The sequence below is a fragment of the Cydia splendana genome, chromosome 6 (assembly GCF_910591565.1).
Source record: "Cydia splendana chromosome 6, ilCydSple1.2, whole genome shotgun sequence".
Taxonomy (NCBI): Eukaryota; Metazoa; Arthropoda; class Insecta; order Lepidoptera; family Tortricidae; genus Cydia; species Cydia splendana.
This window is the reverse complement of record NC_085965.1, coordinates 3892564-3964652: the sequence shown is the minus strand read 5'-3', so window position 1 is coordinate 3964652 and position 72089 is coordinate 3892564. Positions and strand designations below refer to the sequence as shown.

The window sequence follows — 72089 nt, the reverse complement described above, 5'->3', positions numbered from 1 at the left end:
TACACTAACTTAACATAGATTTTTTACTCAGCGTGCATCCGATCTGTGAAACTCAAGTCTTAACAATAAGTTTTCAGATCATTTGTTCTTTTATTCGGTCAACATTTTTGTTCACAGCTTTTCAGTTCGTTAAACTGTATTGCAACTGCCTACCGCATTGTGTGAATAACCCACATATTGCACTGCCGGTTAACGTTACTCCCATTTCCATAACAATTTTAACTACGAAACGGCTTGTAGCCACCGTATGAAAATAACCTTGTAATTATGCACCGACACATAGTTAAGTATGTACGTTGTTTCATTCCGTAAATTATGTAGGAAAATCTGCGACAAACTTCATAAACCTCTTAGCTTACTTATCAGAAAACGTTGAAATATTTCTTTTTCTTAAAACGTTAGGTTCTAAGAAAAAGAAATATTTCATGCGGCCTTCCGCAGTCGCCCAAGTGGTATTTGTATACACAGGTTTTTTGTGTAAATAACCACTTAATTCAAGCTCTTAATTGTTAAGAGCACGCGTGCCCTCAAAGAAAACGTTATGAGGTCCTCAACAAAATGGATTGCCATAAATGAAAGCACGCACAAGAAAGGAGCTTGTCGCGCGGACGTTGTGAAATTTTATGTATAGGTACTTGCCATTTAAGCCTATTGTGGGGGCTAATGATCTCGTGAGGGAAAAGTGCGTTATTCACTTCATGTTAATACGCTAAATAAGCTGGTAGAGTTAGACCAAGAAAAGTCTGCAGCGATTCTGATTGCCCACGTAGTGCAAATGTTGTTTATATTGCACTGCGTGGGCTATCAAAATATCTGCAGACTTTTCTCGTTCTAACTTTATAATTATATTCGCTTAGTGAAGAGTGGAACTAACCTGGCCGGGAATTTTCTCGACAGATTAGTCAAGTTTTCATCAAAATCCGTTCAGCCGTTTTCACGTGATGCGCGTTCAAATAAACAGACAAACAGATAAACAGACAAAAATTCTAAAAACTTTTGGAACGTGTTCTGTTATCGATTCTAAGTATCCCCAGCCAACTTTTTTTCAAATATCTTCCATGTACAGACTTTCGACCGTCTTCAGCTTTATTATATGTATAGAAGAGCAGCTATTTTTACCGCTATGAGTTCGGTAGTCAATGGTTTAGTTATTTTTTAGTATTCATCTTTGCTAATCTTTACTATATTAATAGGTTTTGTTTATTGGCCATTTTGGTTTTACGAAGTAGGTACCTACGCATAAGTATGTGCTGCGGTTGCCAAAGCCTTAGTTCAGCTAAAGAACCGTTCGCTATCTCTTTGTGGTCGCGAACAACTATTCCTTTGTGTAAGTTATGAGTTCATAGAACTTCGAACATAAAATCTAATGTCACAGACAAGGAATCTTACAATTTAAATAGATTTTAAGTCTAATTAGAACAATAAATTAATAGTGTAAAATATTTTATAAGTTTGAGAGGGACATGAGATGTTTTAAGTATTCTGCCATACTAGTTACATACATACTGAAGAGAATATATTTCCAACAAATATCAGAGTTTTGAGGGAACGAATCTAGTTTCATCGTAGGTATTTTTTCTTTGTCCTGCAACGTTATCAATATAATTATGAAATAAGTTCCAGGAACACTGAACATAGATGAATTTAAAATGCCCTGCGCCTTGGACATACCAACTCGTATGTCAACTAGGAATGTTTGATACAAATCGTTCACATTCACCGTGTGACACCGATATTGGTGGATCCCAAACATTGGCCGGTATCCATACAAAATTCCATAAAGGGTTTATTCATTTAGTTTTAGGATATGATAATTGCATTTTATCTTTTAAAGGGAATTCTCTTACAAATAATGTAGGTATATTATTAAGTAGGTAAATAGTGTGACTACTAAAAACAGGATCCAAAGAATACTTATAACATAATTTAATTTATTAAACTGCTCCGATGTCATCTTCAATATTTCTTTGGAGATAACTCAACTACGGGTATTCAAATAGTATGGATAATGTTTTAACTCACATCTAATATCGGTACTCGTCTTAACTCCCTACAGAACTACTCTCGAGTCAACACGAGACACGAGTGCTCGTCAAAGTTTACCTACTTTGAGCCGAGTTGTCGAGTTTGCCTGCGCCCGCACCCGCCATATGCCCAGTATGCCCCTTCGACACTTTTGTTTAGTTGTAAAGTTTATTCTAATTGACTAGGCAGTTTTAAAATTTACTTAGTTTGCGCAAGATTAAAAATGAAATATTGGCTTGATTTGGTTCAAATTGTATTTATATTAAATACAACGAATTGTATTGTGAACGAATTTCTAGACATGAACAAACCCCCACAAGTTCTATCTGCCGCCCTAATGTAAAAGGCAGTTTTTCGACATTTTGCCAAAATTGACCTTTTGTGATATTTGTAATATAGAGATCGAGATGCATCGACCACTTTGGCCTGTTTTCCGATAAGTGGCTTAGTTTTCGAGAAAAATATCGTAAAAAGACCGTATTTGCACTAATTTTCTAATCGTTCCTAGTCTAAAAAGCGACTATTTGACAAAGCCAGGTAAAACAACGTATATGCAGCTATACGTTTTTTTACGCTCTGGTTTGCGTAAAATCGTATCCACCATGTCTAGCCTAAAATAACGTATAAGCCAAAAACTAGGCTGAAAATACGTAAAAATCGCTATACGCGCTTTAAGATTAGGATCTTTAGCAAAATTTTAGATCTGATACTAGTCTAAAAAATCGTATAATATTTTTTTTTGTTTAAACGTCGCATACGTCATTTAAGCCTAGTATCACTTAACTTTTTTACGTCACCATAATAGTCTTTAGAATCGTATAAATGTTATAAGTACGTTCTTCTTATTTTGTATGGACGTCTAGACATGAACAAACCCCCACAAGTTCTTATGGTCTCTGGAGCCCGAGGTCCCACAAGCTCGACTGCTACTGGCACATAGTCGTAGTCTGACATATTCGCTAGCGTGTGCATAACTTTCTAAGCACAAGTTAACGAATATATCAGATTGACACTGCTATGGCAGTCGTGGTAAGGCTACAGGGCAGAGTACTCTTTCTATCCGTGCTTCATTTTAGCCGTATGATCCGCGGGCGCGGCTGCCCCAGCGGATTCAAAATTCGAACAGATAAACCAATGGGGTTGCCCGGTTGAAGTATTAAACAGATGGCGCCAGCATAGCTTGCCCTGTCAATCCCTAGAATTGTGTCAAAGTTTTGTTTTTTTTAATAGTATTTTATGCCCTGGATGCCAGCCCTATAAGCCAAATCTCATTAGATCAAGGGGCAAGCTATGATGATTGATGGCGCCATCTATCCAAACCTTTGACATTTGCCAACCCCATTGTAACTGACGATTTGTAGGTAGGTATGTGTTTGTTGTTAGACTTACTTGAATAAAAATAATGCTTTGAGTTCAATTATGATAAATATTTATCACAAAAGCCCGTAGCTGCTATCAACATAATATAAACATGATTCATAACGGCGGTTAAAGTCGCAACCCTCTTATCTCCCCGAACGCAGTTAGAGCGTTTTCACACTGTCCGATCTGATATTGGATGTTGGATGACCCGTGGAAAAAAACAGCGGCTATAGAGTGCCTTCGTAAAGAATAGTAGATTGTACAACAAGGGCATAAAGTGACCCATTTTTACCAGAGGCAATTTTTATCCAGAGGCAAAATAGTAGACGAGGGTAAAAATGGACATTTATGCCCTTGTTGTACACTCTGCTTTTCACTTCGATTGCGAGGAAAATAAAACACATTTTCACGGCAATTTACACCACGAAATTGTCGTAAAACGAAAGAACATACACTCTAAAAAATGAAGACCAACTAAGAGCAGTTTCTTCTTAGTTGACGTTAAGTTAATTACAACAATTACGATCTTATATAAATCAAAGAAAGCTGATTACTTAAAACAATAAGTGTATCTGTGATTGAACTAATAAAGTAGGTATTGATTAATCCTAACAATTGTATACCTTGCATCTATTATTAACTTGTTGACATAATTATGTAACGTAGGTTGATTCAATAAATATCAAGCTTAGTTGATCTTACTAGGGTCAATTAGTTAGCATAATTCTTTTTCATGTATATATTGAACAAGATCTTAGTTGGCTCAGTTACATAGCAATAGTAAGATCAATCAGAATTACCTTATTTGAAATGTCGAAGTCCTTGTTAGGCTCGTATGGAATCAAGATGCTTGATTACGACTATCAAAATATTGATAGGGCCAACCAAATTTTTTTTAGAGTGTAATACATAACCAATTCCCGCCTTATTATTTTAATTTTCAACATGTGATCAGAGTTTCAGACGCTTGGTTTTCTGCCAAGTCAAACATTTCGGAGCATTTTTGAACGATAATCGACTCCTATTTTATGTTATTTACTAAATTTAATGACAAAAATTCGGATTTCTAATAAATTGTAGCAAAAATAAAATAATATAACAAGTTTTGTCATCTATTTTATTGCTCAGTAAAATTGTGCAATATGTTTTAACTGTTTGTCTGTTGAGACCGATTACCTTAGTCTTAGAAGAAAATTTTACTTTTATGCTCTAGAGCATAAAATGCGATTTTATGTCGTCTACGCACGACATAAAGGTGCACTTTTTGAGCATGAGAAGTGAAAATTTTATTTTTGTATTGTCGCTTTATTTTGAACAATAATTTTTAAAGAAATGGTTTAAAAACAAATTGTGCTTCTGTATGGTCGTATCCGACATCCGATATCGGATTGGACAATGTGAAAACGCTCTTATGAGGTTTGGAACTTTAGGTAACTAGTATTATCGAATAAGTCGCTTATTCTTTATCTCCTTCAAACGGAGAACAGAATACAAGGTTTTCTATTAACTGCTTATTTCCTGCATAATAATTAATGTTACCGTAAAAACCGTTTTTGTGAAAATGCGTTTTCACTAGTTAAAACTAGATAAGAGTTACTGTAAGGAGACTGAATGTACAAAATGTACAAAAAACTCACATAGAAAACCTAGTCAGATAATATTTCGGCCTTGACTTTTTTTGGAAGGCACGGATTGGTAATGGCCCAAGTGCATCTTTACAATTCTATTCGCAGTGTGGCGATTCTTCTGAAAACTAGCTATGCAATAATCTGTGGCAGCAGTAGAGTATCCCGGGCATAAAAATTATAAATTATATTTCAACCTTTTACCTACCTAAGTAGGTATATTTTTAAATTATTTAGACAAAATCTACATACCTAAATCTGCCATTTGTTTCCGACCACTGGTCCTAAAATACCTATTTATCCGTGTCCAGCGCGCTGGGTGCCATTCGTGCCTATAATGTTAACACAATATATACGCTAACATTACCTATCAGTAAACAAAACATGTTTATTTCCATAATGTCTGCACTAAGCGCGATATAAACCGGTTGACCGCGACTATCTAATTAGTTCGTCATCAACATGCGTACGCTCAGTGTCGTCGTATTATTCGCACTCGCCGCCATCGCCATGGCTGCCGCCGGCGCACCCACGCTCTACGACCTCAACCAAGTGGATTCTTTGTTCGAGAACTTCATACAAGAACACAAACGGGAATACAAAGACGCGGCTGATAGAGAACTGCATTTTAATGCGTTTAAGCAGAATGTAGCGAAGATCAATGAACATAACAGCAAGGGATCTTCTGCGAAGTACGCTATAAATAAGTTTGCGGACTATACTGAGGAGGAGAAACAGGCGATGAGGGGCTTCAAGAGAAACTAGTGGCTGTGTTTATTGTGATCGCGTATAATCTGTGTCTTTTTATATAACTGCTTCTTATAATGATATTACACGATTAATCACTGTACTGTTGTTTGATGCTTACATACGCATACCTGATACAGGTAGTGTTTTACGAAACTTTACCATATTTTCCAGGGTTTTAGGGCAGGTCACCGGCACGTTCTACAACATATTTATTTTATCTCGGAAAATATTAGATGTACAGAGGCAATTCTAGTGTCTTATTGTAGCAAATTTAGTCTACTTTAAAAACGCCCTAGGAAGTTACTACCAAAAACTAGTACTTTAGGGTTATAATCGCCCAAATCTAAAAAAAATTGCGGTTTATTAGATTTTTGACAAAGTTGCGTTCGGCGCTCGAAGTCACAAACTTGGATTATTCATTGGGCCAACATCATAAACAAGTCTGCAAAAAATCAGAACTACCGGATTTGACGCAAAAGAGCCAGGTTACAAAATTCGACAAAGTTACTGGATTATAATGTGACAGCCAATTTTTTCTTGTAGGTAATTAACAGTGATCTTACATTTTCCAGCATTTTTGGTGCAGCAGAGTGGTGTTAACGGAATTGGTATGGATAATTTCAACTGAAATGGTAAATTAAGGTTAATATTAACGTAATTAACGCTAATTAATCATTAGGGTTGAAATTATTTATACCAATTCCGTTAACACCACTCCGCTGCACCAGCTGGAAAATGTACGATCACTGGTAATTTTATAATTCTTTCGTAGCATTTTTTTAGTTTAATCTTTATACTGACCTCGCAGAGTACGAATGTTTGTTAATACTTACCTACATTGCAAAAAACATCCGGTATTTAGTTCGTGTTTATCTAACCTCACCAGAAATACAGCAAAAAGTCTATTTATCTACTCTATTTATTAACAAAAAATTTAGTTACCTACCTACTCGTAAAATGTGTCGCTGTGTCAAAGGACTACTTACCATTTAACTCTTTTCGTCCCCCAATTTCACTTTCGTCTCTGTTCTGGGTTGGACGACGGTTAACAGGGATGCAACTTAATCTGATTTTATGTGTGTCAATCATGACGACGCCCATAAAGATAACTAGCCTCTCGCAAAACAAAATGTCACTTTTTATTTTCGACCCAAGCAAACTACGTATGGGGTGGTATGGGGTAAATTGAAATGCGGGTTGGGGACAAGAATTGACAAGTTTGACGAGACGCGGAACCGTTCGAGGGATTTGTCGGTCCCTCGTGAAACGTTCTTTAGCGGAGGGAATTCTTAAGGGTTATATCTTTTTAGAAAATCCTCCTCATGGAATGATGACGTGGCATTCATGAGCGCGGGCGTACGAACGGTGAAAATTGTCTTGATGAGGTCTTCAGTCAGTTGGCAATGCCAATAGAAAAAGGCCCTTGTCTCGATGAAATGTTGAGTGATTACTGCGAAACCGTAATGTTGTTTGAAATAAATCAAAACTTAATCGACAACTAAATTAAATTCAATAAAATACTTTTAGCGTTTTTGTGACATATAATTTTTGTTAAATAACAATATAATTAAAAAAGGATTTAACTGTGTTTAGGACTTTCTCTTCTAAATGATAAACCTATTGGCACATAATCCATATTTTTCTATCTTTCCGTTTTTCAAAACTTCTACTACTACCTACCTATAATATCTAAACAGTGCATATAAGTTCATTATTTTCTAGTTGCACAGAGAAAGCACAAATTAGCCAAAGACACGCAGTAATTAAAATACAAATTAGTAAGTAAATAGGACTGCCGCCGAGGACCTTATACAATTGTAAAGGATCATCATCAATACCTACCTATAGCTGCCAACAAACAATGAATACAGTAAACAAAAGAATGTCTTCTATTATCGCTGAGTTGTGTCATCCTTTACGCCACCGCACTGTCGATGTCCGCATGATTTCATTGAAATAATATGTGATATTATTATATTTTTAAATTTAAATCAAAGTATTTAACTCAAGTAGTAGATTTTAAGTAGGTAATTCATAAAACTTGTGATTTGTCTATTACATTAAAAAACGTATTCACGTATAGGTACTAATGACATGTACGCATTTCAAAATGAATGGTTATCACATGTCTTGAGTTTCTTAAAAATACGGGTCTTATCACTCGTTTTGTTAATAATAAAATTATGTACATACGAAGTTGAGAAGTACCTATTGTTTTCATATCAGCGAAAAGTGTAATGTGTGTACCTACTTGTATAGGCTGTGCTGATATTTTTTTTATAATTCTAGATAGTTATTTAAACCAATTATATTCGTTTATTCACTTAGAACTCCATTGGACTTATTTTCTTGTGTTGCTTGCTCATTCTTTTTATGTTCCACTCCTTTTTTGTATAATACATATTTGGTCTTCAGTACGGACAAAAAGAATAGATAGTATAGAGGGGTTCTGTCATAGTAAATTTTGTAGTCACTGTAAATTTACTGCCATCTATCGACACACGACTAAAACTCAAAATGAAAACGTCTAAAACTATCGAAAAAATTTATACATATATATGGATAAATGATTTTATTATTTTTATATCATTTTGACCCATGTTCTTTCACTGATACCTATGTGTTAAAATTGTTAAATATAAAACGGTGTCGTCAACGCCATCTAGCCGACCATAGGCCAAAGGTGTGTGCGCCATCTATCCGAGAATGACTTTTTCTTGATGTCCGAGGCACGTTTTTTTCTTAGACTTTATTCATCTTATACGGAGTTACATATGTCTTCAGTGCGGATATGATGGTCGTTCTTGTCTACATGACAACGTGATAAAACGGTATACGTCACTTTCAATCGCGCTCCGTTAAAAAGTGACGGATATTTTGTCAAGTGGATAAAGCCATCCATAGTAGGCCTCCATCTACGTAATTAAAAAATATCACAAACATTTACTTGCTAAGACAAGACAACTGGTGTTGCCAGTATGATTCGGTTTTAGTTGGTACAATTATATTGTTTTTTTTTTAATCTTGAAGAACTGTAGGTACAGTCAGCATCGAAGGTAGCACATCACACTAAGCGTCAAAACCTTAACAAAAATATATCGTATGTCTCTATATGTTGAACAGTTAAATTGTGAAAAATATCTTGAATGTTCTGTAGAGAGTGTAGAGGTATATCTATTTGGAAAAATTTTCACATTGTGCTTAAAAATCATTGTCTCCTTCCCTTCCTTGAGTCGAAGGAGCCCCGCTACAAGGGGCTCTTATTTCTGGACAATTTGCCCTTCCAGCATCTGAAGCAACCTAACGAACCTATCCTACCTATCTATTGGTTTTATGTGACCACTGTCAAAACATTACACAGGAACTTTACGATCGAGAGCGGAGTTTATGTTATTTTTCCTAATAATTTATTAAATGATGTCGTATACTAAAGAAAAAAAAATGTCTAGTGAGTATGTGACTACTTAAAACACAAATCAAATATATTTAATAAAATCATTTGATTTGTTATTTACCTAATAATTAAAAATAAAATTGTAAATAAATCCTACCTATATTTGCCTTTTTTTTAATATTATAATTAAACCACGAAAGAAGAATTAAATGATCTTTATTACACACTTTGAAACTGCCGAAACAATTATGACGAAGTTAAATTCATTGAAAAGGTATTTTTAGTCCCAACTTGCGTCTTATTTCCAATACTGTATAATCAGAGGAGTTGTTTATCCCAAACGTGACGTTTTTCGACATTGCATTGAACTTATTTATAGCCTGCAGGTTCATCTTGAATGCGATGTAATGTATTTCTTTATCTGTGGCGTCCTTATAATGACGATTGTAATCCCTTATGAACTGCTCGAATAAAGGTCTCGTTTGGTTTAAATCGTAATGGCGCTTCGGATCTGCTTGAACTATGGCGGCTAGTGCCAATAACAATATAATACTTCGCATGTCCATGGTTTAATTTGAACTGTGAGCAAATATTAAATTGGGAATTTTACTGTTTATTTACTGATAAAAAAATATTATGATTGCATTAGGCTAATGTAATACCACGGTAATTAAAAATCTAAATACCTTTCATTTTATTTTTCTTATTTGTAGGCTTATATCCAAACTTATGCCCTATTACTTACAAGGTTTTCGTTAATTTTTAAATGTATTTCTACCGGGCTTAAAAATGCTTAAGCATAGAGAAATTCAAAATACCATAATATTGGTATTTAGTATATAATGTGTCGAATAAATAATATCCATGTTAAACTTGCATTACATTTTTGACATTGGAAATGTCTTTTCGTTCGCTCCAGTATACGGTCCGATTTCACGAAAAAGTGCGATCCCCTTATATCTCGGAAAGTTGTGAAGATATGATATTAAAAAATAGGCTCAAAAGACGCATAATCACGAGAGCTGTAAGGTGCAAAAATAATTATTCGAGAAAGTCAAAAACAAAAAAAGTTATGGTCGAAATAGTGAAAATAAAATTCAATTTTTTCCGAATTTTTGATTTTGGTGCTCGATAATTTGGAAACGAAGAATAATATCAAAAATTTGAGAAAAACGGCTCTGGACAATTTAGTCAGCTACAATTTGAGCCTAAAACAAAGACGATCGGGTTAAGGGTTTGCCCTGTAGCTTAACCTTAAAATAGTCAAAAAGTCAGAACGACATTTTTCACAGGACATTTATGACTTCATGTTTCGCAGAGTTCGTTATCGGTGTTTGTTGTGAATTATCGGGATTATGACGGCAGAATAACACTTGCACTGCGTAGGCTTTTAAAATCGCTGCAGATTTTTCTTGGTCTAACTCTATCTATCCTGTTTGAGACGGGCGTAGATAACGCACTGTTCGACAATCTATGCATTCTTGTGGTGGTGGAAATAGAAACAGAGATAGAGGGAGAGGGAGAGGGAGAGGGAGAGGGAGAGGGAGAGGGAGAGGGAGAGGGGAGAGGAGAGGGAGAGGGAGAGGGAGAGGGAGAGGGAGAGGGAGAGGGAGAGGGAGAGGGAGAGGGAGAGGGAGAGGGAGAGGGAGAGGGAGAGGGAGAGGGAGAGGGAGAGGGAGAGGGAGAGGGAGAGGGAGAGGGAGAGGGAGAGGGAGAGGGAGAGGGAGAGGGAGAGGGAGAGGGAGAGGGAGAGGGAGAGGGAGAGGGAGAGGGAGAGGGAGAGGGAGAGGGAGAGGGAGAGGGAGAGGGAGAGGGAGAGGGAGAGGGAGAGGGAGAGGGAGAGGGAGAGGGAGAGGGAGAGGGAGAGGGAGAGGGAGAGGGAGAGGGAGAGGGAGAGGGAGAGGGAGAGGGAGAGGGAGAGGGAGAGGGAGAGGGAGAGGGAGAGGGAGAGGGAGAGGGAGAGGGAGAGGGAGAGGGAGAGGGAGAGGGAGAGGGAGAGGGAGAGGGAGAGGGAGAGGGAGAGGGAGAGGGAGAGGGAGAGGGAGAGGGAGAGGGAGAGGGAGAGGGGAGAGGGAGAGGGAGAGGGAGAGGGAGAGGGAGAGGGAGAGGGAGAGGGAGAGGGAGAGGGAGAGGGAGAGGGAGAGGGAGAGGGAGAGGGAGAGGGAGAGGGAGAGGGAGAGGGAGAGGGAGAGGGAGAGGGAGAGGGAGAGGGAGAGGGAGAGGGAGAGGGAGAGGGAGAGGGGAGAGGGAGAGGGAGAGGGAGAGGGAGAGGGAGAGGGAGAGGGAGAGGGAGAGGGAGAGGGAGAGGGAGAGGGAGAGGGAGAGGGAGAGGGGAGAGGAGAGGGAGGGAAGAGGGAGAGGGAGAGGGAGAGGGAGAGGGAGAGGGAGAGGGAGAGGGAGAGGGAGAGGGAGAGGGAGAGGGAGAGGGAGAGGGAGAGGGAGAGGGAGAGGGAGAGGGAGAGGGAGAGGGAGAGGGAGAGGGAGAGGGAGAGGGAGAGGGAGAGGGAGAGGGAGAGGGAGAGGGAGAGGGAGAGGGAGAGGGAGAGGGAGAGGGAGAGGGAGAAACACAAAACGAAAAACTTATACAGAGAAACATAAAAAAGAAAAAGTGCCACGAAATGGTCTCACCTCAGCATGTTGCTGGCGGCTGCTAGCAGATAGCTGATGCTGAACCCTGGCAGTACCTAGTGGAGCTCGGGTTTAATACAACATAAACACACGCTGTTTTGGTCATCGGACTCGTCTCGATGAGCACTTAGGAGAGTAGTACCCAAGATAGAGCTGATGCTGAACCCTGGCTGTACCTAAAGGAACTCAGGTTTATTGCAACATAGGCACACGCTGTTTTGGTCATCCGACTCGTCTTGATGAGCACTTAGGAGAGTAGTACCCAAGATAGAGCTGATGCTGAACCCTGGTTGTACCTAGCGGAACTCAGGTTTGGTGCAACATAGGCACACTCTGTTTTGGACACCCGATTCGTCATGATGAGCATTACCCAAGATAGCTGATGCTGAACCCTGGTAGTACCTATTGGAACTCAGGTTTGGTGCAACATAGACAAACGCTGTTATAGTCATCTCTCGTCGCGTCAAACTGCTGTCAAGAAAATTTCATATCTTGCAGCAAATGGGCCGCTGCCGATCACCACTTCTCGAGTTGACTACGGATTTGCCGTGTAATAATTTTCTTGTACTTTGAACATTAATATATCCTGCTTATTAATCGAAAAATGAAATATGTACCTATACTTATGCGCCACGGCGACAATTATTCAAACTTGGATACGCGTGTGGAAATTTTGCAATTTGTTTGTTCACATGCGTTATGTCCAGGATACTTGTGTTAGTCTAAGAATAAAATAATTATCATTCAACGTTGTAGTTTTATTTTGTAACTTTTTCCTTATCCAGACTTTCTCGTCGCTCAGCGACAATATTTTTTCGAATTCCGTAGATTCATTTCCAATGTGCTCGATAGTCGTGTGAGGCACGAAATCTGTGAATTTTTTTAATGTCTAAGCCATTTTTTCTTCTAGTGCTTTTAAGAACAACAATGCAGAAATTAAATTAAAATATATATATTCTTTCATTCCTAGCTTTTTAGTGCCCTGATCTAGGTGGATAGAAATGGAATAGATTGGCATCATTGGCTCAAAAATATTTTTTTTGTAGAAATTGACATGTTTTTGTCCCTGACTGTAGGTACATACTTGTTTTCAAAATCTGGAAGGTAAACTAGCACGGGATCAATATGTTGCCCAATTTAAAAATCATCCTGTATGGTTACCTACATGAGGTCTGAAATGGATGGAAAGAAACAATAAGGAAAAACGACAAATTATTTACTAAAAATAAACAACTTAATTAATACATTATTCACATTCTTGTAGGTATTTAAATATTTCGCACGAATGGATTTACAATAAGAAAGGATTTATCAGTGGGATCACAGTTTGCTTTGTAAAATATGGAGACCTAACCAAACAATCGTTCGGATTGGCTCGCAAATTATATACAAATATTAGCAATTGAGCAATTATGTAAAGTTGATACAAAGTTATATTATAATGTAATTATTTATGCATTGATGCTGACGACGTGACGGCTTAGATATTGTTACTGATTTAGTTGTTTAGTTGACTGTAAATAGATTTACATATAAATATACACAAGAACCCCTAGTGATTTCATTAGATAGCGTGACAAGGGGTTCGCGTTTACGTAATGTCTATTTTTGTATGGGATTTTGAACAGCGCGCCAAGCGTTTTGCAAACTCAAAATCCCATACAATATGTGTCTTAACTCATACGCGTACGTGACGTCACGCTGTCGAATGTACTGACGACGAACTACCGACTAACTACGACTAACGAGGGAACTGGGGGCCGATTTTTGAAATTCGACCCCTCGATTTCGTGTATTTCGTTAAATAATATCTCCAGTACTATGCATTTAAATTCTACTAATAGAATTGAAAACGAGTGGTCAATACCACTAGATTCCAAATTTCTATCGCTCGTATTTCAAAAATAAGCATTTCGCCGTTTTCCAACAATTTTCGAGTGACGAAATCGAGCGATCGAAATTCAATAATCGCCCCCCTGGACGAAAACCTCAGAGTAATTAACAATGGAGCCGCCATTAACAGGCGTTCCCTCCCCTCTGTCGGAAATAGGCGGCCAATGGTCAACCACATGTCAACTATATGTATGGACTGACGTTTATCTGACATGACGTACCTATACTTTTGATGTGCCCCTCCCCCGCAAAAAACGGCAGACTATTTTGTACCGAAAATTTTAGACATGGCATCTCCGTTGGTTATATACTCTAAGACGAAAACACTAAGTTACGATTTTGTTTTTATTTTGATTGAAATAGTTTGGTATCGATATCGATAACAATCGTGAGTCGTTATTTAATTAATCACTAGCATTGATACATTTTTGTCCCTGAAAACCACTACTACTATAAGCTACAGCCCGCTTACGAGAAAAAAAACAGTATCACTTTATCGTATTCGTATCAAATTATAAAGCTTTAATTTGATTGGTATCTAATTTAGCCTAATATTTCATGGACCTTTATAAAATATTTATAGGTACCTATCTATCTTATATTTATTAAATTCATCAAACTCAACACATACTTATGTAATAAACCTATTCATTAAAAAAAATCTTATGAATCATCAGGCCCCAATTTCACCACGGTGACAGGTGCGACAATTGTAAAACATCACTGTTGCTGACGTCACAGGCATCCATGGGCTAAGGTTACCGCTTACCATCGGGCGGGCCGTATTCCTGTTTGCCACCATCATCGTATTATTAAAAAAAAACTTTATTATATCGGAAAAAAACAGATATTTCTCTTGCTAAGTTTATGACAATTGTCACAAGAAACACTACAACTGTCACGAAATTCCGACATATAACTCATTTCCTGTCAAGATTCACCGACAATTCTACAAATATGTCGACTAGAAAAAATAATTCTTGTTTCACAACATAATTGTAATACATACAATTGTAGCAAAATGCCTGTCATGTTTGTAAGTATTTCTGTAGAAAATATTTTATAAAATTGTAATATGTCACCTGTCGCTTGACAATTGTCGCTCGACATATGTCACTGACAATTGTAGCCGTGGTGAAATTGGAGCCAGGTCACAGATTGCATCACACTACAACAGATACATCACTGTCAATAAAATGACGTTGCCGAAAATGTTCACGTATTATATACTATGGTAACTAAATAACCTGTAATATTAATCACTGATCGGTGTAGATGCTTATAATTCACAACCAGAAATTAGACTTCAAAATCCTTAAGTATTGGGTAGGTACGGTAAAAGTGACATTCGAGTTGACAGCAGCTGCGTTACTGCTGCGACGTTACCACTGCGACCTTGACGCGGACGCTGTATCTGTCAATTTATTTAGTAAAATGACTGACTGATTGAACGTCATAATCGTGACAGTAATTCGACGGCGAACTTCATACATTTTATCAAGGAAATTGACAGTCAACCGTGATATCAACGCCGCTGCAATAATGTTGCATCAGTAACGCAGCTGACACATCCTAACGTGACCTTACATTTTTCTAAAGATTCCTTAAATGAATAACATTCTGAGCATAATGTTTTCTAACGCTAATGGTCACTGGTTGTACTTACTCCGTTGGCTCAACGACCCAAAATGAGACTTGGCCTCCGACACAAGACAGCGCCACTTTTCTCGGTCCTGTGCGACCTCTCGCCATATGTTGACTAGAAGCTCGCGCAGATCCGCCTCCACCATGTCGCCCCAGAGAGGCTGGGGAGTCCGATAGGACGTCCTCCTACTGTGGGCGGCCCAGGTACGCTCTTTTCACGTTCCGATCTTCATCCATTCTCTCAAGATGGCCCAACCAACGGAGTCTGTGAGCTTTAGACTCCCCCATGATGTTAAGTTCAGCCACTAGATCACTGGTTAAAATTCAAAATTCATATAAGTATACGATAAAATTGTATAAGTCACAGCACAACACAATATTATTTATCATCTAACTTGACACTAAGCTAGACGAAGCACTAAAGTTGAGTATCACTAACGCCCGAGTGGTCGCCTGATGAGCGAGCGTCTGCAACAAATTGTACACAATTTAATTAAGTATTTAATTGTATTATTATATCATCAAAGAACTTTAATCTGTACGTACAGTCCGCTGCAGAGAAAAGGTACCACCCCTGCATACAAACCTCTATGCAGGGGTGGTACCTTTGACCTGGACTATCTATACTGGGAAAATGTGGGAAAAGTAATAGTACGTTCTTAGGCGGAGCCTTTGCAATGAAACAACTTAAGCATTTTTTTACATTTATGAGTTAAACGGTAGGTTTCTTTTTCTCGTTAGATTTTGATAAAATTTGTCTGCCTTGAAGAGCTCCTCATTTTGGCCGGAATATCTACGAAACCACAACTTGTACCGAAAAAAATGACGAGTAGGCATGTAAATTTCCGTTGAGTACGGAAATACATATTACATTACACATTACATACGTTTTCGTAATTCAAAGGAAGATTTTGTAGAACATACGGTGAAATTGCGCTTATATTGTACAGAATAGAGAACTCTGTCTATCCAGCAAATTATACCATTTATACCTATCGAATCTGACGAGAAAAAAATAGACAACAAAAAAATCGGCCCTTAAAACCCGATATGATTTTTTATATTGCTATAATAACATGTGACACACCGCAAAATATTGTAGGTACTTAATTCCAACAAAGCAACGCGAATGTTTTAAAATTCCAATATTGTGAAGAGCAAAGGAAGGCCGGACGTTATTGTATTTAGAGTGGCGAATTTCAACATTAAATTTAAATAAAAATGAAACGGTGTTGATTTATTTATTGAACTGTAACAACTGAAGAATGCTTTTATATTAATTTGTTTAGCAATCTTTTTGTAGATTTCATTTAGATAGAAAGCTAAAGGTACCATTTGGATTCAGACCAGCGTTACTGCTTCAGTATTGCGGCGCGACATTGCTGTCGATATCATTTACTGCTGCAAATGGAAACTGACAATGTAAACTGAAAACTAGTTGGTAAGTACCAGACATGTTACGCAAATGTTCATGCAAAATTTTGTGAAATTTAAACATATCATTTTTTAAATGAGTGCTTAACTTCGATTGCACAGGAGCGGCTTTTTGGCAGCAAGTTCGTGTGACTCTTAAAGCGTAAGTAACTCGCTTAAATATAGGTAAGACTTACCTGCAAGAATCACTGGTAACTGCTGTGTATCACAGACAATAGCGTCAGGTAGAGCAGCCCTTAGCTGTTCTCTCACGAGCAGCCGCGCGTCGCACCACACTACGCGTCCGCTGCGTGACCACTTTGTCACTAAATTTTTATACATGCATCAATTACCTGCAAGAACTACTGGTAACTGCTGTGTATCACAGAACACGGCGTCACATAGAACAGCCCTTAGCTGTTCTCTCACGAGCAGCCGCGCGTCGCACCACACCACGCGTCCACTGCGTGACCACTCTGTCACTAAATGTTTATACATGTAAGTCAATTACCTGCAAGAACTACTGGTAACTGCTGTGTATCACAGAACACGGCGTCACATAGAACAGCCCTTAGCTGTTCTCTCACGAGCAGCCGCGCGTCGCACCACACCACGCGTCCACTGCGTGACCACTCTGTCACTAAATGTTTATACATGTAAGTCAATTACCTGCAAGAACTACTGGTAACTGCTGTGTATCACAGAACACGGCGTCATATAGAACAGCCCTTAGCTGTTCTCTCACGAGCGGCCGCGCAGCGTACCACACCACGAGTCTACTGCGTGACCACTCTGTCACTAAATGTTTATACATGTAAGTTAATTACCTGCAAGAACTACTGGTAACTGCTGAGTATCACAGAATACGGCGTCAGGTAGAACAGCTCTTAGCTGATCTCTCACTAGAGGACGCGAGTCGCACCACACCACGAGTCCACTGCGTGACCACTTTGTCACTAAATTTTTATACATGTAAGTCAATTACCTGCAAGAACTACTGGTAACTGCTGTGTATCACAGAACACGGCGTCATATAGAACAGCCCTTAGCTGTTCTCTCACGAATGGCCGCGCAGCGTACCACACCACGAGTCCACTGCGTGACCACTTTGACACAAAATTTTTATACATGTAAGTCAATTACCTGCAAGAACTACTGGTAACTGCTGAGTATCACAAAACACGGCGTCAGGTAGAACAGCTCTTAGCTGATCTCTCACGAGAGGACGCGACTCGCACCACACCACGAGTCCACTGCGTGACCACTTTGTCACTAAATTTTTATACATGTAAGTCAATTACCTGCAAGAACTACTGGTAACTGCTGTGTATCACAGAACACGGCGTCATATAGAACAGCCCTTAGCTGTTCTCTCACGAATGGCCGCGCAGCGTACCACACCACGAGTCCACTGCGTGACCACTTTGACACAAAATTTTTATACATGTAAGTCAATTACCTGCAAGAACTACTGGTAACTGCTGAGTATCACAAAACACGGCGTCAGGTAGAACAGCTCTTAGCTGATCTCTCACTAGAGGACGCGAGTCGCACCACACCACGAGTCCACTGCGTGACCACTTTGTCACTAAATTTTTATACATGTAAGTCAATTACCTGCAAGAACTACTGGTAACTGCTGTGTATCACAGAACACGGCGTCATATAGAACAGCCCTTAGCTGTTCTCTCACGAATGGCCGCGCAGCGTACCACACCACGAGTCCACTGCGTGACCACTTTGACACAAAATTTTTATACATGTAAGTCAATTACCTGCAAGAACTACTGGTAACTGCTGAGTATCACAAAACACGGCGTCAGGTAGAACAGCTCTTAGCTGATCTCTCACTAGAGGACGCGAGTCGCACCACACCACGAGTCCACTGCGTGACCACTTTGTCACTAAATTTTTATACATGTAAGTCAATTACCTGCAAGAACTACTGGTAACTGCTGTGTATCACAGAACACGGCGTCATATAGAACAGCCCTTAGCTGTTCTCTCACGAATGGCCGCGCAGCGTACCACACCACGAGTCCACTGCGTGACCACTTTGACACAAAATTTTTATACATGTAAGTCAATTACCTGCAAGAACTACTGGTAACTGCTGAGTATCACAAAACACGGCGTCAGGTAGAACAGCTCTTAGCTGATCTCTCACTAGAGGACGCGAGTCGCACCACACCACGAGTCCACTGCGTGACCACTTTGTCACTAAATTTTTATACATGTAAGTCAATTACCTGCAAGAACTACTGGTAACTGCTGTGTATCACAGAACACGGCGTCATATAGAACAGCCCTTAGCTGTTCTCTCACGAATGGCCGCGCAGCGTACCACACCACGAGTCCACTGCGTGACCACTTTGACACAAAATTTTTATACATGTAAGTCAATTACCTGCAAGAACTACTGGTAACTGCTGAGTATCACAAAACACGGCGTCAGGTAGAACAGCTCTTAGCTGATCTCTCACTAGAGGACGCGAGTCGCACCACACCACGAGTCCACTGCGTGACCACTTTGTCACTAAATTTTTATACATGTAAGTCAATTACCTGCAAGAACTACTGGTAACTGCTGTGTATCACAGAACACGGCGTCATATAGAACAGCCCTTAGCTGTTCTCTCACGAATGGCCGCGCAGCGTACCACACCACGAGTCCACTGCGTGACCACTTTGACACAAAATTTTTATACATGTAAGTCAATTACCTGCAAGAACTACTGGTAACTGCTGAGTATCACAAAACACGGCGTCAGGTAGAACAGCTCTTAGCTGATCTCTCACTAGAGGACGCGAGTCGCACCACACCACGAGTCCACTGCGTGACCACTTTGTCACTAAATTTTTATACATGTAAGTCAATTACCTGCAAGAACTACTGGTAACTGCTGTGTATCACAGAACACGGCGTCATATAGAACAGCCCTTAGCTGTTCTCTCACGAATGGCCGCGCAGCGTACCACACCACGAGTCCACTGCGTGACCACTTTGACACAAAATTTTTATACATGTAAGTCAATTACCTGCAAGAACTACTGGTAACTGCTGAGTATCACAAAACACGGCGTCAGGTAGAACAGCTCTTAGCTGATCTCTCACTAGAGGACGCGAGTCGCACCACACCACGAGTCCACTGCGTGACCACTTTGTCACTAAATTTTTATACATGTAAGTCAATTACCTGCAAGAACTACTGGTAACTGCTGTGTATCACAGAACACGGCGTCATATAGAACAGCCCTTAGCTGTTCTCTCACGAATGGCCGCGCAGCGTACCACACCACGAGTCCACTGCGTGACCACTTTGACACAAAATTTTTATACATGTAAGTCAATTACCTGCAAGAACTACTGGTAACTGCTGAGTATCACAAAACACGGCGTCAGGTAGAACAGCTCTTAGCTGATCTCTCACTAGAGGACGCGAGTCGCACCACACCACGAGTCCACTGCGTGACCACTTTGTCACTAAATTTTTATACATGTAAGTCAATTACCTGCAAGAACTACTGGTAACTGCTGTGTATCACAGAACACGGCGTCATATAGAACAGCCCTTAGCTGTTCTCTCACGAATGGCCGCGCAGCGTACCACACCACGAGTCCACTGCGTGACCACTTTGACACAAAATTTTTATACATGTAAGTCAATTACCTGCAAGAACTACTGGTAACTGCTGAGTATCACAAAACACGGCGTCAGGTAGAACAGCTCTTAGCTGATCTCTCACTAGAGGACGCGAGTCGCACCACACCACGAGTCCACTGCGTGACCACTTTGTCACTAAATTTTTATACATGTAAGTCAATTACCTGCAAGAACTACTGGTAACTGCTGTGTATCACAGAACACGGCGTCATATAGAACAGCCCTTAGCTGTTCTCTCACGAATGGCCGCGCAGCGTACCACACCACGAGTCCACTGCGTGACCACTTTGACACAAAATTTTTATACATGTAAGTCAATTACCTGCAAGAACTACTGGTAACTGCTGAGTATCACAAAACACGGCGTCAGGTAGAACAGCTCTTAGCTGATCTCTCACTAGAGGACGCGAGTCGCACCACACCACGAGTCCACTGCGTGACCACTTTGTCACTAAATTTTTATACATGTAAGTCAATTACCTGCAAGAACTACTGGTAACTGCTGTGTATCACAGAACACGGCGTCATATAGAACAGCCCTTAGCTGTTCTCTCACGAATGGCCGCGCAGCGTACCACACCACGAGTCCACTGCGTGACCACTTTGACACAAAATTTTTATACATGTAAGTCAATTACCTGCAAGAACTACTGGTAACTGCTGAGTATCACAAAACACGGCGTCAGGTAGAACAGCTCTTAGCTGATCTCTCACTAGAGGACGCGAGTCGCACCACACCACGAGTCCACTGCGTGACCACTTTGTCACTAAATTTTTATACATGTAAGTCAATTACCTGCAAGAACTACTGGTAACTGCTGTGTATCACAGAACACGGCGTCATATAGAACAGCCCTTAGCTGTTCTCTCACGAATGGCCGCGCAGCGTACCACACCACGAGTCCACTGCGTGACCACTTTGACACAAAATTTTTATACATGTAAGTCAATTACCTGCAAGAACTACTGGTAACTGCTGAGTATCACAGAACACGGCGTCAGGTAGAACAGCTCTTAGCTGATCTCTCACTAGAGGAAGCGCGTCGCACCACACCACGAGTCCACTGCGTGACCGCTCTGTCACTAACATCTTCATACTCTGGAAAATTATGAATTAAATAAGTTCCAATATACATACATATTTTTCACAAACTATCGTAATGATTTTGCACTGTTTGTTTTATTTTCAAACCCAACCGCGTTGAATAATTCACTAACTACTCAATAATTAAGCAGAAATAGTATATCAAAGTTAATTATGTTTGATTAACGAACTAAACACACTGAAGCTATAAGTAATTTAATTCAATTAACCTAATAATTATGTGTTGGTATTAAAACCTACTTTCATCCGATCTTGCGTTCGTCTGACAGGCGCTGAAATTAATTCGTTTTTCTATGATTTTTTAATACGACATAATGTAACTTCTTAAAACTGTACTGAAAATGCACATCATTTCTCATAAATAAGGAACCAGTAAGGAAGATATATCTTTAATTACATAATTTTTTTACATAATACACTACATATTGTAAACAATAATGTACGGAATACCAATCTAATAGGGCAGGTATTTTAACCGAGTTTGCGGTGTGTGCGTCAACATAGCAGCATCGGGATTTGACGTAGCGGTTTGCGTTGCGGTAAGTGCATTGCATGTTCAATTATAGCCTCAAATAGTTATTTATTTTACAAGGCGGCAAAGTTGTTGTTTGACTCCTCGTGGTAATTTTGATACCCGAGCAAGTGAAAGACTCTGAACCACGAGCGTAGCGAGTGCTTTAAAAAGTGGAATCTTGAACGTTGCGAGGGTTTCAAGGCAAGAGGGTTAAACAAATTTGGTACCCTAATTTTTTTTTTCACCTCACCAACGCGAGGTTAGTACTAACTGTAAACTTAAACTTCATCACTTTAAAGGTTAATAAATTAACTAATCTACAAAAACATTGTTCAAGTTTGTTGGCTCCTCTACACGATGCGCCAACGTCGGCCAATCCAAGGGACGCAGCTATGCGGTAGAATGAGATAGCAATATCACTTGCTCCCTCTAACGCATAAATGCGTCCCTTGGATTGGCCGACGTTGGCCCATCGTGTAGAGGAGCCATGTAACATTTTTAATGATTTTAGGAGGCTAATTAATATAAACCTAATAATAAATAATAGAAATAGTACCTAAAAGAAATCTCGAAATAAAGATGCAAACATTACAAACCTGTAAAAATGTATAGTCTAATCTATACAAACAGTCGCAATGTATCACAAGTACACTCGACCTCCGGCCAGCAATATCTCTTCCTGTCGCATTACTTGCACCGCCATTGCACTGGCTCCCAGCTCCGTTTGATAAAACACTGTCATTAGCTCCAGGTACGATAGTTAGTTGCTTTAATGTCGCTTTATTATCATTTTTCAGCGAAGAGAGCTTTAATCTCACTTTTTCCGCTCCAGCAAAATGGAGATTGCCCACTGGGTGGATAGAATAATGTGGTGGGAGATTTTCTTCCTGAAATATAAAAAGCTTCAATTTGAAATAAACCTTATCGACAACCGACAATGTGGTACTTTTACTTTTACTTGAAAACGCCACATATGTTTATTAACGAGCATAAGGCGTGCTCACGGGACGAGCAACGATGCTACAAGGAATTTGGCAATCTAGTCCTGTCGATAAATTTTGCATGAGAACAAAATACAAAAAGATGATGTTAAAGGATGCTCATTTTTGGTGTATACTATTTAAGTGTTCTCTATAAAGAATTAAGGGTAATCAATTCATACCTCAATATATTTCACGTCGAGAGGTGGTCGGGAGTTGTAGTACAAGAGCAAAAGGACGTCGATGCCCACGCCGCAGATCAGACCGATCTCTATCCCGAGCGCAAGGCAGCACACAAATGTACCCAGCAATGGGATTATATCTAGTCCTGTTGGCAAATGGAAGATGTAAGTTGTCGATGGCCACTCCACAGATCAGACCGATCTCTATACCGAGCGCAAGGCAGCACACAAATGTACCCAGCAATGGGATTATATCTAGTCCTGTTGGCAAATGGAAGATGTAAGTTGTCGATGGCCACTCCAACAGATCAGACCGATCTCTATCCCGAGCGCAAGGCAGCACACAAATGTACCCAGCAATGGGATTATATCTAGTCCTGTTGGCAAATGGAAGATGTAAGTTGTCGATGGCCACTCCACAGATCAGACCGATCTCTATACCGAGCGCAAGGCAGCACACAAATGTACCCAGCAATGGGATTATATCTAGTCCTGTTGGCAAATGGAAGATGTAAGTTGTCGATGGCCACTCCACAGATCAGACCGATCTCTATACCGAGCGCAAGGCAGCACACAAATGTACCCAGCAATGGGATTATATCTAGTCCTGTTGACAAATGGAAGATGTAAGTTTCTGAGAAGGAGGAAACTTTGTCTTAACTTATGTATAAGTAAGCATAACTTGTTGATTTGTTCCTGAATATACATGGTGAGTTTACCGAAAAGCGACTGGTAAATATCATTTCGTACATAACTCATTGGTACAAACCGGTGAGGTGTATAAGTAGTTATACCTTTCGTGTTTATATCGTAGTCAGATATTGTAATATCTACTACTGATGGTTATTGGAAACAGGGTTGAAACTCAGGTTTTGAGATTGACAGTGTTTTGTTTGGTTCGAGCTAATGTTTAGTTAGGACAGCCCTTGTTATCATCGACTTTCATCGCGGTAGTCCCAGGGTTAACCTCTTTATTTGGGATAAGAATAATATTTGCTTTTTGTTCCGTAAACAAAAAGTTTTGTTTAAAAAAAAAAAAAAAATTAAAAATTCAATAAGTCAGTTGAATCAGTGTGGACAGTCTGTTGTTTTTGTAGAAAAGAATAAAGTGCTGGCCCAAGCTGCATCTATTAAATTAAATGCTATAAAATCAAAATGTAGTCCGTTTATATTTAAGGGCTGTAACTTTGAAAGCTACTAGGTACTAAGGACATTATCCCTTCCAGTGGCGCCAGCGAAAACGCGAAAAGTAGTCAAGTGGCGGGGCCCCGGTGGGTGGTCAGCGCAGATTAGGAAAATTTTACAAAATCGTCGAGTTAAGCTTTTCTATGTTTTAAAGAATATTAAAGCACATATTGTTAGAATCAGCGTTATATAGGCTATTTGAATATAGCAATTAAATTATTCTAATGTTTATACATTTGGCCAGACGTAATCAAACTCCGGAAGAACAGTTTTCCAGCTTCCTTGTTAAAAATGACTACCACCATAAAAGTAATTGATTATTGGAGGTAATTACTATTTAATTATCAAAGGAAGACTTTTATCTTTAAGATTAAATCGATAAAAGGGACCTAAGATACAATTTCTTTTACAAAACAACCTCTTAAAAAATGAGACTGACCTCGTACTAGGCGGTCGATCCCGAATCAATGGTCCTCAGCAACAAATTTTATACCAAGTGTTTTTGTGTTTCTTATGGTATGCTATCCTTCTCTAACTCGCTACGTAATTTTGGGCGCTAGCAGTGCGTAACTATACTTAAATGCGTTCAATTTCACCTCTAAATACGGAAAAACCTCATTAACCACTCACTGGTGGATGACAGTTTACTGGTTTTCGCATCGACCATTCACGGGTTGACCGCCACTTGAAGGGTTATGGGCTCCTGAAAGTGATTTGTTTGCAAGTTGATGGGCAAGTGTATGTAGTATCTGTCTGAAGTATTGTGAGGCGATGGATGGTAGTGGTTAGTGGTATTTTATAAAACTGTTTTTGTAAAGTGTAGTGTACCTTAGATAATAAGTTAACTCTAAATTGTAGGGACAGGGTTAATAGTGTCAGACTATATAAATTTTGTTTGAATAAATAAAAATAATTAACATGTATAAATATGTAATACCTTAATTAAGTACAAATATTAATACATGGAGCCGATTTATATTTTGTTGTCGATTTTTTTTTAGATTTCAGATTTAGTCGGTCTTAAAATGTATGTCCTAAAAATCTTCCATTAAGTTACGAAAAAGTCTGGTATTTTCGTAGGTAACTGAACGGAAAATTACATATTGGGTCAAGTTGTGATTTCGTATAATAATAATGATTTTTTGCCGTTTTTTGTGTAGTGGTACGGAACCCTTCGTGTACGAGTCCGACTCGCACTTGGCCGGTTTTTCCGTTATATTGAAATGATGGATGAAATTCGGTTTGAAGAGCTCCCCATTCTAGGCGGGATATATTATATCCCAAAAAATACAACATCATCAACCCGTTTCAATATTTATTTTATTCTGTTTTTAGTATTTTTTGTTAATATCATGTGTGAAAATTTCAACTGCCTAGCTATCACGGTTCATGAGATACGACCGAACCCTAAAAAATTGATAAAACAATAAAAATCGGGCCTATTATGATCAATACTCACGGCTGGACCTCCACAGTTTCTTAATGATGTCGATGTCGACCATATGTAGCACTGCGCACACGATCACGGCGGACAGGGCTGCCCGAGGGATGAAGTAGAAGTACGGGGTTAGTAGTGCCAGAGTCAATAGCACTATTATTCCTGAAAAAAAGAAATCAATTTATTTAGTTGTGTTGCGAACGCAACCTTTTATTTGAATAAACTCTTAATAAGTACATTCCTAATGCAGTAGCTAAACGCAGCCGTCGGGCTCGGCTAGTATTTGGAAGCTTTTTCTAAAGCACCAATAGGGCACCAATAGCGCTCCACATACTCTGTATCGCGGCCAATTAGAGGCACCCAAGTTTAAACCACCTTTTGTACTGACCAAATATTGCAAATCACTCTCTCATCAGCCTCAATACAATAACCACACCACTTCTACATTTAACCGTTTAGTCAAGAACCCTTGTAAACCAGTACTTTGGAAAATTATATCAGCTCACTAAGAATTGAAGCTTTTTATTTGAGTCGTCGACATCCTGACCTGCACGGCGGCTACAGTTGTGTCTAATATTTGGTAGCTACCAAAAATACATTGACTGCTAAGATAATATGTCTAAGTAAAATCTTGCCCGCCGTTTAAGAGGCAAAGTGATGGCGCTATACAGCACCATATTTGTGACGTTTTCAACCAAAAGGTACCACTGTGTCGGTTGTCGATAAGGTTGACTTCAAATAGAAGCTAGACCTTATGGTTGAGACTGGCATATTTTATGCCAACTTTTGAGAACCAGAGTGATCGCATTATGTACAAAGACGTACAACGATATCTATATTAGCCGGTATACAATTAATTAGGTAATCTTTAGTAAGTAGCTATTAAATTCTAAATGTAGGTTTAAGCTTAAGTTCACCAGCAATAATAACATATTAAAAACCTGTAGGTATTCGAGCGCCATATTAGTTTTTCCATCTTGTAATAAACGTATGCAGAACAAATAAATTCTTTGAATGTCTGAGCACTTTAAAACCACATGGGGCGCCGGGACGTAAAGTATGATGCGGTATTTATGATTTATGAAGTTCCGAGTTCACGTCGTCGCGACGAGTTCTACGCAAAACTATGAACTACGTTTTGGCTTCTGTTTTTTAAACCGTTAGCATGTTTTATAAATAAATATTTGGGGACAATCTTACACTGATCGCCCTCGCCTCAAACTAAGCAAAGCTTGTACTTTAGGTACTTAGTCTAGGTGGCGATATACATACTTACATAGATACATACATACCTACTTAGATACCTACAGAACATATATAACTCAGGAACTCACTTTATTCGATTTAGACTCTAGAAGACGGACTCCATTGTATTTGAAGACATTTTGGACCGGTACAGATGAAGTGCAACCCATTGACATAGATATCTAGGGACTGGCTTTACGGGCAATAATAATGAGACATAACAGGGCCAGTACAGCGGTGTGAAACCGCTACAACGCGATTGGTTGATGAGTTCGCATTAAGCGCGCTATTGGTTGCGACTAGTTGCGTTAGACTGCACGATTGGCTGGAATTCGTGAGTAACACCGCTGAACTAGTACCAGTTTTAGTACCTGTAAGGCCCGTCCTTAGATATTATACGTCAATGCTGTAACCTAACTTCAACTTGTATGGGAACTGCACGCCAACGTTGCAGTCGACGTGCAGTTCCCATACAAATTTTGCAGTCCATCTGTATGGGCCCTTTATTTCTGTATTTTTGGCGTGTGTTTCATAAATTATAAAATCTCATATTGGCGTGTTTACGATGTCTCGCGTACGATTTAAATACAACAATATCAAAAAAAATTATTCATCCAATTTATCATTGTAAATAAATTACGTACGAAATGATCACAGAAATTCGCATCTGGATTCAGCAAATTTATTGTTAACATGTTTAACATTTACAAATTGGTGCAGCGAGAATCCAATGCAAAGGTTATCTGTGCAGCAATTTATTCAACAGCATACGAATTTTGAACGAGCAAAATGCTACAGTTTGTGTGTTTAATGATGTTTATTAATTTAATGAATGTAAGTATTAATGTACATGTAAACTAAACTCTGCGAGCTGTAGACCTCGTGCACCCCCATGTATTGGCCATTTTGAAAAAAATCCAAAAACTGAATCGACAAAAAACATCTATTTAATTGAACCTGCTCACACAATCACGCATGGTGCGTGTCTACTTGTGGTTTTAATAACCATTCACGGGAAAGGAGTCAAAGAATTTGCCATGTCATGTTTACACCATTTTGAGCGCCTGATCCGTGTAGTTACTTCTGGTTTTTACTCACCGGTAACGAATCCAGAGGCGGGGGTGCGTACGCCCGAAGCGTCGCTCACGGCACTTCGAGTGAAGGAACCGTTAACTGGGAAGAAGCTGAAGAAAGCGCCCATCACGTCATGTTTATACCATTTTGATCGCTTGCTCCGTGTAGTTACTTCTGGTTTTTACTCACCGGTAACGAATCCAGCGGCGGGGGTGCGTACGCCCGAAGCGTCGCTCACGGCACTTCGAGTGAAGGAACCGTTAACGGGGAAAGAGCGGAAGAAAGCTCCCACCACATTGCAAACGCCGAGAGCTATGATCTCTTGTGTTGCGTCCAGCGTTTTGCCGTTTGCTGAAATTATTGGAATAAGATTAGTTTGTAAGTCAGACCAAGAAAAGTCTGCAGCGATTTGGATAGCCCACGTAGTGCAATAGTCTGTATAAGCGCTTATACAGACGTTATACAGAAGGTTTTTTGCGCAAAGTGGGCTAGCCCACGCCGCTTATTACTGAATAACAGTAATGTAATAGCTGTATAAGTGTGTGCCCACACATTGAATCGCTGAATAACACTTGTATAGAGGCTATCAAAAGCTTCTATACCGCTTTTAAACCAAAGTTATCCAGCTTTGTATAGAATGACTCAGTTAGTCACACGTTATGCAGCTTTTGGTTCAAAAGTGCATTGTTACAGAAAATATATTCAGCTATTTGTGTATGATTTGTCTTCCATTTTAATTTGTGAACTCGTGTCGAAGTGTAGTGTCTGAAGTGAATACAAAATAAGGAGGACATTACCCATATATTGATTTGATGTTTACATACCATCAATTTCATTGCGCATGCGACTTTACTGTTAATATGTATATACATTTTATTTAAAATTTTAAAGCGCCGCGTAAATAATGCACTGTTTAAAAAGTAAATATAGAAAATTTACTACTCCACTTTTAAATTTGTACTTTTTATGCGGTGGTTAGATGTTTTAGTGATAGAAAATGTACTTTAACAAGTTATGCTACGATAAAACTAATTTTATAAATGAATAAAAATGGGATTTTCAGTTCATTTTCAATTCCTATATAATTGTAGAGGTTAGAATATGAGCAACCGTAATGGCGTCCGACTGTGCTGAATATAAGCTGCTGCCACAGGTATTTTGTGCTAAATTTCTGAATAAGCATTCACATTATTCGCGTTACTAAGCTACATGTTAGATAATAATGGTTTTAGAACAACAAGTTGTGAATAACATCAGTATAATAGTAATTGATTTCTCAATCTTAAAGCCTATTAGGGTTCTGTCCACAAATAGTAAAAACCACATAGATCCTCACTAGTTTGATGAGAAATATTATAGGTGTATAACACGGGCAATATATATTCAATCCTACTTCCTACTAATATTATAAACGCGATATAATATTTAAGTTATATGATAAATCTGGGGGCACGGCAGACTACACAGTTATTTTTTCCGTTATCAGTTCCGACAAATATGTAGTAGGTAAAGGTATACGCAAAGACGTACGAAGTGAGTACGAAGATGTGTATAGTATGAGTATGGTGTGGTTACGAGTATGGTATGAATATGGTATAGGTGCGAAGGTGCGGGTATATTAGTAGCGGTATCACGGGTATGAGTACAAGTATAGTTTGGTAATGGGCAGTATTGTTTAGGTATGAGTACGAGTATAGTGTGGGATGGGTATGAGTAGACCCACTTGAAACCTAAAAACAGTCTGTTCAAAATCGATTGATCGATTGTGGAGACTCGATTTCGCTATATTTTAATGGGGGTGATTATTTATTTTTTCTCATACCCAGTCCAGCCTACAAGTTTTTAATGCAACAATATCAATAACTAGCATTTGCCACCTTGTTTGCCAACTAGCAACAACCTTAAATGGCCATTGGTAAACTTTATCTCGTTGCAGTAAGGTATGCAAATGGTCAGTTAACAGTGTTTACGATGGTAGCTAGCAATTGTTTTACGTCATTAAAACGACAATGCATCTCGTGTAAAATAACCAATCGAAGAGAATTGTTAAGAAAACTAAACCTCGATTTTTTAAATAATGGTTGGATTAAAGAATAAATACGCAAGATGCGTTCAAAATAAAATAAAAACACGCTCAAGCTCAAAGCAAACAGGCTCAAGTAGCACTGTTGACCGTGTATAAACTTATAAAGCTACGGAACCCTCTCCACCGCGCATTTGTTGATACTAAGCAGTAGTTTGAATAGCGCTGCTCATTGCGTTCATTTTGCAGCTTTTAGCAAGAAAAGATAGTATATGTGTACTAAAATCGCTATAACTTAAGTATAAGTGTTGTTTTAGTATTTATTATTCAGACGTTATGTCTATAAAAGCCATAACTAACCCATATATGCAGCTACTGAATAACAAATAATATGTGGATTTCATTACAGCTTCCAGTAATAGCGTCCACCTTTATTCAAAAACTAGCATTAAAACAGAAACTGCAACCGCTTTTATACAGTTGAAAGTCTTCACCGACGCTTCTTTTCAGCATTTAGTAGCCACTATCACATTTTTCTTAATATTGTCTGCTTAATATCTCACGACACAAAATATATACAGCTAATTGCTGCTAATGCTGCTATTATGCAGCTTTTAGTAACCACAAATGCTTTAAGCTGAACAATGTCTGACTAACTGTGTAAGAAATAAGTATTATTCAGCTTTAATATGCAAAACCGATACTATGCAAAATTTATTCAGCATTTATTGGTATATAGGCCCCACTAGGCCTACATATTTTCTTATTCCGAATTAAGTAATTTCCACCGCTTATATCTTAATTTGAATAAGATGATAATTTTACTCTATTATCCTGCTTGTGTGTTACTTGGGATCTCGGCCATTAAAACTTAGACATGGGAGAATAGAGAAATTTAATATTTTCGGAAAGTGTTAAAAGTTCATTCTCAATTCAACATTTTACGTGATTCACGATACACATAATAAATAAATACCCTTATTTGCGTCATGCAGTTGGGTGAAAAGACTTCATCATATCATAAAATCTAGTTTATATTAGGGCTCGCGGTAGCGTCCGGGTTTCGTGTACCCGTCTCCGGGGTCCCGTTCTCGTGTTACACGAAACCGGATTTGTGGCCCGTTCGAAACGGGTAATTAGGATCCGTGTAATTAAGATCCGTGTACCCGTGTTACCCGTGTGTCCGGATCTACGGATACAAGGGTCCGGCCCGTTCTCGGCATATAGTGACGATCGGACGCGTTCTTTATAACAGCGAAGAATGAAAAGTTTATAACGAACAATAACACATTACCAATAACAAGCAATACGAAAAAAAAACAAAACAACAACAACTAGATCCGGAGCCGAACGCAAATCCGGAGCCGAACGCACTACACGGACACGGACTTTGACGGGTTCGTGTAGTTCGGACGCTTAGCACCGCCGGGGCTAAGAACACGGACGCACGGGATGGCGTGTAGCACGGATATCGGGAGCCCTAGTTTATATTCATATCTATTCCGCCCCACATTACCACCTACTTTAAGAGAAATTCTTTACTTAGATACATTTTAGGAAAAGAAACATAAAAAACACCAGTAAGATATACATGGATATACTGATGAATAATTCCCTCTGTAGGTAATATTTTTACGACCATCAAGGTAAAATACTAGACAGCAAATTCAAAAGCTAAGTGCTTTGCTCTGAGCCTGTGAGACTTGTTGGCAAAGTTAAATCTACTTATTCTTCATCTGTTTCGAAGCAAAATATGTATATAAATAGAGCTACATTGTACGAAAATTCACACGAAGTCGCAAAATGTAAGTAGGTAGGTATTATATTTTTAAATCGTAGTAGAAATCTCTTATTTTTAGAAATTTGACAGAGGTAAGCCTGAACTAATAAAATTGTGACCCAGGGGCCCATTTCTAAAAAGGTATTAGACTAATAATATTATTAGTCCACGAACTGTCAAATCGTATGGGTTGTCATGACAATACACTAGTAATATTAGTCTAATATCGTTCGAGAAATGGGCCCTAGTTATCGCCAAAGATAATATAGTAGTATACCCTATAATGGACACGGAACCAGTAATGGGACAAAAAAACACAATTCCTCTAAAGTAAGTATATAAAAGTAGTTTATAAACACTGGATATATATTTATCATAAATAAGAGTCCTAGAGCTGATTATGTTTGATTTTTTATTCAATTCGGTTATTTTTTAAGAAATGTGCGTCAACCCAAAAGTTGTCGTGCCACTGAAAAAAAATATCACTAAAAATTCTTAACAACTTCGCTAAGAGAGGTGAGTTAATTTATTAAATTTTAATTAATTAATACTTGATGAAAACTAGAATGTGTTTTGTTAATTGCATTTACCATGAGATAAGGTATACAACACACTATGTTGTGACTCCACAGATGTAAAAAAATAGTGGTATTTGGCCCAATCCCATTATAGGAGCTGTAAAACTGCATACCTCCTATGATGGGACAATTGACATAATGATGCTTGCCATGCCATAATTTCATGTTTTAAACAATACAGAAGTAAAATGTAGTTACGAAATATGTCAACCAGGAGGTATTCTCGGACTTAGGATAAATTAATATCGTTTTTCCAAACTTTTATTTAACTTGCCTTGTTAGTTAGTGTGGGTCAAATCTTGGTAGCTGAATTTGACCCACTTTTCGATTTCCGATTCAGTTGAAATTTTGTGTAAGTACGTAATTAAGTATGCAAATCGGATGATAATGCAATATTATGATAACATGGACTTGATCTGATGATGGAGACAGGAGGTGGCCATGGGAACTTTATCGCAATAAACCCTAACTAATTGTGTTTGGGTATATTAGAATTGTCTCGATGAATCTAATACAATAATAATTGGCTGTGGAAAGAAAAATACATTCAGCGATAAAAGCTTATACCAAAAATTGATTTTTTTGCCATAACTTATTCCCCATTTCAATATTTTATACTGATAGAGCAATGTCCATTATAGGGGGCCCATTACTGGATCCACGTCCATTACCGGGGGCCCATTACTGGAGCTTTGGTGTCCATGACTGGAGAAAAAAAGCATAGTTTTAATTTGTTAATTATGTGGAAACTCATTGCAGTATCTTTGATACAACACGCCTAAAACATGAAAGGCGGATAGGACTTTCATCTTTTAACACGCTAAGCGGAAGACCATTTACATGTACAAGGGAAATATCATAAATACTCCAAATTTCCTTTTAAATGTCCCATGACTGGTGCTGTTACTATATACATGTATATAGTTGTACAAGAATAATGATTATGTTCATTTACAGACTTCTAACAGTTTTAACTGGATCCGGGGATTGTCACATGAGATACGAGCACTGCAAATATTTTTAGTAACATGCTTTTATTTATATCTTATTGCAATAGAGTTCACAAGTAACCAAATAACTGTGTTATCAAACGTACCATAAAACTACAGGTAAGTGAAGAATTACCTTAAGTTCAGGAACACACTAAAGGAAGCTCACCTTTTATTTAGAAACTAATAATATTAGAAACGTTTTATCTTAACTCAGTACTAGTCCATCGTTTTCCCCCAATAACCTAGTTCATTTTAGATTCCATCAACTATCAATAGTCCTTACAACCGCGGGTGCTGCCTCTGCGTGCGTCCCATAACACGGGCAAGGGCAGCATCCCCTCGGTGTCGGTTTCGGCTGCCCGCACGCCTCCCAAAGGTCCGGAATACCATTGTTCCGTGATGGGACATAGCAACTTACAAAATGCCTTAGCGATGGCAACATTAGAGATGATCCCCACTAGAGGGACGACCAGCAGGCCAGAGCCGAGCTGCGCCAGCATGCCGCCCGCGGAGACGGTGACGTTCCCGACCGTCGTGTGGAACGGGGGCACTTGTGGTGTTGGCAGGCCCGGTGTTATTTTACCTGAAACATTTATATGTTTAAATATAGTTGCCGCAAAACTTAGTCTCGGTCTTACTTAGTTTAGGTCTTAAATCTCTTTCGCACTTGCACGGCCTTATGGAGCGGGAATCGCAACCACATAAAAGGTACGGTATCTGACTTTTATTGCCCAACTCGCCACTTGGTGCTGCGGCAAGTATAATTTCAAACGAAGTATGAGCAAAGTGCCAACTTGGAAACTTGTTCAAGTAGTTAAACTAGCTAATTACAAGTGCGAACACTCGTATGCAAGTTTCGTTACATTGCGGTATATTTTGGCTGTTGGTGTTTAATTAATTGCAACTTAGTAGTCGGCAATGTAACTAAATTCGCCTGCTAGTTCTTACACTGTCTACTTGAGCCTCAAAACCGAGCACAACTTAAATAAAAATAACCATGGCCATATAAGTATACTAAACTCCTTTAACGTATTTATTGCCGTGACTATCCTAGTGTAAGACTGAATTAAAATCGGAGTGTTGAGTGTCAGATATCGACGGGCATTAATTATTTGGTCAATGCTACGTCTTACGTATTCCACACCGACGTTTCAGGCCGATGCAGTATAGTGTAGTAAATAAAGGTAGTGGACCCCGCAGTAATTCCTCAGCCAGAAAAAACTTTACAGTATGATAAAGTATCAATAAATAAAAAGTATTGTATAAATTTCCAAAGAATAATAATAATAGGATTTAAGTAAATACCTAAAGTCTTAAATCGTTAATATCTTTTACGGAAAAATGCTCCGTTTAAACTTTCTTCTCCGGGCATATTCATGTAACGTATTGCAACAATATATGAAATATCAAAAAATTTATCCCCGCAGAAATACCAATCCCACCAAAAACATTTCATGTAAAGTGTTGCCAAGACTAGGCGCATAAAGCGCTGCCATATTTATGAACACTTTCTGAATTTGTAAGACCTGTGTTACTACTTTGTGCAAAAAGTCCACCCAGGGAGTGTTTATGTGACTGCAACGAAACGGCCAAGCCGTACTGTTTGACCAAGATGTTGGCTTTATACATTTAGAGCTTATAAAATAGGACTTACAGAGTAAAAGTCTTGGTACCTACTACGGGATCTGATAACTTTTTAGTGTAAAAGCTTTATGCGCCTAGTCTTGGCAACACTTTACATGAAATGTTTTTGGTGGGATTTCATTCATTTTTGTAAGAGGTGATATACCAGTTAGAAATGACATATTCGTTTATAGAACCTACGGACAGGGTCATATAAACGGGAATAATTTTAAAAGATTTTAACATTCAGGTTTTTATAAAAGTTACGTATTGCTAGCGCCCTCTATGTAGGGCCTATATAAATTATACAGTTGACTACTACTACACATCGCGAAACATGTCGGCCGAGTGACTTAAAACAAGTGAGTCTAAACCGTAAAATTATTCAATGTTAGTAAATGTCTCACAACAGTTTAAATTCGACTTTATTACCAACTAAATTAAACTTCAATACAAACCCCACATTTTAATAAAATAATACATCTCCACATAATACGAGTAGGTACTTGACGTTGGTTTGGTACCTGTCTAAAGTGCTCGAGAAACCTTTCCTCAACTTGCACTGGCACGGTCCCGTGCATGGCCCTTTCAGGCTGACCAGGGGCGATTGGCCTATTCTCACTGAAAAGCCGGTGGATGTCGTCAATTTGGGAAGTGTTTCCGATAAAGCCTTAAGCCTTGAGCTGCAGTTCCACGTGTATTAACAACTCTCGAATATCGTAACCCATTTTAAAGAAAATCTAATACCAGTTTTGCAAATTTTTTGGTTTGTTTTGACAACCCGACGTGTTGATGACTTTTGAAATTGTCATGTCATAGTTTACAAAAAACTCTTTAATTACTGTATTAGAACCTCCATACATGAACGCAATGATAAGGACGACAATAATTTTGTGATAGTTGTCTCAGTTTTTTAGCCCGTCCCCGTACCACGGCATGCCTCGTACCTTGCTCGTACCGCGTGCTTTAGCGATATGAGAAACGACAATAGGGAATATTACGCAAAACCTTGCGTCACTAACTCAATCACATGGCCTACCATGAAACACGGCAGTTGAAAATTCGGTTTCTGCCTCTCTATCACTCTTGCCTATTCGATTGATAGAGAGGCATATATAACGACTTTCACGGTAGGCCACCTGTAAACAAACCGCCTTGATGCATCAATGTCATAGTGACAACTTGTAAAAAACTGTTTAAGGCCTAGTATGTATAAGTTACTTTATGATTTAGTAGGTGCACTAGTGCTGCACTCTGGCGGCAGAACATTGCAGCAATACTCCCTATTGTATGTATTACAAATTGTATATTTCTAGAAATTTAAAAAAATGATTCACGATGATTTTTGTGTTCTCGTGTTTTTTGATTCAGTTTATGGAAAATTTACAAAATGACGGAATCATTGTATTTAGATCAGCGCCTAAAGAAGTAGCGGTTTCGATATCATTAGACATTTTCAGGGTTCCGTACCCAAAGAGTAAAAACGGGACCCCTTTAGAGACTAAGACTCCGCTGTCCGTCTGTCTGTCTGTCTGTCCGTCTGTCCGTCCGTCCGTCCGTCCGTCCGTCCGTCCGTCTGTCTGTCACCAGGCTGTATTTCATGAACCGTGATAACAGTTTAAATTTTCAATTTTTTCACAGATGATGTATTTCTGTTGCCGCTATAACAACAAATAGGTACTAAAAACAGAATATAATAAATATTTAAGTGGGGCTCCCATACAACAAACGTATTTTTTTACCTTTTTTTGTGTAATGGTACGGAACCCTTCGAGCGCGGCGAGTCCGACTTGCACTTGGCCGGTTATTTTTAAAATTAAAATTTGTACTATTCTGTATTGACCAAGCGAGTGCGAAGTGCGAGCTAAGCGTAACCGTTTCAGTTCGGCAAAAATATTTTCTTGTCTCCGGCTGTTCTGCTGTACAAGGTATTCTTTTCGAGCGATCATCATCTTGGTGACACTTTTTGATATTTAACAAATTTAACACATATCAGTGAAAGAACAAGGATCAAAGTTAAATGGCGTTCTAAAAGTTTTAAACATCTGTCGAAAGATGGCAGTAAATTCACTATGACAATCCGCCTCTATTTCAAATTCGCTTTGTAGAGGAAGTAAGGTTTTGAAAAGTTTACGACAAGAAACAGTGCCAATATAGAGGGCGCTACTTGGCTGGTTTACGTGAAGCTGGTTCAAATCTGAACTTCGAAAACTTTTTGGTTTTTTTTATTGTGTTTTCTTTATTAGCACTCCGATCACTGCTCCCACACAAAATTTCACGATTCTAGTACTTCAGGAACCAATGTTTTCAGGTTTACGGCAAATTTTAGGTACCCCCATTTCAAGGGGTTGCAGGGCGAAAGTTACAGATTTCTCATCACCATATGTGTTAGCATACAGACCTATCATTACATGCCAAATTTCAGCCTTCTAGGTCTTCAGGAAGTAGTCTGTATTTTCTATGACACGAATTTCATAGGGTTCGGACAGTGAAAATTAAAGAATCTATAAAATTTTAAGTATAATAGGTAGCCTAATAAAACTTGGTGTTTTTGATAAGTTTACTAACGCCATGGTATACTAAAAATTTCAGCCCTCTGGCATCATCCAAGCCCAAACTACGAGGGTTCGAAAATACGACGAAACGTGCCGAGAAAAGATATGCACTGCCTTTTGCCCTTTGTCTCGTCTTGGCGGGGGCACGGCCGTGCCCCCAGATATTAACAAAATATAATTTTTTGGCGTATCTTGGACCGGAAAATTGCTCAGTCTAATTTTTTCACTGGAATGCCATTTTATTGCCGATTTATACCTACAAATTGAAAATCTAAAAAAGTTACCATGTAACTATACTTTTTTTCAGAAATTGCCTTTTTACTCCCTGTGGAAAATTTCTCTATCCATTTTATTTATTGAATTAAGTTCACAGTTTTCTTTCCATTCAACTATAAAAACATCCAAAAAACGACGAGCGTATTAAAAACTAAAGATATCGGGAGCAGTGTATAGGGAGCAGGGTGTACAAGGGATGATATTTCTTTTGGATATTTTGGATTTAAGTATATACGTGACTACTTAGTATATATTTAAAAATAAATCAGGTTGAGAAATTCCTTCCGACATGTGGAAACAGATGGGACCAGTAGGATTGATGTGGCTTGCAAGGTTATTCAATGCTATCCTTATCTCAAATAAGATCCCGGGCGCATGGCGTCAAAGTTACATAGTGCCTTTCTTCAAAAACAAGGGTGACGTCAGCGTCTGTGGAAATTACAGAGGAATAAAACTTACCTCTCATACCCTCAAAATATGGGAGAGAATATTGAACCACCGCTTCCTTAAATATGTGTCAATATCCGAAAACCAGTACGGCTTTACTCCTTCGAAGCCTACTATTGATGCCATTCAAGCCATCCGTATCGTTATGGAAAAATACCGGTCAAACCACGAAAACGTACACATGGTTTTTATTGACCTTGAAAAGGCTTTTGACCGGGTTCCAAGAGATCTAGTCTGGAAAGCAATGAGGGCACAAGGAATACCGGAACATTACGTAGCTCTTGTCCAGGACATGTACATTCGGAGTAGTACGAAAGTAAGAAGCTTGGCAGGAGAAAGTAAAACCTTCGAAGTCAAAGTCGGCGTCCATCAAGGTTCCGCCCTGAGCCCTCTACTTTTCAACATGGTTATGGACTTTCTTACCAGAGATATCCAGTCCCCCTCGCCCAGCTGCATGTTATATGCAGATGATATTGTCCTAATTAACAATAGTGCACAACAGCTACAAATCACTCTCGAACGCTGGCGGCACGTCCTCGAAACCAGCGGCCTTCGTATCAGCAGAACTAAAACTGAGCACCTTGAATGCAATTTCAGCGGTGACACCACAACTCCCAGTACGATCTACATCGAAGGAGAGCCACTACCTAAAGTATCTCAGTTTAAGTACCTAGGAGCGATGCTGACAGCTGATGCTAATATCGAAGCTGACGTAACCCATAGAGTGAATGCTGGCTGGCAAAGATGGAGGTCCCTTACGGGAGTTCTTTGTGACGCTAGAATGCCGATCCGGGTAAAAGGGAAAGTTTATAAATCAGCTGTCAGACCTGCATTAATGTACGGGGCCGAATGCTGGGCTATAAAAAAAGTGCACGAAAACAAAGTCCATGTTGCAGAGATGAAAATGTTGAGATGGGCAGCAGGCGTAACAAGACTCGATAAAATACGGAACGAGTATATCAGAGGGAGTTACAAAGTTGCGCCCATCACAGAAAAGATCACTGAAAGCCGACTCAGATGGTATGGCCACATAATGAGACGTCCCGAAGATCACGTGGTCAGGAAGGCGCTGGCAATGCCATGCACCAGAAAAAGCAAAGGAAGACCCAAAACCACGTGGCTGGCTACCATAACCCGCGACTTGGAGCGAGCCCAACTTACAGCTGCGACAACCCAGGACAGACCGTCCTGGCGCCTTAGAACGAGGAGAGCCGACCCCAAATGATGGGAAGTGGCAAGGAAGAAGAAGAAGAAGAAATACCTAACTTAGGAGTGTTTTTTTTTTTTGATATTTGTATGTTAGTTTCGGCTCATACTATACAATAACCAAGCAAAATTTCAACGACTGAGAAATTAATGCATGGGTCTCCATACAACAACTTTCTTCATTTACTACACTAGTAGTTTCGGAGCAGTAGACCAGCTGCAGTCGGAAATGGAATGTTACCTTTACTGTAATGATGGCGCCAAAATTCTGGTCTCTGATTACAATTAACAGCTGCTCCACTTTATTTATTCGTATACTTGATAGCTTTTGAATTATTCACGTTTATTAATAATTAATAACAGCCTAACTCCCGTCATTTTATACCCGATAATTTAATATAGGTAAATGTTGTGTTGATTAAAATGTTTTTTATCGAAAGAGAATATAAAAAGTTCAAAGCAAAAATAGGCAATGCAAAAAGCAGATTTTTCGCACACCTAAAATTCAATAACGAAACTCAATAACAGAACACTATTTCCATAAAACTGGTTACCATGCATTCAGATCGGAAAGCAGCAAACTACCATTTTACAATATCGAAAAATGGAATGAAATTTAAAACTTCACAGATATTCATGAGATTGATGCCAATCTCTGGGACGTGGACGTCAGTGCTTGCGATAACACATATTTTGTCGATGACGAACAATTTGTTATGTTATTTATAATTTTCTACCTTTAAAGGCCATTTGCCACTTCCGACCGCTAGCGGTAAAAATCGGTTAAAGGATGACTCACGCCAGACCGGCCCGGGGCCGGGCCGGAGCTTCCGGCGCTTCGTTTTCTATGGAAAGCACCACGTGATCGCCGATCATCCATCATAGAAAATGACATGTCGGACGCCTCGACCCGGGCCCGGCCCGGTCTAGCGTGACTCACGCTCATTCACTCCTTAACCTTTTAACCGCCGTAAACTGATATATAAGACATACAAAATCGGGCTCATCTCGCCGCGGTCTGATAAATAAGACAAAACTTCGTGTAACTTCGTATACCGTCGGCGACACGAGCACGCTTGATGATAAATTCTATGGCGGTTAAAAGGTTTTAATAGAGTAGTTCTAGTCATTCTTGGAACTGCCTACCTGTCAATATCAACGGGTCTCCAACATCCAAATAAACAAAGAAGGCGACAGCGGCAGCGAGGATGACCACCACCGCGTTTCTCGACACCCCGGCGAACCACAAGCTCTTCTGTATGAAAACGACCCCTTTTTGACTTTTTTCACTGTCTTTTACACCGATGCGAATGTCCTTTAGGGCCTGAAAATCAGTACATTGTCTTATGAAAAGAAAAAAAAACGAGTCGGACTCGCCCACCGAGGGTTCCGTACTTTTTAGTATTTGTTGATAGCGGTAACAGAAATACATCACCTGTGAAAATTTCAACTATCTATCACGGTTCATGAGATACAGCCTGGTGATAGACAGACGGATGAACAGACAGACAGACGGACAGTGGGGTCTTAGTTATACGGTCCCGTTTTTACCCTTTGGGTAGTAGTAGTAGTAGTAGTAGTAGTAAACTCTTTATTGTACAAAAAGACATATTAAAAATAACATACAATTAGTAAGAAGTACAAAGGCGAACTTATCCCTTTGAGGGATCTTTGGGTACGGAACCATACAAAGCACTCAACATGTGAAAAGATAGACTTAATACGTCCATACTAGTTTAGTAGTTTCCGCTGTCAAATATAAAATTAAGTTAAACTCCAAGAGGCCACACTAATGCATACAAAGGATGGAACTCACTAATTGAGAGCACGCTTTGTAAAATCCAACAATTACCCCGTCAAGTGGCGCTCTCGAGTGTAAACCGTGCTTATTTGAGGAAAGCAACATTTGCTAATCTCATACAGATGTAGTGCATAATTATTTTCCATCGTATTTTCACGGAAGCGTACGAACGTGTCTTGCTATTTCAGTCAGTGTCGGTACAAAAAGTACTGAGATTGGCTGAAGTAGCATGATAAATACAAACGTTTTCGGCACAGTCAGACTGTGACAGACTGCATAATAATATGCTGAAGCAGCTCTCTGCTATGCCTACCGCGATCAGTACCGTCTTTACCATAAGGGCACACGCGGTCCGTGCCCACTTGCCCAGGGCCCCCTTCCTCGGAGGGCCCCGAAGGACCGACAGTAACAGTATATTTGATTACCTACCCATAATAAATACAAGATCATAGTAGAAAAATGTTATTTTAATTCGTTTTCTTTACTTTCCGTAAGGGCCCCAAATTCTTAGGTGCCCAAGGGCCCAGCATAGTTAAAGACCGCCCTGACCGCGATAGTAGAAAATTGAGGCTCAACAGACTGAATGATTTGGGTTTGATAGGTAGCCTACCTTCATACCTAACAGCACGATACAGCACGCTAAACTGAGCAGTGTATCAGGTAACCTCGTGTCTTCTATATGACGGTACAGTTCCTTCCAAGTAGCTATGAAGGTCTCGGCGCTGAACTTGAGCCCTAATAAGCCCTTGACTTGCGATGAGGCGATGGTTACTGCGGCTGCGGATGTGAAGCCAGAGACGACTGGCAGCGAGACGAATTCCACGAGGAAACCTAGAAGGAGAAAATCTAAATCATGTCAACGTTTTATAAAGTGGGATAGATAGAAGTCTATAAATCATTGTTACGAGTGTTACGACAGATAGAATGAAACTATACTATAAGGTAAATGTACGCTAACGCTATATGTAAGTAGATAAAAAGATCATTTAGGTACTTTTTAAATGCATTCATTGTGTTATATTTCAAAACTACTCCAGTGAAACCCTGCAAGAAGATTTTTAAGAAATTTTCTGGACTTGTTTCAGTTGAAGAACATTATTATTAAATATTAAGTAAATCAAACCTTTAGTTTGTGTTTAATTAAATAAGTGAATGCGAAAAACGAGTTATTTGAAATAATTCAGATTCAAACTATTTTATTCTTTAATTATTAGGTACAATGTAAACAACGTCTTTCACAGAAAATGAGATTTCATTATTGAAGAAAGCAGCCAGAGCGGTGACCTTTACAATATGCAAATACATCGCTTGAAAAAGATTAACTTGGTAGTGACAGCTTGTAATATGGAGGCCATTTCATTGTGACATCAAAATTATATCTAAATGATGTCCGTCGCGCGTGCATTTCGCTCGTATAATCGACGTCAAAAATAGGTTTACATTTTTCGCCTTATTACAAACGAGTAAGGTGCAATAGTGTAAACATATTTCTGGCGTCGACTGTACATATATTCGCGCGAGTAATTACCTACTCTTAGGCCCACTTGCGGTTTATCTACGGACAACGTGCCCGTCATCCCGGACACGCACTCTCGCTTTTAGCAATGCGTATAATCTTATTATCTTACCAAGATGTAATGTGCCAGCGACCAGCTGGACGAGCCCCGACGTCAGACACAAGAGCACGGTGAAGTCCGGACTCATGCCGTTCGTGTACGTGACGTCAGTAGCGACAGCAGCTCCGTGGGCCCGATATTTATCTGCGGACACGTGCTCGTGATCCCGTACACGCACTCGCTGTTAGCAATGCGTATAATCTTATTATCTTACCAAGCTGTAACGTGCCAGCGACCAGCTGGACGAGCTCCGACGTCAGACACAAGAGCACGGCGAAGTCCGGACTCCTGCCATTCGTGTACGTGAACGTCAGTAGCGACAGCAGCGCCGTGGGCCCAATGCTTATCTGCGGACACGTGCCCGTGATCCCGGATATGCACTCGCTTTTTTAGCAATGCGTATAATCTTATTATCTTACCAAGCTGCAACGTGCCAGCGACCAGCTGGACGAGCCCTGACATCAAACACAAGAGCACGGCGAAGTCCGGACTCGTGCCGTTCGTGTACGTGAACGTCAGCAACGACAGCAGCGCCGTGGGTCCGATGTTTATCTGCGGACACGTGCCCGTGATCCCGGATATGCACTCGCTTTTAGCAATGCGTATAATCTTATTATCTTACCAAGCTGCAATATGCCGGCGACCAGCTGGACGAGCCCCGACGTCAGACACAAGAGCACGGCGAAGTCCGGACTCGTGCCGTTCGTGTACGTGACGTCAGTAGTGACAGCAGCACCGTGGGTCCTATGTTTATCTGCGGACACGTGCCCGTGATCCCGGACACGCACTCGCTTTAAGCAATGCGTATAATATTCTTATCTTACCAAGCTGTAATGTGCCAGCGACCAGCTGGACGAGCCCCGACAACAGACACAAGAGCATGGCGAAGTCCGGACTCGTGCCGTTCGTATACGTGAACGTCAGCAGCGACAGCAGCGCCGTGGGCCCGATGTTTATCTGAGGGCACGTGCCCGTGATCCCTGACACGCACTCGCTTTTAGCAATGCGTATAATCTTATTATCTTACCAAGTTGCAATGTGCCAGCAAACAGCTGGACGAGCCCCGACGTCAGACACAAGAGCACGGCGAAGTCCGGACTCGTGCCGTCCGTGTACGTGAACGTCAGTAGCGACTTAGCGACAGGAGCGCTGTGGGCCCGATGTTTATCTGCGGACACGAGCCCGTAATCCCGGACACGTACTCGCTTTTAGCAATGCGTATAATCTTATTATCTTACCAAGCTGCAACGTGCCAGCGACCAGCTGCACGAGCCCCGACGTCAGACACAAGAGCACGGCGAAGTCCGGACTCGTGCCGTTCGTGTACGTAAACGTCAGTAGCGACAGCAGCGCTGTGGGCCCGATGTTTATCTGAGGGCACGTGCCCGTGATCCCGTACACGAATCCGCCGAGCAGTGATGCGTATAAACCGTACTGGAATAGAAAAAAACAGTTATAGCCGATCGAACACGTTTGTCAGTAGGAAAAGGCGCGAAATTCAAATTTTCTATGCGACGATAACCTTTCGCGCCTACATTTTTTAAATTTGCCGAACTTTTCTAATGACGGAAATGGCTTGACAGAGTATATTATTATTCATTACCGTCCATTGTAACATGGCATAATATAATGATTGCGATTTTTATCAGAATCATATTGAAAGTCATGTTTTAGATGCGTCAAAGGTCAAATACTCCTGATTGCAATTACTTACATATTAGTTAAAAATTTACTTCACACCTTTTGTGAGTTACTGCAAATGCTAAGTATAAAGGGGCCCACAGATTACCAGTTCGCCGGACGATATCAGCCTGTCAGTTAAACGCAAAAGGTGACAGCTCCGAACAACTGACAGGCTGATATCGTCCGGCGAACTGGTAATCTGTGGGCCTTTTAAGGACTGAAATTTGCTTCAATGTAAAAAAATCTTCACGATTGCTTAATTTCGAACAAATATCATAAAGCAATCTGGTAATATTAACATGAATTCCATTATCCCTGTTTCCATTTTCCTTATAAAAACGTAACCCTTATCATCATTTGCAGCGTTAGATATTTCAAAATTATGTTTTTAACAGGCATTCTGATTTTACCTTTCATTTATTAATGTTCTTCTGACATTGCTATGGCGAAACACAGGCGCAGGATAAAATTAAAATGGGTGGAAAGAGAAAATAAGACAATTAACGGGGATTCTACCCTAGTGTCTTTTCGTGTTATTTTTGTAAAAAAGATACCTATAGACTAAGTTCATGTGGCGTTAATTTTTCCCGTATACCTACCGTATGTACAGTCACCTGCAATAATATTATTATAGGTATGTTACTCTTCGAAGGCCGCAAAAATATGTGACACGCTCTTATGACTCTACAAATAAGATCGTGTCAGATATTTTTGCGGCCTTCGTTGTGTATCATATTATTGCAGGTGACTGTACGGGATTTTATCGAAAACCGTAGTGACAGCAAAATTTGTATGGCAACTTACAAAATCTTTCACACGGCTAGACGGTTTTCCCGGTGTTCGATAAAATCCCGTATACGGTATACGGGATCACGCCGTGTGAACCTGGCGGCTTAGCACGGTCGCGTTTTTATCCTTTGTCACCATGCCTGTCACGTTCTAACAAGTACGTAAGTGCGAAAGGGACGCGCATAGTGATAGACGATAAAAATGGAACCGTGCTGCGCCCACTGGTGTTAACGTCAAAGATAAATGTATTTTTTTTTTCGCCTTACAAAATTAAATGGTGTAGGTACCTAATGTGTAAAAATATTTATCTTATATGAACGTCGAACGCACGTGTCTACTAAGACAATGAGACAATCAAATTAAATGCATCATTGTTAAGGCAGTAGGGTGACTGCTATAGCTATTGGCCATTATATAATAACTGACCACTCCTAAAAAAACAGAACGAAACAAGCCAATTGAATCCTTAGTTATTGTTAGATATAGATAGTGTGGTTAATGATTTAAAGGATTTAGAGGTTTATTGATTCGCACGTCCCGCACGTCGCTCCGGGGTGAGAGCACAGAATACAGTCATAATTGTACTACCGTACAGAAAGGACACAAAGGGTCGAGTCATGCTATCCCTTTCTAATATATGGCACTATCCCTTTCGGCTATTTAGGGTTGTCAACATTCAAGTGATTATCTTATCTGTGGTCGTGCACGCAAAAGGACGTCAAGTGGTGCCAACCCTAATAATTGCTCGGAGCAATGCTGAGCGGAACGGAGCCGAGTTTATCCGAAGTCAGGAGTGTCTCCCCACTGGTGTGAGCGAAAAGAACCATAGACGTGGCATATTAAAGTAGACTGTGCTCTCGCCTCCAAAAACTTACCGAGCGAGATAGCTCGAAGGAGACTTTTGTCTCTTTCTTTTTTTAGCGTGACTGTGAAACGTGACAATTAAATTAATATTGCCATAACGAATAAATAAATGCTACCATTTTCATGAATACAGTCGCACCAAGCTAATTATGCATGCTATTTGCAATGATATTAGTGTGTTAATGTCAAATTTTCATGAAAATATGACGTTTTTAACGACGTATTATATTCGTCGGTGCAGAGTTAGCTTAGACGGACTCTATAAATGTTATTATTATAAATTAAGTAAATAGTAATAAATTGTTACAGCTCTATAATTTAGTTCCTTGTGTCACTTTGTGTGGCAATAACAGGCAAAGTTGTGAATCTCGGTAAACATAAGAAAAAAGAAAAATAAGTTGTTGTTGATAAAAAGGGGATTTCCTACTTCCAAGGAGGACGCAAAAATTAGCTCACAAAGAGCCATTCATTATGCACGTTTCGTGACAACCAATTAAATAACTGATGTATAAATAGGAGGCACATTCAGACTTTAAATATTCCAACATTCCCAACTTGATTTGTTAATTGATTTAGTTAAATAATATTTTATCCCTTTCTTATACATACAATAAGTCAAAACGACAGATAAAGACAAACGATTCATCGCTAATTCAGGCCAGTAACGCGTTTATCTATACAAAATCAAGGTTACATTTAAAAATTGGATTCTTAGACGATATAACCAAACGGAGTAGCCATCAACAGGCGTTCCCCTCTGTCGAAAATAGGCGGCCAATGGTCACATTGTATGGACTGACGTTTATTTGACATGGCTATTTTTACGTTACGTACCTATACATTTGACGTGCCCCTCCCACGCAAAAATCGGCAGACTGTTTTGTACCGAAAATTACAGACAAGGCGTCTCCGTTTGGATATCCTCTAAGATTGGAGTGACTCTCCAGATAATCAATTCAAATGCAGTGTTATTTTGAGACGATCGTAAATTACCAAGTAAAGAATACTACCAAGGAGAATAGAGTGTATAGAGGCGGATTGTCAAAGTAAATTATGTAGCCCCTGTAAATTTACTGCGATCTTTCGACAGAAGATTAACACTGTTAGAACGCCATTTAACTTTGATCCTTATTCTTTCACTAATATGTGTTAACTTGTTAAATATTAATATTAACGCCATCTACTCGACACTAGGCAAAAGGTATGGTGCAATGTCTTCGAGCGATGGCGCCATAACCTTCAGCCTACGCTCGAGTAGATGGCGTTAATATTAATATTTAAATAGTAGATTGTTAACCAAGGGTTGAAAGGCACCCATTTCTGTCGAGGTAGTTTGGCGCTCGAACGCAGTGAGAGCGCCAATAGTCCGAGACGGAAATGGTGCCTTTCACCCGAGTTAAACACTCTACTTTTCATATCGAATGCGAGGAAACCAAACAAGACAAGGCAATTTCGGAAAATCAGCAATTGAAGTACCTAATAGACCTACGGCCATGATTTTTTTCATTAGGACTTACTTGCAATCGGAGACTTTACAAGTGTAAAGATTAATAACCCCTAGCGAAAATCATTTAGATTGCAATATTTACGAAAATACACATTTTTTAACAAACTGCAGTAATTTTAAAATGGTTTGTACATTATAGTATGAAAATCAGCGGGATTGCCTCTTACTTTTTAATTTTATACTTTTTCGTTCTAAAAGCCGCAACAGGCTACCGGACCGCACCGCGACCTTGGTGCACCGCACCACGTAATAACATAATAAAAGTATTTTAAATATTAAATAACTATTTCATTAATAATATAACAAAATTTTTATCTTGTATTTTATTTTATTTTCATGAATATAGTGCTAAATAACTTTAAAAACCAATTTAATATCGTACAAAGGTTTAACTGTGGCTGTATAAGATTTTGCCTTTGCTAATTTACGCAAGTGTAAGGTTTAAAAAAATATTTTTGGTGTATTCCTGTTGGTTCCCGCCTTACGAAATCGAGTAAATAGAATTCAACGAAAGAAACAAGAAAAAATTGTTTTTAACAATTTACTTACATCATTTTTTATAAAAAAAGGATCAACGTGGGATTAGTAAAATTAAACAGTTACCAATTGTTCCAAGCGAGGAAATAAAGACACTATTTTTCCATTTTGTTTCCACCCAGTTGTTCGTGGGACGGGGACGCAGAGGAGTACACTACTTTTCTGCGCTAGAGCATAAACGTATCACTTTCTGCGCACCTTTTAGAACAACAACGACCCACTTTCAGAGCATGAGATATGAAAAACAAGTTAACACATATCAGTGAAAAAATAATGATCAAAGTCAAATAGCGTTCTAACAGTTTTAATCTTCTGTCGAAAGATGGCAGTAATAGTACTGTAGCTACATAATTTACCATGACAGTAACTCTCTATTTGAAATTCTCTTTGATACTACTATAGAAACTGTTAAACGATATGTGTTACTGCTTCCATTTCCTTGTTCATTAATAACAAATTATATATTACCAATAACACTCTGTCACGATCGTGATTGCAATTTGGAAAACCGGTCAAATGCAAAAGTTAATTTAACTCGCGCATCGAATGGTCCGTATAAACTTTAAATTATCTCATGAACTGTAAATACGAAGTATTTTTGATCATTACACCTTATAAAACAAAGTCCCAAAGTCAAAGTAAGTATGTCTGTATGTTCGCGAACTCGCACTTGACCGGTTAAGTGCGAGATTAATATGGAGTTACATAGTAGGTAAATTGATTTGCTCACATTAGTTAAACTTTCTATCAGTCCCGGTCACACTTACGGATAATGTATGCATTTTTAACACGTGAGTTAAGCAAGGCGAATCGTATTGTAATATTAAATTTTAATCAGCATGGTTTTAAGTATTTCTTCATTTTCTACACATTTATGTCACACTGTGAGAAGGTAGCGGGTACATAATTTCAGATAGGTGAAATAAAAAACTGTCAACCCGGACATATTTCATGCTAAAAGGGGAGATTGCGTCAGGGGGAGGGGATGAGATACTAGTGAGCGTAAAGCACACCATACCCAAAGGTAGAGTCTGTGCGGAAAGAGAAGAGTCGTGCAATGTAGGGGAGTCCATACATTCTACGACTCTTCTCTTTCCGCACAGACTATTACTTACGTTCATTGAATGCTGGCTATAATATGTTTTTTAATAAACAATTTGACAGAATCAAAGCGCATTAAGGAAAATAATATTGTTATGTTATGACATCCAAATGTGTCAAACCACAAGTATTTTTCAATAAAATGTCAACTTTTTAGGCCTCATCACATACTCGTAACTCTTCGACCATTGCAATATTGTTATAGTTCACCTGTGGTTCTAATCCAGCGAGCGACGCGTAGCCTATAGACGGCGGTATCAGCGTCAGAGCCACAGTGATCCCAGCTATCAGGTCCCCGACGCCCGTCCCGAGGTCATAACTCTTCGACCAATGGAATATTGTTGTAGTTCACCTGTGGTTCTAATCCAGCGAGCTACGCGTAGGCTATAGACTGAGGTATAAGCGTCAGAGCCACACCCAACAAACAATTAGGCGACACTTCGCACTTATTTTATCACTTAAAGACATAGAACGGCTGTAGAATAGCTACATATTCTAAACTTACAGGCTCTGGTGATATCAAGGTCTTTAAGAGGTCCGTGTATAGCTTTAAGATCCACAGTAGCCGTTTTGGCCGCTATAATGCATCTCAAGCAGCTAGTATTATAGCTCAAAGTGAATTCTACCACCTTAACATCTATATTAGTAATAAGCAGCTGCAATTTTCACTTAAGGTTCTAAACAGGCGATAAAAAGGTTTTTATAGCTCCGTGTATCGCAATCGCTACTTAACTCTCTTGTATCACTTACAGTCGAAAAGAGAAGTTACGAGTCACTATTATAGGTCATGTAGTCGCAGACGAGCGCTATTCAATACCTTAGTACATCTTATACTGTTAATAGAGTCTTACTTGCAACCTAAGCCTATAGCGCCATCTTGAGATGACCGATGAATCAATAAGCAAAACAAAAACTATTAATTAGAACGTAAATACTTAATAAAAATCGATACTTTTACTCAATATTGGCTTAATGTTAGTATTGTTATATTTAAAACCGGATTTCACGTATATTGTGCAATTTTTCGAAAATTATATACGGTGGACCACAAGTAATAAAATATTATATTCAGATAAATATGTAAAGGATCAGAGGCCCTTTAAAATTTTGTTAGTAATACATATAGTTATTGACAGTGTAATTAATTTCGCCATCATAAATCCGCAGATAACGCTGGCATCAGTGAACTAAAATAATTATTTGCTTTTATTTATCCGCCATTACATTTCACTTCAAGCTGTCACAGTGCAAGCTTGCGAATAATAATACAAAATAGAAACATTGCAACCAAAACAGATAGGGCTAAGGAAAAAATGCACAATTACCTTCTTGAGTGTTACAAATATTGACTTTGAATGCTAATATACCATCTAAAGATCAAAGTATCATCTATATGGCCCTACACTCTACTACTCAAATAGTTAGTAGTCGCTTATTTGGCACCCTTTTAAATCCTAAGTACTTAATCAACGCTATTACAGCACTAATTTAGCGCTCTTATTATACCTCTTATTTCTCTATTGTAGCGCCGTTTTACAACCCAAGGTGATAAAAATTGTGCCCAATCCGGGGGTATTAGGGAGTTATAGCCGGCTATAACTCCTATTTTTTTAGGACATCAATAGAACCTCTGGAGTAAACAAACGCTTATGTAGAACTCTTTTAACCCTTATATTTAGCGCCTAATGTTAGTTGGGCAGTGATCCCAGCTATCAGGTCACCGACGCCCGTCCCGAGGTCATAACTCTTCGACCAATGGAATATTGTTGTAGTTCACCTGTGGTTCTAATCCAGCGAGCGACGCGTAGGCTATAGACTGAGGTATAAGCGTCAGAGCCACAGTGATCCCAGCTATCAGGTCACCGACACCCGTCCCGAGGTTATAACTCTTCGACCATTGGAGTATTGGAAATATGCTGCCGAGCATTCGCTTCGGGTCTGGCAGCTTCATATTGCCTGAAAAAAAAAACATTAATTTGAAATATTTTTAGTATTTGCAGTGATTGTGGTTGGAGGTGAAAAATCCAGTCAGCACCAACCAATAGAGTCTGTGCGGACAGAGAAGAGTCATGGAATGTATGGGGCCCAATCCATTCCATGGCTCTTCTTTTCGAACAGACTAGTTAAATAGTTATCACTGTCTAATAGTCTTAAGGTGACATTCCAATTGCAACTACAGCTGCACTAACGCGACATTACTGCTGCGGCGGTAACATCGCCGCTGTAACTGTCAATTGCCTAGATAAAATGAATGACGGATTGAACGTCACTCATTAACATGATTAATTTTACTCCATAAGATTTAACGTAGAAATCGTGTCGTCGTGCACCTAGCGAATAAATGAAACGATTTTCCACTCTCAAACCGCCAAAATAATTCCAAAACTACAAAAGCCATGTTCATTTGTTCAACTTAAAAAGGTTACTTAGGTACTAACTAAGTTAGTACTTATTTATTAGTAAAATGTTTATCTGTAACTATTAAGTATTTTCTTTACTAGAACAGATAAGTTGTTGTGGTGAATGAAATTAGTTAGGAGTTGTGTTCTGAGTAAAGTCGTTAAGTGCCTAACTAATACACGGCGTAACATGAGGAAACCGAATAATTTTAACCACGCTTTTCTGAGGCCAAAGAAGGAAAAAATGTAATTTGAGTTTAGGTCAATTTCGCCAAAAAAATATTTACATTTTTTTTTCGTAAATCCTACTTTTTGCAAAGTGTTACTTGTCACTTTTTGACATCTATCAATAAGGATATTTAGACTACGTCCCATAGCAGCAACATCACCATCAAAAAGGCCTTTTACACTATGTAACAATAAAAACTTGTTTTTTTTTTTATTAATATTATCTCTGAAACTAGGCGAATTTCAAAAAAGTTTATAGGACATTTTTGTGTCTAAATATGATCAGAAACGCGCTGTTAAAATTATTCGGTTTCCTCATGTTACACCGTGTATAGGAATTGCTAGGTACTAGCTTCTTTCAACTTAGTTTTTGTGTAGCCTGAGTTTCTTTGTGATTTTCGGTCCGTAGCTACAGTACAGTCATCTGCAATAGTATGTTACACAACAAAGGCCGCAAAAATATCTGACACGATATTATTTGTAGAGCCTTAAGAGCGTGTGACATATTTTTGCGGCCTTCGGAGAGTAAAATATTATTGTAGGTGATTGTACAGTATACATTTTAAGACATAAAATTATAATTTTTTTAATAAAATAAACAAAAGGAAAAATATTTATCTACCTACTATTTTCTCGTACAGTTAACGTCAAAAATATGTTTACACTGTTGCACTGTTGTAACAAGGCGAAAAATGTTAAGAATGTTTGACGCCGAGTGTACCTATTTATGTATGTGTCGCCGAAGTAAGAAAACTGAAATAAGCATAATGTAAGTATATACCCAAAATTTAATTAAGGGCTGTAAAGCTTATTTTTTAATTGAGCCCTTATCCACATAAATAAGCATACTTTTGTATTATAACCTGTGTGATAAACTTAGCCCGGGTTTTTAGGAGGCAAAAACGTACCAGTGCTATTCATTAAATCAAATATCGATTCGAGCAATTTTTTAAACATTATAACAAATGTGACTCATCCTTGATGTAAACATTATTAATTAAGAGCGATTCTTTCAATATATGTGGTATTATCTATGAAAAGGGACCTTATTGTCGATGGCGCTTACGACACTAACATCGATGAGCACTAAACGTAGTAGTTTAAAATTGGTGATTCTGGCCCATTTTAGTTATTTTGATTTCCAATTTAGCAATTAAGTTTCTTTGATTACCACCACCATATTTACAGACTTTTACAAGGATTTCATGCATTATTTTCTAGTATGTATAAGTCCTTGAACTACGTTATTGCTTGTCAGAAACACGACGGCTCATTATTTTCTCGATAGAATCTTAAGTTGAAAACATGCCTAACACTGTCTTTATTTCCTTATGTTAGAAGTACTAGGACGAAAATGTATATGAAACTTACTTCAGTCGATAGCTTTTAAGTAAATCTTCATTATTGCTTGTCCTTTTATCGATACGTTAATTTTTTCATTCATCATTTGATGAATTCAACATTTTGCCTACTAAATTACACCCTACGCGGCAATACCTTGCGCCTATTCCTCACGCCAGTACGCCCGTGACCACTGTCAGCGTCGGACCTGTGCTAGTTTAGCGGACGTTTCATAAAATGGGTAATCACAGTATAAATATGCAAATATGTTATACACACAATGTTTTTCAACATACTTACGAAGAAAAGCAAAATAATTCTTAAATACGGTAACATTTCAGACATTCGTCCGTCATATTGTCATTTTATAACAAGTTGGGCAGCAAAGGCACACACCCATCTAACCAATCCGGAATTCAGTCACGATTGATAAATTGTGTAAACATATTTTAAAAGGCTATAAAATTAATCAAATTGAATAATTTAGACTGGTCACATTTTTGTAAAAATCGATTTCTACTGGCAAAACATATAACTTTTTGGCAACCGGGTTTTTTAACCTAATTAGACCCCGCTGAATCCGAATTTGCCGGTTGCTTGATCGAATTCTTGACTGGAAGTGAGATATGTGATATTAAAGGTCCCTTTTTTTAGTTTTTCGTAAATAACTCGTAAACGGTGGCCAATATAAAAAAAATGAACTAATAATCTACACAAAATTTTCAATAAAAAAGATTCAGTACATTTTTAGCAGGGATCAATATTTAAAAAGATAATAAAGAGGGAAAGTTAATTATAATAAATTCTAAGGTTCCTTGTTTTTATTTTTTCGTTAATAATTTGAAAAGTATGACTCATAGCAAAAACAAATCTTACACATAAATCATCATCATCATCATCATCATCATCTCAGCCATAAGACGTCCACTGCTGAACATAGGCCTCCCCCTTGGACCTCCATACGTGCCGGTTGGAAGCGACCCGCATCCAGCGTCTTCCGGCGACCTTAACAAGATCGTCTGTCCATCTTGTGGGTGGACGTCCTACGCTGCGCTTGCTAGTCCGTGGTCTCTACTCGAGCACATTTCGACCCCATCGGCCATCTTCTCTGCGTGCAATGTGTCCTGCCCATTGCCACTTCAGCTTGCTAATCCGGTGGGCTATGTCGGTGACTTTAGTTCGTCTACGGATCTCTTAATTTCTGATTCGATCACGTAGAGAAACTCCGAGCATAGCCCTCTCCATAGCTCGTTGAGCGACTTTGAGTTTTGAGATGAGGCCGGTAGTGAAAGACCACGTTTCGGAGCCGTAAGTCATCACTGGTAACACACATTGATTAAAGACTTTCGTCTTGAGGCACTGAGGTATGTCGGACGAAAAGACATTACGTAGTTTCCCGAACGCTGCCCAACCGAGTTGGATTCGGCGGTTGACCTCTTTCTCGAAGTTGGACCTACCTAATTGGACTACTTGTCCTAGGTAGATGTACGAGTCAACAACTTCGAGTACCGAGTTCCCAACAGAGACTGGGATGGGCACAACATTGGCATTTGACATAAGTTTCGTCTTGCCCATGTTCATTTTCAAGCCCACCCGTTGTGAAACTCGGTTGAGGTCATCGAGCATCATGCTGAGTTCCTCCATCGACTTTGCCATGACTACGATATCGTCGGCAAACCGAAGGTGAGTGATGTATTCGCCGTTGATGTTGATGCCAAGTCCTTCCCATTCCAGGAGCTTGAAGGCGTCTTCCATTACGGCAGTAAACAGCAGGGTGGCCACTTTCTGGAAAACCGGGAAAACCGGGAAAAGTCAGGGAATTTCGCTAGTCATGGAAAAGTCAGGGAATTGTCAGGGAAATTTAATGGAGGTCAGGGAATAAAAATTGTCTCTGTATGTACAGTCGACGTCAAAGATATCTTTACATTTTTCGCCTTGTTTCAAAGGAGTAAGGTGCAAAAGTGTAAACATAAATATCTTTGACGTCGATTGTACATAATATAAGTACATAATAAAAAAAACAAATTATTAATTTTACCATCTCCAAACATTATAAATATCTACTATAGTAGGTAAATGCGATCACTCTATCACATCACACTAATATTAAAGAAAAACGTGTTATAATGACAATGCTGATTAAGGACGAAGTTACGAAGGCTGAAATCATTTGGTGTTTGTATCAAGTACTAAGTCATAGCTAACAAAGGAGCGGTGGACAAGCCGTGGATCTCTTTCCTCTGATGATTCCGGACTCTGATATCGCAAAAAAAATGCGCTTGCAAAGAACAAAAATAGCCTACACTGTTGTATACGGACGCCATATTTTTTTTCGACAATTAAAAGAAGCATGTTCTGATTGTGATGTCGTTACCATAGGCTTTGACGAATCCCTTAATAAAGTTGCTCAGAAAGGGCAGATGGACATCTTTTTCCGTTATTGGGACAATGAGAAAAACCAAGTCCGAAGTAGATATTACGGCTCAGCTTTTCTGGGGCACGCAACTGCTGCTGATTTGTTGGAGGCTTTTCTTGCCACGACTGATGGCAATGACACAAAAAAAATATTGCAGGTTTCGATGGATAATATTTTTTTGCAAGACCTAAAGCCCAAACTCAAAAGTAAGGGCGAAGCAGGTGACCCAATTCTGCTCAACATGGGGAGTTGTGGACTTCATAATCTCAACAATGCGTTTAAAAAATCACTGAAAGCCTCGGGATGGAAGGTTAGCGTTTTTACGTTCTCTATACTACCTATTCTGCTATAGCCCCGCGCGACGTGAAGTCTATACAAGGTTTTCAGGCTCGAGTACATTCCCATTAAATTTTTGTGCAGTACGTACGTTGGCTCGAGAACGTTAGCGTTGTTGATCGCGCCACTAAAATTATTTCGTATGCTTTGACTAAGGGAATATCTTGTTTCGATCCCGCAATCGCAGTCAATGCAGAATTCCGACGAGAGAGGCTCGATAAAGTGTTGGACATATTTGTCAAAAATAACCGGCTTTCAGGATATGAAGCAGATAACGCCAAAAGTGAACATGAATCTAGTATTAAAACTGAATCTGGCATGAGGGTGGGGAGAAGTGACCGAACAGGATAGTCTTATGTATCTTTCAGTAGGAGTAGCAGCGAAAGAGCTATTATTGTTTGTCCTTGTCACAGTCTCACATTTTATTTGTTCCCCACCGTAAATTTAGTATGGATTATGGTGGGCAACAAATGAATTCGGCCAATCACAGTGTCGCATTTGCGTATGTTTTGTCCCTCACGGAGGCACGCGTATACCACTTCTATACGATCCTACCTTCTATGGTCTGCAATGATATTTGTAAATCACCTGAATTTGAGAAATGAATGAAACAATTTTCCATTAAGGATGGTCACCGACTGGATGATGTTTGGCTCGGTTTGATAAAAAAGGAAAATAAAGACATGCAAACTTTAATAAAAATGGTCATGGTGTTATCCCACGGAAACGCTTATAGTGCTGAGCGTGGCTTTTCCATCAATAAGGAGATATTAGTGGAAAATCTTTCGCAAGAGTCTATAATTGCGCAAAGACGCGTTTATGACGCTATATCCTAGAGTCGGACCAAGAAAAGTCGGCAGCGCATTTGATAGCCCACGCAGTGCAAGTGTTATTTATACGTCATAATTTCATAGAAGTTTGACGTTTAAAATAACACTTGCACTGCGTGGGCTATCAAATCCGCTGGAGACTTTTCTTGGTCTGACTCTACCACGGCGGTATAGACAAAATAAATATTGAAAAAAAAAGATCCACGCGGCTCGATTATATTATATGATACATTTAATATCCAATAAATTCAGTAGTCAGAGGTACAGTCACCTGCAATAATATGTTACACAAAAAAGGCCGCAAAAATATCTGACACGATCTTATTTGTTGAGCCATAAGAGCGTGTCACATATTTTTGCGGCCTTCGAAGAGTAACATATTATTGCAGGTGAATGTACCTACTGTTTCAATTGGTTTTTCCTGTATACCTAGCTTTTAACAAAAATGGTCAAAAATTAAATTAATTATTGGGTAACTGTAAGAACTGTCTGATAGCAAATTACAATTTTTAAATGCAATGAAACAGTACAAAAACGTCACCTGAAGTAGGATGTGAACCCACGACTTCCGTCTAACTATGCTTTCGCTCTTACCAACTGAGCTATTCAGATACTACTTCTTATTATTTACGTTTTTGTATTATTTCATTGTATTTATAAATTGTGATTTGCTAGCAGATAATTCTGCAAAAGCGCAAAAATGTATTCCAATTATATATTTTATATTTATTACATTTAAGATTATGGTCAGGGAAAAACTTGAAAAAACGCCTGGAAAACCGGGAAAAGTCAGGGAATTTTAGTTGTAGGAAATAGTGGTCACCCTGAAACAGTTTCGGAGAGATAACGTCTCCCTGCCTTACGCCTCTTTGCAATGGAATCGCCCTCGTGCTCTGCTCCTGTACTCGGACCGACATGGTGGCGTTATTATACAAACACTTCAACACTTCGATGTACCGATAGTCAATATGGCATCGCTGAAGTGACAAGCACCGCCCATGTTTCCACCGAATCGAAGGCTTTCTCATAGTCCACAAACGCTAAGCATAATGGCAAGTTATACTCTTCGGTCTTCTGTATAACTTGCAGCAGCGTATGGATGTGGTCTATGGTACTATAGCCTTTTCGGAAACCGGCTTGTTCGGGAGGCTGGAAGTCATCAAGTCTGTGTTCGAGACGGTTCGTGATGACCCTTGAAAACAGCTTATAGACATGGCTCAGAAGCGTGATGGGTCTGTAGTTCTTCAATAGGTTGTTATCACCTTTTTTGAAGAACAACACCACCTCGCCTCTATTCCATGTTTCAGGCGTTATGCCCTCGGACAAGGCGGAATTAAAGAGCTTCTGGAGGACTTTAAGTACCGGTGTTCCACCCGCTCTCAGAAGCTCTGAAGTGATTTCGTCTTTGCCCGGCGCCTTGTTGTTCTTAAGCTGCTTCAGGGCCATCCTAATCTCGTACAGACTGATGTCCGGGATATCTTCGGTATAATGTCGGGACAGCTTGGCTCTTGGACCTCCTACCAAGCTGTCAACGGGCTTTGCGATCGAAGTGTATAACTGTCCATAGAACCTCTCGATCTCACCTAAAACCTCCGCTTTGCTCGACGCTATGTTGCCATCTTCCCGTTTCAGCTTTGTCAGCTGGCTTTGCCCAATAGACCCTTGCTTTGCTTGCGTTGCTTTGTCCTTTGCGAACACTTTGGAGCCTTGGTTTCGCTCAATAGTCTCTTTAATACGGTTAGTATTAAAGAGACGCAGATTATGTCGCAAGGACTTAGATATACGTCTATTGAGCTGCCTATATGACTCCGCGTCATCGGGAGACTGCAACTGTAGCGAGCGTCGTTCAGCCATGAGGTTTAAGGTTTGCTCGGTCAATTTCTGAGGTCTATCTTTACGGCGGGGTCTAAAAAACTTAGACCCTACTGTGTGGACAGTTTCCACTAGCTCGTCGTTGATTTCGTCCACTGAAGCCAAGTTCTCTAGGCAAGCAAAGCGGTTAGAAATAGTGATGGGTAGGACATCAATTTAAAATGAGTTTGTATGAGTACCTCATTTTCTAAAATGAGGTGTTACAATGTCTTACTTCAAATGAGGTGAGGTACTAGCATATATTCAGCGTCGACTATTCCATTAACTCCAACGGCGACAAAAATATTTAATGTATATACATATTTATGTATTCATCACTTCCTTTATAAATAAATAAGTAGTAATATTTAATTGGAGTGCAATTCTGGAGGTTAAGAATAGAACTTTTAGGAGAAAGATAATTTTAGAATCAAACTAAGAACATAAAGTACCTAACTTAATTTGCTGCTTTTATGAAACTTGTTCTAATGTAGCTCTTTTTTATTGTTAGATTGTTTAGACCTCCTCCTTGCTACTTGATATAATTTTAAGTATAATAATCACTAGCGACCCGCCCCGGCTTCGCACGGGTTAGCAAATTATACACCTAAACCTTCCTCAAGAATCACTCTTTTGATAGGTGAAAACCACATGAAAATCCGTCCAGTAGTTTTTAAGTCTATCGCGAACATACAAACAAACCCACAAACAGACAGACGCGGCGGGGGACTTTGTTTTATAATATGTAGTGATATATTTCATAAGTACCTATTAACCATAAAACTACCACATTTTTAACAAACTAAGGAGAACAAATTCAATATTTTCACTAGTCATTATTATATAGAAGTGACTAACTTACCACCTCAGATAATTTAACAGTAATATCATCAATATGATAATAAACAAAGCACCATTCGCGCCTGCCGCACCGGCTACATTTACACTTCATTTTTTCATGCAAAAGGCACCAAGGAAGATCCGCGGGTATATTTACTGGCAAAAACTATGTCCATATTTTGTTATGATTATAAGAATTATCACTAGGTATTAGGTATTAGAGAACTAAAATTAACTAGGTAGTGAACGAAGTACGAACAAAATAAATATAAATATGTTATAATCATAACTTGACAGTTCGAAGTCGTTTACAAAGAATGTTAATAAAAAGTATTGCAAATTCAAATCGGTATAATTTACATCTACATTTTTATTTTACCTATGAAAATTATACTTACTTTTTATTTAATAAACTTGAAACTTATTGAAATTATCATAAATTGTGTACGCTACCGTATTATATTTCAATAATATTTAAGTTACTTAAGGGATTTCTGTTTCTAAGCAAGCTTCGTAAATGCCCGCCTGGTATACAGAGGGCGTACCGCGAACCAAGTTCGTCATGTTGCCTCCCTGTCACACTTACGTACGAATTTACAAGTGCGACAGAGAAGCAACACGTCGAAATTCGTTTTGAGACTGATTTCTCGCGCCATTTTGACACGTAAGTTAGGATCAAAAAGGCGTAAGATGTATGAAAGCTTGCAGCGCTTACGCTTGTTGTCTTTCGTGTTTAATTTTTAACGTATTTTCGGTGGTGACGCGAGGCGATATTGAAGTACGGCGCGTGTCTGTCTCACTCCCTCTTTGGGTATTTCTAATTCATTGTTTCATTTTGAAAGGATTGAGGTGTTCATGTCACAGAGAGGCGGTGAGCGGTACAAACTCAATGCTTTTCTCGGTGGACCTTTTGTCGTTGCAATAAGGTTTGTAGTTCGGCAGTTGACAGTGTGGACCATTACGTCCATTACTCGTTTCTTCATTTGAGTTTTGAGTGTCGGCGAGCGGGCGAGCACCTCGAGCGCCTCGCGCGATCCAGGGACTCTCTTGCGAGGTTATGAGGAGCGTATGAGTTTTGAAGGTCGCGAGTGAAATTGAAAGGATAAGAGTTTTTTTAAATTTGAAGTGTGTGAATGATTTGTGTGGCAAGAGGTGTTTGTGATGCGCGCGAGTAAATGAGTAAAATGAATAGAGGAGTGATGTAAGACATTTTTGCGGTATGAAGTACTGCGACAAATTAACAAAATGAGTGGTACAAATGAGGTGCCTCACGAGTGAGCGACTCAACACTAGTTAGAAAGCTCGAGTTGAAAGCTTTCGGGGTTTTGAACATGGGCTCGAGTAGGTCGGAGCGTAGACTTCATCAGGCTGGACCTTTCAAGTTTAATATTGATATTCAGTGTGCCTCTTACGATTCGGTGATCACTACCGGTCTTTACCCTGTTGATCACACATAAATAATAAACATAAAATTTCCTACAAGAAACATGTAGAACACTTTTCGCTAGGATCAATATTTAAAAAGACAAAGCAGCCGGTAAGTTAATTACAATCAATTTTAAAGTCCCTTTTTAGTTTTTTGTAAATAACTCGTAAACGGTGTCCCATAGCAAAATAGGTTTTATGAATAAATAATCTACATAAAATTTCCTGCAAAAAACATCTGAACACTTTTCTCTAGGATCAATATTTAAAACGATATTAAAGGAAGAAAGTTCATTACAATCAATTCACATGTCACTTTTTTTAGTTTTTAGGGTCCCGTACCTCAAAAGGAAAAAACGGAACCCTTATAGGATCACTCGTGCGACTGTCTGTCCGTCTGTCACAGCCCATTTTCTTCAAAAGTACTGGACCAATTAAGTTGAAATTTGGTACACACATGTAAATTCGTGACCCAAAGACGGACATCTTACGTAAACAAATGAATTTTAAACATGGAGGCCACTTTTTAGCCAAGGGGGGTTAGTTAACATTAAGAACCTATTTTGCTATGGGCCACCGTTTACGAGTCATTTACGAAAAACTTAAAATAGGGACCTGGAGATTGATTATAATTAACTTACCCCCTTTAATACCTCATTAAATATTGATCGTAGCGAAAAAGTGTACAAAACCTTTTTTGTGGACAATTTTATGTTCAATATTTACGTATAATATTTTTTACAACTGCCCCCGTTGCAACCGTTTACGAGTTATTTACGAAAAAAAAGCGACCTGTGAACTGAATGTGATTAACTTTCTTCCTTTAATATCGTTTTAAATATGGATCCTAGAGAAAAGTGTTCAGATGTTTTTTGCAGAAAATTTTATGGAGATTATTTATTCATAAAAACCTATTGTGCTATGGGACACCGTTTACGAGTTATTTACAAAAAACTAAAAAGGGACTTTAAAATTGATTATAATTGACTTACCGGATGCTTTGTCTTTTTAAATATTGATCCTAGCGAAAAGTGTTCTACATGTTTCTTGTAGGAAATTTTATGTTTAGTGAATAGAATCAGGCGTTACTTTGCGGAAATCCATACTAATTAAAACCAAAATATTATTTTGCTAATCCGCGAAAAGATAACGTGCTAGTCAATCAGTGCTAACCCGTTATACTTACTTGCGTATTTTTACATGCAATTAATATTCCCACCCTCCCACCGCAAAAATAAATACGCAAATAAATATAACAAACCACCACCAAAAGAATAAACCTCGACACGTGTTTCGCCTCTCTACGAGGCATCCTCAGGAGTTGTTGACGGTCTGACGCCCGGCAACGGAATGACCTGTCTAGAATGGTCGGCCATATTTATACCTTGACCACTCCCCCTACCGTGCAAGTGTGAGTGAGATGGAAAAATTCGTAATAACGGCGATGACGCAACATTCAATTGTTCGTTAAGAATCATGCCCCTATTGTTGTACCTAATTATTTCCAGTTGTTCCAGAACACCCAAACGCAATCCCTTTTCGCAAACATGTAAAATATCAAAAGAATGATTCTCAGATAAAGTGTGACCTGTATCTAATAAGTGCTTTGCAAAATTGGACTTCTCTGGATGGTTATGTCTATATGACGCAACATGCTCTTTATACCTAGTAGTGAAACTACGGCCCGTTTGCCCCACATACACTTTATTGCAATCGTCACAGGTAAGCTTATAAACTCCAGACTTTTTCCCATTCTCGATCTTATCTTTGCCATTGCAAAGCTTTGAGTGCAAAGTATTATTTGTCTTAAAGGCCACAGGAATGTCGTTAGACTTCAAAATTTTGTAAATTGCATCAGACAACTTGCCAACATAAGTTATGCTCGCTTTATATTTTTTTATCGGTTCAGAGGATCGTGCCGCATACAACATAGTGTTGACCATACTATTCCGCTTTTTCCTGATGATACCATCCACAACAGACTTATCGTAACCATTCGAAACTGCTAAGTGATAAATATTATTTAATTCAATCTGATAGTGTTCATCAGAAAGAGGCACAGTCAACATTCTATGCACATAACAATGAAAAGCAGCCAACTTATGCTGCCACGGATGCGTGGAAGAAGCCGGGATAACTGTATCGGTATGTGTAGGCTTACGGTAAATTTTGAACTGATGCCTGTTGTTTACTTTAGTGATTGTTAAATCTAGAAAATTCAATGAGTTGTCTTGCTCTAGTTCCTTTTTAAACTTAATTTTTGGATGCTTACCATTAATTTCAGCAATAAATGCATCCAGCAGGCCCATACTACCCGTCCAACAAATAATCAAATCATCCACGTATCTAAAATAGTATAATATATTATTGTTGCCCACAATATGCTGGTTCTCAAAATGGTCCATAAAAATATCAGCCATCAAAGGACTCAGTGGTGAACCCATAGCCAAACCATCACTTTGCAAATAATACTGTCCCCCAAATCTGAAATAATTTTGTTTCATACAAATCGCTGTTAGATCTATCAATTCATCTACTTCCCCTGGATGTAAACGTTGCCTTTCAAAAAGACCCTTAATAATCTCCAAAGTCTCTCCATATGGCACATTTGTAAACAAACTGTCTACATCCAATGAAAGAAGAACAGCATTATCTGGTATGTTAATGTCCTGGATCTTTTCTATTAACTGCAAGCTATTTTTCAAGCAATATTTCGGCTGGAACTGGGACTTGTCTCTTATAATGGAATTCAACCTTTTTGCCAGATTATAAGTTGGCGCACCCAAATATGAGACCACTGGACGAACTGGGATATTATCCTTATGAATTTTGGGAAGTCCATAAAGAATAGGAGCTCGTGGATTCATAGGCACAACCATACTCTTCTGATGTTCGGTTTCAAAAACAAACGAAGAATTCTTAACTGCTTGTCTAAGATCTTTCTGGAACCCTGGAGTTGGGTCTCTTTGCAATCTCGAAAATCCGTCACCTTGAATAAGGTCTAGTACTTTCTGATTATACTGTCCCTTCTCCATAATCACAATGCAGTTGCCTTTATCTGCCTTTGAAACCACCAAATCACTGTCTTGCACTTTCTGTTGTATAGATCTTAGCAGCAAAACATCAGAATCAACACACGCACTCTGTGCTGGACTAGTACTCTTGATAACATTAGCCACCATGGTCTTTGTATCTACATCACCACGGCCCCGCACTATTGCAACCTCAGAATCCACTGCCAAATTTTCTAATGTTCTATGAGTAATTTTTGTCTGGAAATTATACCTCAAACCTTTATCTAAAAGCCCCTTAAAAGCCTTTATCTAAAGTATCTGGTGTGGAAGTTCTCCTGAACTTCCACACCAGATGTATACTACCCAGCTTAACAAATTGCATAGGTTAACAGAGTCGAGTTCTGGTTCATTTTTAAGGAGAAGGGATGTGCAAGTAACAACTCGCCATGTTTTCCATCCTCGAGTCAAGAATTTAACTAATGTGGAGTTCTCAGAAAATGAAATTGGGCTTTTAGATAAAGGTTTGAGGTATAATTTCCAGACAAAAATTACTCATAGAACATTAGAAAATTTGGCAGTGGATTCTGAGGTTGCAATAGTGCGGGGCCGTGGTGATGTAGATACAAAGACCATGGTGGCTAATGTTATCAAGAGTACTAGTCCAGCACAGAGTGCGTGTGTTGATTCTGATGTTTTGCTGCTAAGATCTATACAACAGAAAGTGCAAGACAGTGATTTGGTGGTTTCAAAGGCAGATAAAGGCAACTGCATTGTGATTATGGAGAAGGGACAGTATAATCAGAAAGTACTAGACCTTATTCAAGGTGACGGATTTTCGAGATTGCAAAGAGACCCAACTCCAGGGTTCCAGAAAGATCTTAGACAAGCAGTTAAGAATTCTTCGTTTGTTTTTGAAACCGAACATCAGAAGAGTACGGTTGTGCCTATGAATCCACGAGCTCCTATTCTTTATGGACTTCCCAAAATTCATAAGGATAATATCCCAGTTCGTCCAGTGGTCTCATATTTGGGTGCGCCAACTTATAATCTGGCAAAAAGGTTGAATTCCATTATAAGAGACAAGTCCCAGTTCCAGCCGAAATATTGCTTGAAAAATAGCTTGCAGTTAATAGAAAAGATCCAGGACATTAACATACCAGATAATGCTGTTCTTCTTTCATTGGATGTAGACAGTTTGTTTACAAATGTGCCATATGGAGAGACTTTGGAGATTATTAAGGGTCTTTTTGAAAGGCAACGTTTACATCCAGGGGAAGTAGATGAATTGATAGATCTAACAGCGATTTGTATGAAACAAAATTATTTCAGATTTGGGGGACAGTATTATTTGCAAAGTGATGGTTTGGCTATGGGTTCACCACTGAGTCCTTTGATGGCTGATATTTTTATGGACCATTTTGAGAACCAGCATATTGTGGGCAACAATAATATATTATACTATTTTAGATACGTGGATGATTTGATTATTTGTTGGACGGGTAGTATGGGCCTGCTGGATGCATTTATTGCTGAAATTAATGGTAAGCATCCAAAAATTAAGTTTAAAAAGGAACTAGAGCAAGACAACTCATTGAATTTTCTAGATTTAACAATCACTAAAGTAAACAACAGGCATCAGTTCAAAATTTACTGTAAGCCTACACATACCGATACAGTTATCCCGGCTTCTTCCACGCATCCGTGGCAGCATAAGTTGGCTGCTTTTCATTGTTATGTGCATAGAATGTTGACTGTGCCTCTTTCTGATGAACACTATCAGATTGAATTAAATAATATTTATCACTTAGCAGTTTCGAATGGTTACGATAAGTCTGTTGTGGATGGTATCATCAGGAAAAAGCGGAATAGTATGGTCAACACTATGTTGTATGCGGCACGATCCTCTGAACCGATAAAAAAATATAAAGCGAGCATAACTTATGTTGGCAAGTTGTCTGATGCAATTTACAAAATTTTGAAGTCTAACGACATTCCTGTGGCCTTTAAGACAAATAATACTTTGCACTCAAAGCTTTGCAATGGCAAAGATAAGATCGAGAATGGGAAAAAGTCTGGAGTTTATAAGCTTACCTGTGACGATTGCAATAAAGTGTATGTGGGGCAAACGGGCCGTAGTTTCACTACTAGGTATAAAGAGCATGTTGCGTCATATAGACATAACCATCCAGAGAAGTCCAATTTTGCAAAGCACTTATTAGATACAGGTCACACTTTATCTGAGAATCATTCTTTTGATATTTTACATGTTTGCGAAAAGGGATTGCGTTTGGGTGTTCTGGAACAACTGGAAATAATTAGATACAACAATAGGGGCATGATTCTTAACGAACAATTGAATGTTGCGTCATCGCCGTTATTACGAATTTTTCCATCTCACTCACACTTGCACGGTAGGGGGAGTGGTCAAGGTATAAATATGGCCGACCATTCTAGACAGGTCATTCCGTTGCCGGGCGTCAGACCGTCAACAACTCCTGAGGATGCCTCGTAGAGAGGCGAAACACGTGTCGAGGTTTATTCTTTTGGTGGTGGTTTGTTATATTTATTTGCGTATTTATTTTTGCGGTGGGAGGGTGGGAATATTAATTGCATGTAAAAATACGCAAGTAAGTATAACGGGTTAGCACTGATTGACTAGCACGTTATCTTTTCGCGGATTAGCAAAATAATATTTTGGTTTTAATTAATTTTATGTTTATTATTTGTGTAAAATTTGTTTTTGCTATGAGTAAATAAAAACAAGGAACCTTAGAATTTATTATAATTAACTTTCCCTCTTATTATCTTTTTAAATATTGATCCCTGCTAAAAATGTACTAAATCTTTTTTTATTGAAAATGTTGTGTCGATTATTAACGTTTAACATTTTTTTTATATTGGCCACCGTTTACGAGTTATTTACGAAAAACTAAAAAAAGAGACCTTCAAAAATTGATTATAATTAACTTTCCCGCCTTAATATCTCTTTGAATATTGATCCTAGCGAACAATTGTACGGAATCTTTTTTGTAGGCAATTTTATGCAGATTACTTATGTTTAAGAAAATTTTTGCTATGCGCCACCGTTTAAGAGTTATTTACGAAAAACTAAAAAAAAGGGACCTTTAATATCAACTATCTCACTTCCAGTCAAGAATTCGATCAATCAACCGGCAATTTCGGATTCAGCGGGGTCTAATTAGGTTAAAAAACCCGGTTGCCCGGTTAATATGTTTTGCCAGTCGAAATCGATTTTTACAAAAACATGATCAGTCAAGTATACATACACTCATATTGTATACATATAATTAATAATTATTTAGGTACACTCACCGACCTCACCGTCTTACCTACCATTTTTAGGGTTCCCTACCCAAAGGGTAAAACGGAACCCTATTAGTAAGACTCCGCTGTCCGTCCGTTCATCCGTCCGTCTGTCAGCAGGCTGTATCTCACGAACCGTGATAGCTAGACAGTTGAAATTTTCACAGATGATGTATTTCTGTTGCCGCTATAACAACAAATACTAAAAAGTAGAGTCCGACTCGCGCTTGTCCGGTTTTTAATTTCATTAAGTACTCATCAAAATTCGAATTTACTAATAAATCTTTTTCAATATTAATTGCCGAACTAAAAATCCCGGAACTGACGATTCAGAATACCGATGTCGTCAGAATAAGGACGTAGACGTGCTGCGCGGGAATGGTGCGGTGCGCCGCGCGGGGCGCCCGCCTGCCCGTTCTACCACTCGTCTGCTTCACCCCCTTGAAAACGTAAAACTTGAGTATAAGAGCGCCTTAAATATTCTATACACTTTTTCGCTAGGATCAATCTTCTTCTCCTTCAACCTAGCGTTTTAGCTAAGCGTCCGGTCTTCAGCATCCTCTAGTGTGAGTAGATTTTAAGTAGATTACTTATGTATCAGAACATTTTTTGGTACAGGCCACCGTTTACGAGTTATTTACAAAAAATATTAACAATTGATCATATTTAACTTTTTACCTTAAATATTTTTTTAAATACTGATCCTAGCGAAAAAGTGTATAGAATATTTAATGTAGACAATTTTACGCAGATTACTTATGTATCAGAACATTTTTGCTACAGGTCACCGTTTACGAGTTATTTATAAAAAACTACAAAGGGACCTTTAAACCCGATGACTGATAAGTTCATCAGCGTCACATAACATAAATTGACCTCCGCATTGGATAGACAGCAACATTGAATGTTCCAGTAATCAAAGAAAATTAATTGCTAAATTGGAAATCAAAATAACTAAACTGGGCCAGAATCCCCAATTTTAAACTACTACGTTTTGTGCTCATCGATGTTAGTGTCGTAAGCGCCATCGACAATAAGGTCCCTTTTCATAGATAATACCACATATATCTGCAAGTCTCTTCGATTAATTATTTTTACAACTGTAAAAATCTGACATTGACTCAAATCATTCGGAATATAATTAAAATTAGGCACATCGGGTAATAAATTTAGTTCAATCTATTGTAACAATGGTTACATCAAAATTACATAAAGGATGACTCACGTTAGACCGGGCCGTGGCCGGGCCGAAGCTTCCGGAGCTTCATTTTCTATGGAAAGCACCACGTGATCACCGATCAGCCGTCATAGAAAATGACATGTCGGCCTCGGCCCGGGCACGACCCGGTCTAGCGTGAGTCATCCTTAATGGTACGTCTTCATTTTATCGACATCGAATTATATAACAGTAAGTTTTACTTGTCCTCACACTTTTTATACGTCATACCAAATTGCATCCGTCAAACCGGGGTATGGTGATTACATCATGTCATGACATTTATGCACTTAAGCAATTACGGATTTAGTGCATAATTATTTTCACGGAAACGTACGAACGTGTCTTGCTATTTCAGTCAGTCTCGGTACTAAAAGTTGATTGAAGTAGCCTGACACATACGAACGTTTACGAGAAAATACGAAGGAAATTAATTGTGCACTACATCTATACGTATAGGTACTTACTTACAATACAATACAAATACTCTTTATTGCACACCTCAATACTTACAAAGGAGCGACAACTTGTTTTTAAATCTATTTACAAAACTACTGCGATTTTGTCATACTCGTACCTATCTAGAACGTACCAGGAAATTTGCATGCGCTACATCTGTACCTACTTAAGTAGGTACAAATCGGCGGTGACGTCATCACCAAATTACAATAGCGGTGATAATGAGACACGTCCAGGATCGCACGGTTCGGGAAAAACGGCGTCTTTTTTGTAGACACAGACATTACAAAAGTTAACGATTTGGCTACATTTTTTTCATAATTTTCATGGATGTTATGGCTGCGAATATTTGCAAGAAGTATTTAATAGTACATTGTGCAACATGGGGCGTAAGTTGAATATTGCAAACGAGAGTACTTAAGTTAAATCGCGACGGCTTGCCGGAGCGATTTATAGACTCGAGTTTGCAATATTATTACGCCCCGAGTTACACACAATGTTTTTCATCACACTTGCGATACAAAAATTAAGTATAAAGACAAAAAACTGTTAATTATGGCACTTAGAAACTTCATTGGAAAAATAAAAATTAGAATAACGAAAAACGACACACCGTTTTTTGTGACTCATTTGTTATTATTCACACTTCTTTTTGTTTTCCTTTCAAGCGTTCGACTATCCGTTACAGATGTCTTATTCACGTCAATTAAAGAAAATCGCATCTATAATAGGTAGGTACATATTCATGAATGTTTCACGATGATGATACTACTTTTCGTACATATATTTTACTAGCGACGCGCCCCGGCACTGGTTATCAAATTATACACCTAAACCTTCCTCAAGAATCGCTCTATGGATAGGTTCAGTAGTTTTTGAGTTTATCGCGAAATTCGCGAACCAACAAACAGACAGACGCGGGGGGGGGGACTTTGTTTTAAGTATAAGGTGTAGTGATTTGGTAAATTTTTCTTTAATCTAACCTACTTCAACATAAGGACTAAGGAGTAGTTACGACTCGGCCACGACAATGCGTGCCTTGCGACGGCGGCAGCGATAACCGTAGGTTGGAGCGAGACACAGCGATCGGACCTTTCGTTCCCACCCATGGTTGTCGCTGCCGCCGTCGCCAGTCGCGTAATGTCGTGGCCCAGCCTTTATTGCGATACAAACAGATTCTTTATATGCTGCAAACATTTATTTTTTATCACCTTCGATAAAATACATTTTCACACTCGAGAATAACCCCTCGTTTTCCGTTTTATTTAAAAAAAAAACTATACGGCCTTGTTGTCTTTCCATCTCGCTATTTTAAGCGATACGACAAAAACAATATAATAAAAACTTGAAACAACTTGGTTTCAATTGAAGTTTTTATTTCATGCTCAAACTGGTTTGCGACCATTAAAATATTTACTTTTATTAAATGATTACAAAACGCGCAAAACATCAAGTGAAGCGTTTAGTTTTCCTGTACTACCTATACAATTTCTATAATCCGGACCGGGTCTGGTGCGACCTAATGGAGCCAAATAAATATTAAAGCGCTAATTGATTTTGTTTTAACATAACGTTAATTTATCACTTTAAGTTAATACATACAATTAGAAATAGAGGTTTTTCTAGCACGAACGAGGCAACGCTAGTGACTTCCTTTCGATATTTAGTTTATCGATACCTAATATCATAATTATAAGTTTCATATACAAATGCCACATTTGGAAATAAATGAAAAAGAATAAACTAAATATCGGAAGGAAGTCACTAGCATTGCCTTGTTCGTGCTAGAAAAATCTCTATGTCTACATACAATACAATACATTTAAACATGTCAGAAATGATTAGTACCTATATTTTAGAAAGTACCTCTTTTTTATGTTAGAAAGTGCATTGTTTTTGTTCTAAAAATAGATTCCTCATCCTTAATTTATCCGAAAATGATATATCACATGCCCTAATAGGTATAGTTTTAGAGAAATGTTGCTCCAAGTGAAGCGCGGCAGCGTCGAACTTCCCCCCCTCGCCCCCCACTAAATGAGAGGTGGCTCTCGATGTCTTCCGGTCTGTATCTGCTCAAGACCAGCTAAGAACCAACTGTGCCAAGTTTCAGCGCATAGTCTCTAAGTGCAAGGTCCCCATACAACAGTGTGCACTAACAAACCACAAATTTAACTTGCAAGTTGCAAGATTTGATTACAGACAGACAGACAACGGTCAGGTGAAACTAAATAAAAGCTTGTAAAAAGAAGCCGATTTGACTAGCAGGAATAGCCAATTATTGTGTGTTAATCGTTAGTAAAAATTATTGAGGAAGATCTATGTTTAATTTTATTGTTTACCGGATATCGTAAATGCGATGGCGAAGGCATTGCATGAGCTATAAAAATGTGAGCGATTACAATAGCCGACATTGAACGCAAGTTAGTGGACAATAGTCGACATTGATCAGCTGATGTAGCGGAGATCCTGCGCATAGTGATGTGAATAAAACTCACTTAAGCCTTTGTAAGGTAGAGGGAATATATTTCCCACCTGATATTGAACTTTATTTCAAAGTGTTAGGGTTAAATTTTGCATAAGGTCACTGTGGCGAAGTCCGGCATACTTTATTTTTTTTTTACTTTGGAGTGATCTAGTTCCGTTAATTATTCACCTATGTTACTGCTTGTAATCGCATACGATGAAGAATTTAATAATTAATAGTTTAGCCTTAGTGACAGATCATTTCAAGCACAAATTAAGCAAAAACAATGACATTTTTTAAAATTCGGCGAGTAGACGGACTTCCCGTGCAGTTTAAGGGAAGTCCGTCTAGTTATGATATCAGCCAATCTATGGGTGTGTATATGTTCGTAGTCAAATTCCTAAAAAGAACTGATCAAGACAATGAAAAATATATTTTAAACTTGT

At 38.9% G+C, this 72089-nt stretch overlaps 1 protein-coding gene across 2 annotated transcripts; it reads right to left on the bottom strand.

The window, feature by feature from the left end:
* Positions 1-13009: 13009 nt before the first annotated feature.
* On the bottom strand, positions 13010-51476 carry LOC134791290 (sodium-independent sulfate anion transporter-like). 2 transcript variants are annotated; one of them, XR_010144283.1, is made up of 12 exons: positions 51278-51476; positions 44258-44453; positions 42014-42234; positions 40749-40926; positions 33914-34078; positions 28312-28473; positions 25825-25965; positions 23181-23326; positions 22615-22905; positions 21354-21498; positions 14003-15789; positions 13011-13772 (listed from the first exon to the last, which is right to left on the bottom strand). XR_010144283.1 is itself a non-coding variant. In XM_063762294.1 (11 exons), the coding sequence occupies exons 1-11, from the start codon at positions 51470-51472 to the stop codon at positions 15740-15742; spliced, it is 1890 nt and encodes a 629-aa protein (XP_063618364.1). In that variant the 5' UTR covers positions 51473-51476; the 3' UTR covers positions 13010-15739. The 2 variants fall into 2 exon arrangements, 1 of the variants encoding a protein (XP_063618364.1); XM_063762294.1 differs by having other exon boundaries at positions 13010-15789.
* Between the last annotated feature and the right edge of the window lie 20613 nt (positions 51477-72089).

Bases quoted from the DNA above. Each gene is read 5' to 3' on its own strand.
- LOC134791290 (XM_063762294.1), bottom strand. From the start codon at position 51,472: ATGTTTTTTTTTTCAGGCAATATGAAGCTGCCAGACCCGAAGCGAATG. The intron at 23,327-25,824 runs GTGAGTATTGAT...ATTTGCCAACAG, and splicing joins GAAACTGTGGAGGTCCAGCC to GACTAGATATAATCCCATTG. The intron at 22,906-23,180 runs GTATGAATTGAT...TTTATATTTCAG, and splicing joins TCGACGTGAAATATATTGAG to GAAGAAAATCTCCCACCACA.